Source organism: Chelonia mydas, chromosome 4 (assembly GCF_015237465.2).
Source record: "Chelonia mydas isolate rCheMyd1 chromosome 4, rCheMyd1.pri.v2, whole genome shotgun sequence".
Taxonomy (NCBI): Eukaryota; Metazoa; Chordata; order Testudines; family Cheloniidae; genus Chelonia; species Chelonia mydas.
In genome coordinates, this window is record NC_057852.1 from 52,921,384 (window position 1) to 52,990,886 (window position 69,503).

At 57.6% G+C, this 69,503-nt stretch overlaps 1 protein-coding gene and 3 long non-coding RNA genes across 4 annotated transcripts; 1 reads left to right on the top strand and 3 right to left on the bottom strand.

The window, feature by feature from the left end:
• Nucleotides 1-9,534: 9,534 nt before the first annotated feature.
• Nucleotides 9,535-19,882, bottom strand: LOC122465626. Its single transcript, XR_006290606.1, has 4 exons — nt 19,651-19,882; nt 19,281-19,410; nt 15,408-15,413; nt 9,535-9,589 (listed from the first exon to the last, which is right to left on the bottom strand). It is a non-coding gene; the product is annotated as an uncharacterized LOC122465626 (long non-coding RNA).
• A 94-nt stretch (nt 19,883-19,976) lies between these two features.
• On the bottom strand, nt 19,977-21,073 carry LOC119565993. The gene is made up of 3 exons (XR_006290608.1): nt 20,606-21,073; nt 20,474-20,533; nt 19,977-20,083 (listed from the first exon to the last, which is right to left on the bottom strand). It is a non-coding gene; the product is annotated as an uncharacterized LOC119565993 (long non-coding RNA).
• An 8,138-nt stretch (nt 21,074-29,211) lies between these two features.
• Nucleotides 29,212-46,251, top strand: LOC119566019 (rho GTPase-activating protein 23-like). Its single transcript, XM_043545322.1, is given in 15 exon segments — nt 29,212-29,329; nt 29,476-29,708; nt 29,816-30,002; nt 30,578-30,717; nt 31,041-31,196; nt 32,074-32,152; nt 34,089-34,141; nt 34,607-34,696; nt 35,684-35,809; nt 36,508-36,549; nt 36,970-37,063; nt 40,540-40,571; nt 41,680-42,606; nt 42,608-45,104; nt 45,241-46,251. Coding segments are annotated over 14 exon segments (2,532 nt in total). The 3' UTR covers nt 42,863-45,104; nt 45,241-46,251.
• Nucleotides 46,252-49,541: 3,290 nt separating this feature from the next.
• Nucleotides 49,542-51,349, bottom strand: LOC122465627. The gene is made up of 2 exons (XR_006290607.1): nt 50,901-51,349; nt 49,542-50,849 (listed from the first exon to the last, which is right to left on the bottom strand). It is a non-coding gene; the product is annotated as an uncharacterized LOC122465627 (long non-coding RNA).
• Between the last annotated feature and the right edge of the window lie 18,154 nt (nt 51,350-69,503).

The window sequence follows — 69,503 nt, forward strand, 5'->3', positions numbered from 1 at the left end:
CTAGAGGCCTTTGTATTGGCTGTTAAGATAGTATTAGGGTCCCCTTTGCGGTGTTGGAGTTTGACAGAGAGTCTGTGGCAAGGCATGTGCTGGAATGCAAAGCATAACCTGCAATTGTCAGTGTCAGCCACTAGGTGTCAGTTTATATTAAACACATTCATTTTGCAACGTACACATGCTGTGATGCTTATAGCAGGATAACTGTACTAAGAGTAACGTTGTTTCTTTCATATATATAAGACAAGAGTGTGAGATCCTTAATAAAAAGCATTACCTTTTACAGTGCATTGTATTTCTAATTTTACTTTTTTTCTAATAAAAATAGATTGGTGCCTCTGAGTTTTTTCTACACTACCGTGCCTACGTGTTTGTGGGGAGGAAGGGAAAGACTAGACACAGACACCCAGGTGAGTACTAGTTATAGCTGCTGGTACGCTGCGGGAGAACCTGCATTCTAGAGCATTATGTCATCTTAGGAGTGGGGACTTCCTGAGCTCTCGATGGTTTGGTGAAGTGGGCGGGGAATAGAAGAGATTTATACAGTTCCTGGCACATCTGACATGTTTGTATGTCACCATCAGGAGTGGGTTGGAAAGAGATCTCGTAGAGGACCTCTCAGGCCTAGCACTAGGATAAAAATAGTCCTTGTTGCCTGGCCTGTAACAGCACAGTCTGAGTCACCACACAACTTGTTGTGGTGTCACAGGAGCAGGTAGAGAGAGTTCTGACAAGTTATGAATCTGTGGCTGGCGGGAACCCGAGGTTAGGGCCCCGAAAAAGGGGTATGGCTGTTTTTAAAATTCTCCACAAGAGAGAGCCAATCTAATAGCTTTGCAGAGGCGCCTGGAGTTACTTGTACCAGCTCTGGCATCAGGTAACCAGGTTTTTTGTATTTAACGCAGATTCCATAAAACATCTCATGACTGGTTTTTAGTGTAGCCATCCAGAGGAATATTAATAGCTGCTTTTTTCCCCTGCCCATATTTTCCTTTTTTGGTCTCCCTCACTATGGTCTCATCTCATTTTTTCTTCACATCTGTCCCTTTCCCCCACGTAATCACCTGTATCATTCTCTGGTTTTTTGCAACTCATTCTTTTTTTCTCCATATCTGTCCCTTTTCCTCACCCTGTCTTCTTTCAGCCAATCACTTTGCTTATTATTACCAAATAGGAAAGCACAGCCATGAAAAGAGAAAAAGGACTGAGGGGGTAACAATGGGTTGACCAAAGTAATGTCTGTAAAAATGCACTGCCATCAACCATACCCGTGTTTGGAAACCCATCACCCTCAGTTTCCTGTTCTCAGCATCTGCAATGTAAATATAATAAGCTTTAGCCCTGTGTGCACTCTATGCTGAAGCAACTGTGTTTGGCAGAGTTGATTTCAAAGACTTGCACTGATCAGCCTAAAAACTGGGTGAATTCAGTTCCTATTTGCCTGTAGCATGGCTCTGTGCTTAGCTTTTTAAGGAAATCTTTTGATCTGAAGGACAAGAGAGCCCTCTGTTGGTGAAATTCTTACATATCCTGATAGTAAAACTAAATATAGCAGGTTTCAGAGTAGCAGCCATGTTAGTCTGTATCTGCAAAAAATAAGGAGTACTTGTGGCACCTTAGAGATTAACAAATTTATTTGAGCTTAAGCTTTCATGAGCTACAGCTCACTTCATCGGATGCATGCAGTGGAAAATACAGTGGGGAGATTTATATACACAGAGAACATGAAACAGTGGGTGTTACCATACACACTGTAAGGAGAGTGATCACTTAAGGTGAGCTATTACCAACAGGAGAGCGGGAGGGTGAGGGCGGGGGAAGAACCTTTTGTAGTGATAATCAAGGTGGGCCATTTCCAGCAGTTGACAAGAACGTCTGAGGAACGGGGGTGGGGGGGAGGAATAAACACGGGGAAATAGTTTTACTTTGTGTAATGACCCATCCACTCCCAGTCTTTATTCAAGCCTAAGTTAATTTAATTGTATCCAGTTTGCAAACTAATTCTAATTCAGCAGTCTCTTGTTGGAGTCTGTTTTTGAAGTTTTTTTTGTTGAAGAATTGCCACTTTTAGGTCTGTAATCAAGTGACCAAAGAGACTGAAGTGTTCTCCGACTGGTTTTTGAATGTTATAATTCTTGACGTCTGATTTGTGTCCATTTATTCTTTTACGTAGAGACTGTCCAGTTTGACCAATGTACATGGCAGAGGGGCATTGCTGGCACATGATGGAATATATCACATTGGTAGATGTGCAGGTGAACGAGCCTCTGATAGTGTGGCTGATGTGATTAGGCCCTATGATGGTGTCTCCTGAATAGATATGTGGACACAGTTGGCAATGGGCTTTGTTACAAGGATAGGTTCCTGGGTTAGTGGTTCTGTTGCGTGGTGTTTGGTTGCTGGTGAGTATTTGCTTCAGGTTGGGGGGCTGTCTGTAAGCAAGGATTGGCCTGTCTCCCAAGATCTGTGAGAGTGATGGGTTGTCCTTCAGGATAGGATGTAGATCCTTGATGATGCGTTGGAGAGGTTTTAGTTGGGGGCTGAAGGTGATGGCTAGTGGCGTTCTGTTATTTTCTTTGTTGGGCCTGTCCTGTAGTAGGTAACTTCTGGGTACTTTTCTGGCTCTGTCAATCTGTTTCTTCACTTCAGCAGGTGGGTACTGTAGTTGTAAGAATGCTTGATAGAAATCTTGTAGGTGTTTGTCTGAGGAGTTGGAGCAAATGCGGTTGTATCGTAGAGCTTGGCTGTAGACAATGGATCGTGTGGTGTGGTCTGGATGAAAGCTGGAGGCATGTAGGTAGGCATAGCGGTCAGTAGGTTTCACAGATCTTGGGAGACAGGCCAGTCCTTGCTTACAGACAGCCCCCCAGCTTGAAGCATATACTCACCAGCAACCACACAACAGAATCACTAACCCAGGAACCTATCCTTGCAACAAAGCCCGTTGCCAGCTGTGTCCACATATCTATTCAGGGGACACCATCATAGTTACTTTGGACAAGCAGCTCCCTCCTGCCATCACAGGCCACACTCCCATCTCCCCCCTCTGCCCCACCCAGGCTAGAGCAGGAACAGAACCCAGGAGTCCGGACTTCTCCTGGGAAACCATTCCCCACTTCAAACCATTCCCCACTTCCCTCGGCATAGCAAGGTCAGGGTCTCGTTGTTTCCCATTGATTTCCATGCTCAGCAGCTCACAGTGTCAGGCCCGGCTCAGAGACTCTCAGCCTGGGGAACAGTCTCCCACAAGGGAAGGGCTGGGAGCCCCATTGCTGGGACCTTTCCAAACACACTGGAGATGGCTCTGCAGAATTTCCTCCCTGGTCTGAGAGCCAGGGGCTCCTGGGGGCTGTTTGCAAATCCAATCTCCTTTGGGAGAGATTCTCTCCCCCTCTTTCTGCCTCTCCCAGACAGACAGGGAACGCCACAGAGGAACCCTAATGCCACTCACTTGCTCTGGTGATGGAGCGATGGATGGAGGATGTTCAGTGTCGTCCCTCACCCATCTCCTCACTCTCCAAGCCCAGGGCAGGCTGGAGAGGGTGGTGGTGACCTGAGGAGTTACCTCGCCCAGCCAGCAGGCAGGGTGATGACACTGGGCCATCGACTGGCTGTGAAAACAAGAGTCTGTCTTATTGCCAAGGGACAGAGAAACTCGGCAGTACACCGCGCTAGTGTGGAGGTGACAGAGCCTCCAGGATCCTGACATCCCAGCACTTTACACACCTTCCTGGAGCCTCCCAACCCCCCTGGGCTGTAGGGACTGCGACCCCAACCCGACTGATGAGAAACAGGCCTGGGGAGGGGAAGCTATTGGCTCAGGGTCACACCAAGTGTCAGAGCCTGGGATGGGACCCAGCAGTCCTTATTTCCAGGCCCCTTCACTAACCACTGCTGCACACTCCCTCCCACAGCTGGCAATTACAACCAGGCCCTCGTGTCCGCTCCCCCTGCCTTTGAGAGGGAGTGTGCTCTGCTGGAGTGACTGGACCAGGGATTGGGAGCCAGGACTCCTGAGTTCCATTGCTGGGTTTCCTATTGCTTCCATTGCTGGTTGTTTTCCTTTTCCTGTGGGACTTTGGGCAAGTTGCTCCCCCTCTGTGGCTCTGTCCCCAGCAGTCAAATGGGGATTGAATACTTTCCACGATTGGACAGTGCTGGGAGAATCCCCCAGCAAAAGCTGCTCTGACAGTGCCAAGCAGCTTCTGCCCATTAAAGGTCGGAGCGCACTGCCCGGGAGGAGGAGTGTTCGGCTCTGGGGTTTCACTTCAGCCCAGTCCATAGAGAGGGGCCCAGTCATGGAGTTTGGCTCAAGAAGACCAATTCTCCAATTTCCTAAGGCCTTTTTGAATTCCAGTCCTGTGCTCCAAAGTGCTTGGTGTCATTTGCATATTTTAGAAGCATACTTTCCACTCCATTTTCCAAATCATTAATGAAAATATTGAATCGTACCGGACCCCGGACTGATCCCTGCCAGACCCACTAGGTGCACCCTCTCCGTTGGACAGCCAAACATGGAGAAGGGCTCTTGAAGGATGGGCTTTCAACCAGCTCTGCACCCACATTACACTAATTGCATCTAGACCACATTTCCCTAGTTTGCTTGTGAGAATGTCCTATGGGACTGTGTCAAAAGCCTTAGTAACACCAAGATCGATCACATCTACTGTTTACCCACCTCCACTAGGCCCGTAACCCTACTAAAGAAGGAAATAGGATTGGTTTGGAATGATGTGTTCTTGACAAATCTGTGCTCACTAGTCCTAAGAACCGAATTATCCAGTAGGTGCTGACAAACTGATTGTTTAAGAATGTATTCCAGGATCTTTCCAGCTATGGAAGTGAAGCTAGCTAGTCTGTAAGTCCCAGGGTTCTCTTTGTTCCCCTTTTAAAGATAGGTCCTGTCTTGTTACTGGACGGGAAGATGTTCTTTTTCAGGGATCTCAGACGAGAACTGGGGCACAGCACCTGGTTCGTTAAGGCCACAAAACTAGAGGCAGGAACCTCTTCTCTCCTGCTGGCAAAGAACCCCAGGTACCTAAAAGGCAGGGACTCACATCCCTGAATGGGCTTTAAAAAAGGCAGTGGTTAAAAAATTTGGCCCTGACCATTTCTTGTTTCCACAGACTAGACATTTTAGCAAACTTTAGAATCCCTTGGTGCTAAACACCATGAAACTCCCCTTTCTCCTTCCCAGAGGGCTTTAACACCCTTTAGCTCACTCAGGATCACGACTGCCCAGAGTTGGAGAATTGTCCCTGTTCTCATTGAACAGATGGGGAGGAGCTTGAGGTACAGAGAAGGGAAGTGACCTACCCAAGGGCCTACACAGCAAGGCGGTGGCTGAGCCAGAAAGAGAAGCCACCAGTCCTGACTCCTAACGGACAACAAACCCCCAAGAGGCAGGGATAGAGCCCAGGAATCGAGATGGTGGGAAATTTCATTGAAACCGTTTCTGTCAGAAAATCCCATTCAGACTAAATCAGTTTGTTCCTGGAAATCATAACAAGTGGGATGAGAGTTCTTTGCAAAAAGATTTTGTTGCCAAACAAAAGCATCTCCTCTTTGTCACAGTGTGTTAAATTGTCTCATCGCACACAAAGAGGAGATACTTAGATCTCAAAACTTAGATAAGAAAATACAAATAAAATAGACTATTTCAGCTATTCTATTCTGTCATAATCTGATCTGAGTAAACGTGATAGGACACCTCATATTATGCACTACTCCTAGTGACACTCTCCAATGGATCCGCATTCTCCACCCACCGTGAGGTAGGTAGGAGTGGACCGTTATTATCCCTACTTGGAAGAGGGAGAAGTTAAGACTGAGAAAGGAGAATTGACTTGTCTTAGGTCATACAGCCAGTGAGTGGCAGAGTTGGGAATAGGACCCAAGTGCCCTGATTTTCAAACTAACCATCGGATCTTCAATTTCATACACTGAATGACCTGAATAAAGTGCTCTCAAATGAGCTCCAGACCAACAACAGTGCACAGGAATTATTCAGCAAGTATCTGAGGAGAACTGGAATGTTCAAGAGAATCATGAACTGCTCAGAGGCAATTAATGCAGAGAAGCAGCAAAATTCGTCAACCATATGACTGGTTGTGACTTACTAACTTACTTGGTCTTAAAAGAGAACAACAAGGACCTGAGTCTCCTCCCTGTCAATAACCCCCTGCTCAGCCAATCAGGGTAGAGGCTGAGGACTGGAGGCTGAGAGTTCTCACCAGAGAGCCCAAAGGATGGCCCAGGTCACTGGTGGGGATCACTGCCCGAGCACTATTTCAGCCCCACATTTTTGGGCGGACCTCCCACGACATGAGCTGCAGAGCACTCTCCCGTCACACAAACACCCCTCCTGGTGTTGGGAGGGGAAGAGGAGAAAGGACAAAAGATGCAAGAGAAGAAGAGAAAGGAGGGAGGGATGGAGGAAAAGGTGAAATAAAATGGACAAACCCTCCTGTCCCCAGTGATTCTAAGGGACAAAATTCTAGGTGCGGAATAAAATTCTGCCTCCTTAAGCTTGTGTTTTCCACGCCTAGAATTCAGCTGTCACCAGACGGATCCGACTGAAGAGGTTTCAGCCCTGAGCAGGCTCTTACCTTCTCAACAGGGACATCTGTTTTCTCGTCAAATCAATGAAAGGAAAGGAGGAAAGTCGACAGAGGTTCCTCCTGGTGCTCACGGACGTGACCCCTGATCCCCTCTCAGTCCTCACGGAGAGACCTCGAGAAGGAGACTTCCCTGGCCCCTCCCCAATCTGCCTGGCTGATGTCAGCATCTGTCTGTGAGGTCACCACCTCCCCACCACCTTTGACCAATTGGCTGAGCTCCTGCAAAAGGCCTGTGTGATGTCACTGCCACCCCCTCCCTTGCCGTGCTCATGTCCTGTCTCTGGCCAGACACTCTGGAGGTTGGAGCTGCTCCCTGGGGATCGCCCCACTCAATGAGGGTTCATTCTAGGAACAGGGCAGGATTGACTTTCTGTGTGCCTGGCACCAAACATATTTGTGGACCCCCCTGGGGAATGAAGAGGCCGGGGCAAGAGTACAGCGGGCAGGGTGGATTTGATTTAAATCACTCGTCAGGAAGACTCCATTTAATCATGGTTTTCTACATAAAAGTGCATTCTTGTTGCTTGTTATAACCTTAATACACATTCTTCACTCACTTTTAGAAGGGAAACACTATACATTTTTAAACCGTGATTTATTTGGAAAACTTTTCAGATGAGTTTTACAGCTATGTCACAAAATGAATGAGTGTTTGGTTATTTCATTTACCAAAGGTAACTGAAGCAGAGATTTATGAAGTTATTGGGAGGTGAACTCTCTCCAATTCAACAGGTTAATCATTAATATTTGGAGGATTTTCTTGCCAGGCTGTATTAGGAAGAGAACATCCCCAGACAGATATTTAAATTGCTTTATTTAACTAAAACAACAATGTGAAGTATTCTGGATATTTTTCCTCAACAGCAAACATAATAGTTTAACAAAAAGCATATGTCTCTCACTTCTCACGTTTATCTCCAGACTTCTTTTCCTTGTCCAGATCTATTCTGCCCCCAACAATCTTCTATTCATTGAACTTTTTGAAACTTTTCACTTTTAAAGAGAGGTAAGGGGTTGACCCTGTGTCCACAAATTTGCAGAGGGACAATAGAGTTGAGGTCTGTTACTTCTCACCTCTCTATATTATTTATTTATTTAAAACATTTTTGATGTTAACAAGCACGTTACCTCTGGAGACACAAATCCACAGTTTGAAAACTGCAAAACTAAGCATCTCTGATGTACCTTAATTAAAACAATCTTTAGAAATTTTTTCCTCAAAAATCCAATTTAAATTAAAAAAATCAGATTATTTGATTTTTTAAAAAAAGTCATTGATTTTTATCCACCCTCAAAGTTGGGCATGGGGGCGGGGGGAAGGATTGGTCCAAGCTGGAGTGAGGCAGGGGACAGGGGCAAGATGAGCACAGCGGGGGATGAGGGGAGGACTAGTCCCTGTTGATTGGAGCGAGGCAGGGTCTGAGGGCAAAAGCACAGTGGGGCAGGAGCTAGGGTTGGTCCTTGGAGCAAGAGAGGGACCGGGGGTAAACTGCAAGCACAGCAGGTCTGGGGAGGGGGTAAACAGGATCCCCCCCACTCCTGCCCACATAGAGTGGGTACCTACCTTCTCCCTGGTTCTAGCCCATTCTCTTCATCTCGCTCTGCACTGAGCTGAGGGTGGGGGGTGCACTGAGCACAGGGCTGAGTGTGAAGGAGAAGGCTGGGGGTTGGGGTGCAGGGTCTGAACAGGAGGTAGAATGAGGGAGGGGGCTCAGGGTTGGGGCAGGAGGTTGGGGGTGTGGAGCGCTTACCTGGGGCAGCTCCCATTCGGTGCCAGGGGTGCAGGTTGGTATGTCGGGGGGGGGGAGGGTGCAAGAGCTCCAGTTTGGTGCTCAGGGTGGGGGTGGGGATGTGTGGGAGGTGCAGGTGTCAGGACTGGGTGTGTGAGGGGGGTGCAGGAGTCAGGGCTGGGGCGTGCAGGAGTCAGGGCAGAGGGCTGTGTGTGTGGGAGAGGGCTGCAGGGGTCAGGGCTGGGGAGGTGTGCTGGAGTCATGGGGGTGCTCCCAGCCCCCTGCCCTGAGCGGTTCACAGGAGGGGGCTGGAGGGGGTATACCCGGATTCCACCCCCTTCCTCAAGGCCCTGTCCCCGCCTCTTCTCCACGTCCCCCTCTCTCTGCCCGGCACACCGCGGACCGGGGGCAGGGGGCGGAGGTGGGGCGAGTCCGCAGCGAGTTGCAGGGCAAGGCGGGAACTTGGCTGCCGGCAGCCTCGGAGCAGCAGGACCGAGCCCGGGGCGCAGCCCCACTAAGCTTCTCCCCCGCAGGAGAGAGCGGGGGCGGAGAAGAGTGGCTGGGCCGAGGCCCCCCTACCCCAAACTCCCCCGCCCCCCATCTCCAGCAGTCCGGCCGCCCCCCCCCTTTTTTTTTGCGCTTGGGGCGACCCTGATTCGGGTGTGCCTGGGCCCACCCCGTGCACACGCCTCTGAAGCTAGCATTATTGTGTGATCCTTGACAACCCCGGAGCTGTGCTGCCCCTGAGCAGTGTGAGCGGGAATTGTGCTTTTTCACACTGCTTGTGAACACACGGGAGTCCAGCTAGCCGGCTTTCAGCTCCCCCACTATAAAAAGTGATCAAGCCCTTCCTGTACCACAAACCCAGGGCCTTGAAGGGACGGGTCAGCGCAGAGAATTCAGGGCTTGCCAACAGGGGGACACTCAGCAAAATGAATTTTGATTAGTAGAAGGTGTGACTTGAAAGTGGATTAGTTAAATGGCATCGAACCCCTCACTAACCCCATCAAAGAACTGACCTACATAGCGCATCAGAGCTCAAAGCTATTTCTTTATGTTTTTTGGGAGAAAGCTACATATTCCACAGTCCACACCCCTCTTCAAATGAGAGTTTTGGGGAGGTTGTAGAGAGGTTCCCTGTGCCTCTCTGGTGACTTGGCTTCTGGATTCTCCTGGTCTTTATCTTCTCCTGCAGTGTTGATTTTCTCTCCTTCACCATCCTGCAGCCTCCTCCTTCTCTTCCTGTTGAAATAGCAGCAGCAGTTGCTCTGGTATCTTAGACCTTGTCTACACTAGAACTGATTTCAGTATCACTTACGGCGCTCAGGGGGGTGAATAATCCACCCCCCTGAGCGATGTAAGTGATCCCGATCGAAGCGCTGTTGAGGAGAGCGCTATGTCGGCAGGAGAGCTTCTCCCGCTGACAGAGCTACGCCTCTCACGGCGAGTGGGGCAATTAAGCTGATGGGAGGAGCTTAGAGCATCTTCTAGTGTCGAGGTAGCATTAGTGATGAGTAGCTCAGTGTCTAGATAAACCCTTTACTATGACCAGAACTATGAACAGAAGCGAGGTAACAAACTTGCAACAACTCTGCAGGATGGTGTGGTCCCCACTTCACACTGTTTAGCTCTGTGCTCAGAGCACTCGGCTGGGACCTGGGAGACCCAGATTCAGTTCTTTCCTGTCTGCCAGAGGGAAAGAGAGGATTTGAACAGGAGTCTCCCATGTCTCAGGAGGGGCTCTAACCACTAGGATATTCTGATCTGGGGCTCCCTCCGTTTCTCCTGTTGAAGCTGTTCTCCTGCGGATAAATAATGAAAGAGTGATTAGAGCAGGCAGACTAGACCCAGGGTCTCCTCCCAGGTGGATGCCCTGACCACTGGACTACAGACTCCTTCACGTTCTCTGGCCCAATGATGATATCAGCACTTATCCACAGTGGAACAGAGTGGTATTTGTCTCTTGAGTGCCTGCTAGTACTTGGGTGTGGTACTGCAATCTTTCACCCACTCCTGGTGCCCCCTGTATGTTGCTGACCTCACAAGGCATGTCTGCAGTGACTCATGCCTCCAGCCAGGTCTCACAGTCAAAAATGAACCACTTCCCGGGTAGCAAAGAGCTCAGCCAGCTGTCTGCCTGCCTGCCTGCCCTCACCAGGGTCTTCAGCCCCATCTCAGGGCCCTTTAAATCCAGCCCTTTGCTCAGGTTTCTAGAGGAGTCTTGTCCCCCGCCCAGGGCTCAGGCCACTTCATCACTGGGGGAACCCAGGCCCACTCACAGCTCCAGATTCCAGCCCAGGGATCTTGTCAACAGCAAGCGCCTACTGCTTCCTTTCATTAATTCCTGCTACATTCCCTGGGCCTCTCCCCACCTCTACCTCGTAACGGTTTCAGTTCCTCTCACTCCCCAGTTTAGCTCGTGCAGCCTATCAAATGCCTTTTGGCCAGAGCTGAGCACCCTTCTTTGCTCCTCCACCCCCAGCAGGGAACTGAGCAGCTGAGGTCCTGCAGCTCCTTTTTATAAGAGGCTGCTGGGCTCTGACTGGCTGCTTCCATGAGGCTTCTCTAGGCAAGCCTAGAGGAGCCCCCTCTGCTGCTCCTTCCTGGGGCAGGGAATAGGACTGCAGGGCCACCAGGAGGAGGCCACAAGGGGCCAGGTACACCCCATCACAAACAGGCCTCCAAATTTTGGATGCCAAAGTCCTGGGTTTGTTTGGGTGTCAAAGCCAAACTCCTGGGCTTTGATCTGATAGGCCCTAGAAACACTCCGGGGAATGAGGGGAGACATTGGGGATCGGCGGAGGGAATGAGGGGAGAAGAGCAAGGATCACTATCACTCCACCCAGCAGAAATGGGGCTTGGGGTGAAGAGAACGGGGCTGTGTGAGAAGAGACAAAAGGCAGGAAAGCTACCAAGCATGTTATGAGAACCTGTCTAGACCAGAAAGTTGATTCACCTCACCCCACTGAGCCTTCTATAGAAATAGTCTTGTGTTTTAATGCTGGGCTGGGGGTCTGCTCTTCCCCAGGGTCCCCCTTCATGTAAGGGGCACTCTTTGCTGTTTGATTCCTGAGCCTTTCGGGTGGAATGAGGTCACATTTTCAATTCTCTGCATCCACTAGGGCTAGAAACTTAACTTTATTTTTCTTAAATGAAAGCCAAAGTTCTCATCTAGCCATTGGACGCCAGGAGCTGGGCTCTTGGAAACCCCAAATACCATGAGACCCATGACAAAATCACGTGGTGGCAATACGGAGGCTGAGACTTTCAGAGCAGTCATGGGGATTTAGATCCATAATTACCTGAATTGAAGAAGTGCTTAGATGAGTTCTCCAATGGATTTTTGCTCTGTCTGCCCATGCAGTCATAGCAATTTCACAGTGGCCACAGTGTGAGCAGTTACAATATTGCACTGACAGCACTGCAGCAGATGGATGAGGGCAGAGGCAGCACGGACCAGATGTCACTCATTGCATGACATTGGTACCCTGCTAGCAAGAAAAGCTACTTGGAGAGGAAATACGCAGGAGGAGCAAGCCTCCAATGCAGTTAATGGGCTGTCCTGGCCAGCTGTAGTCCCTGAGAGGGGAGCTAGGGTTGCAGATACCTTGTAGAGCTCCACTTCTTCTTCAGGCAAGCCCAGTTGGCTCCATATTGCCCCTGAGCTCATCCTACAGACCAATCCAATGGAGACAGCAAGAAAGGAGTAAAATGGGACCAAGGGCTACAGAATGGGGCAGCAGCAACAGGGACCAGAGCTACAGAATTCTGCAGTTTACAATATTTTATTTGGTTGCTTAAGTCTATAAAGAGAAAAATTGTAAATGACTGTCTAACAGTCCCCCCTCCCCCAATAAAATCAATTAATGCATCTAACAGTGTTCAGGGAAGGTCCCATAATCCTGAGGAAATGCCAAATCCTGGGGCAGGTTGCTGGGCCTCTCCTCTGGCCCTGCCCTTCCAGCAGTAGAACTGCTGCATGTTTTCAAGTGTCACAGGAGCCTCCTACCCTGTGAGCAGCTTCTTTTGAGAGGGGTCAAAGGCATTAAACCAGCCAGGGATTTTAAGGCCACTAGGCCGTTATCATCCAGTCCCGTGATTCCCAAACACATTTTTGCTTTAGTTGAACTTATGGCCACAGCAAACTCAATGCGGCGGCTGCTGCTGTGACAGTTAAATTGTCCTGCGAGGGCTGGGGGGAGGGGGACGGTCAATATGCAGAGGTGCGTTGGGGCTCCTGCTCTGATCGGGGGCAGGCTCCAGTCTAGAGTTTCTGTTGAAGTATTTTTTAGAACAGCTTGTGAAGGGCTGCCCAGAGCTTCAGCTGGGTGCGCTTTGGTTGTCGACTGTAAGAGCACTTCTTGAGATTTGATCCTGGGAACCACATGGATACATTTCAGGTCTTACGCTCAGCATCCCCCTGCTAACCTTTGTCGTTTCAATCTCACTTTCCTGCTTGTAAATCCTTTTCTTGTCACTGAGGCCCCTAGGGTTGGCTGCAGGAGAAAGTGGCACTTGTGTCATTTCAATCAGTGTTTACACGTGCGTTCTCTTCCTCCCAACACACTACTTTGCACCAGAGCCAACCTCACCTCCAGGCTGCTCCCCCTCCCCACCCAAACTCTCTGCTACCTCCCCTGGGGCAGATGCTTCTGCCTCCCTACCTCTCCTATATGTCCCCTCCTGTCAGCTTCTCAGTGGGGATGGCACAAGTCTCACACGCACCCCCAGTCCCCGCTACTGACCAAAGGAACCCCTGGCTCACACTTGCTACAACCTCCTTACCCCTTTACCCCCCTCCCTACGGACCCAGCTCCCTCTAGGTCCCTCCTCCCCCAATGGCTGCAGTGCCCTCCCCACCACACTGCCCCCACCTGCCTTGCTCCAATCCCTACAGCCCCAGCCCCTTCCGGCTCCAATCACCTAAGCACAAACCTGCTCCCTGTGGTCCCCCCACAAGCTCCCCAGCAATGGCTGTGGAAGGTGGGGGGTCCCTCTTGGCAACCGCACACCCACAGCATCTCCCTAAGCAACAACCCCCTCAGACTCTCCAATGCCCCCCCCACCCCAAAACCTCCCTTGCAATGGCCATGGTGCTGTCCGGGCTCCCCTCCCCCACCATAGCCTTCAGTGTCCTCATTCCCAGCCCCTCCTCAAGGACCCTGGTGCTGCTGTCCAGCCCCCTGCCAGTCACTATAGCCCTGGGGCACCTCACAGGAGCCACTGGATCCCAGACCTTGACCCCCCAGAACCTGGCCGTGGTACTCTGGGCCCTGCTAGCTATAGAGTCCTCCCCCAAAGCCCACCAGACAATTCTGTGACCCCCCCACACCACAGCCTCCGCATCCCACTTAGTCAGGCTCCCCGATCCCCCCACTGCAAATAGCCTCAGCCCCTCAACTGCTACCACATACTCCCCTTCACTGCAGCCCCCCCTTAACCGCCAGTCTCCCCTCCCCCAGTTCCTCCCTCATCACACACCCCTGGGGTGTCCCTTCAGCCCCACCCCCCAGAATGACACATGGAGCACACCCCTTCCCCCGCCCCCAAAGGCCAGGCCCGGCCTTCTGTCCACAGCCATCCCCCCCTCCGCTCCGGCTCCCCCGTGTCGGAACCGGACCGTTGCCCCAGGTCCAGGGGGGAGGGCAGCCGGGAGAGGGCTGCCACAGCCACTTCCGGTGCCTCAGACCCCGTCCCCCGTACCTTTGATTTCTTCATGACAACATGTTATTAACGTTTCTTGGGAGTGTTTTCTGAGTCTAAAGATGTGAGTTTCTTTGTCTTGCAGGAGGATTGTTTTAAAAGCTGATCGTCTTTCTACTGTGAGTCTTTTCATCAGTGTGAGGGATGAATGCTTTCCAGATGGAGAGTCTGTTGGGGAGATGGTTGGTTGCTTGGGTTTGGGGGTTTTTTGGTGAGGGGGGGCAGATTGGTAATATTTGAGGTCACACATATATCGCTAACTGCATGAGTTACAGACTTCTCCCCCCCCGCCAGCCCACGTTCCATGGATCTTGCCTGAGCCCCCCATCCCAGGGCAGAAGCCTGAAGCCCGAGCCCCACCGCACCTGGGAAGGTTGGAACTCCCACCGGTTGCCTGCTCCTACAAGGCTGATGACTCCGGAAGTGGGTAGGGACCAACCCCTGCAGGCAGCCCCCGGGGAAGAGCCATTTCTTTGCTGCCCCCGACTCCCCCTCAATTCCAGCCCAGCAGGGCCGGCTCCAAACACCAGCGTTCCAAGCAGGTGCTGCGGCGGCACTGGGAAAGGGGGCATTCCGGGTGCCGTCAGGGCGGCCCTCGTCTTTCCGCGGCAGTGGTAATTCGGCCGCACCTTTACTCTGCAGGCTGGTCACAATGGTAGTGGTGGGGTCACATAGGCAGTTGCCCTCAGTGACCACCAGAGGTCGCTGCAGCAATGAGAGGGGGGATACATGCCAGGCATTGCCGCACCTGGCCACCAGGAGTCACTGCTCCAACAAGAAGGCACCTACAGGGCACTCCCGTGCCTGGTCAGCAGGGGTCACTATCACAGTGCTGGGGGGGAGATACACATAGGGCACTATCCCACCTGGCCAGCAGGGGTCAGTGCCCCAACAGGAGCGATATTCACCATGCACTGCCTCACCTGGGCACCAGGGGGCCCTGCACCCTGACACCGACCCACACATATCCCTGGTGAGCAGGCGTGTGCCTGTGTGTTACTCTGCACCTTAAGGAATGAGGCAAAGGCTAATTTTACTTAAATTTCTGATGAAGAAAGCTCTGAGTTACAACCCTCACCTTGCTGAGCACCTGCCCATAGTGTCCCCGATGACAGCAGAGACCCCAGAACACAGAGACCCAAAGGGGAAGCAGCTTTTAGGTGAAGCAATGACAGACTCTGGGGAGGGGTTCTGGGAAAGCAGAGAAAGACCAACTAACTGCAGAGGGGAAAATCATAATCTATCAGGGAGAAAGAACTGACTCAGCGAGGACATCACACCAACTCCAGCCAGGCTGAGAGACCAGCAATTCGGGGCTGGAGCAGCTCCAGCTAGAGGCTGGGCGGAGGCAGGGGACCTCAGTCTCTCTGCTGAGCAGGCTGCTTTGGGTGGAAGGAGGGACAAGGAGCCCCTCCAGCAAGGGTCTTGCTGCGCAAGGAGGGGGAGATCTGGGGCAGTCTTTGGAGGAGCTGGTTCAGCAGCCGTGAGCCCGCTGGCTTGTCCAGACCGGAGCTCTCCAGCAGCACCCTGTGCACAGGTGTACGCACGGGATGGAGGCACCAGTGTAACGCTACAGGGCCTGACTCTGCTGAGTGCTGCCTGCAAGAGAGACGGGGCAGAGTCCAGGGCAGATGGGGGCAGGAGATGACAGGGCCAGCACCCATGAGCTGAACCCATCACACCTCTGGCCCATGACGTCACCACCCGTCCCTGCAGCTCTCCACCTGTCCCGCTGTCCATCCAACCCTAAAGCCCCCCATCCACCCCCACTGTATGCAACATACAGCCCTTCACCCACCTCCTCATGCATCCTGCCGGCCCTCTGGGTGTCCGTGCAGTGCCCAGCACAAGGAGGTGTGGACAGGGCCCAATTAACCTTCTGTGAGCCCGGCACCAAACATGTATGTGGGTCCCTATGGAGGAATGGGGTATGGCACAAGAGGGGGTTGATCACCAGAGCCAGGGGCTGGCCAGGGGTAAGGCACAGGGAGGTGGGGGGAGGGAGACACAGCTCCGGTCTGCACAGCCCCACACAGGGGCTCTGTTTGCAAACCCGCAGCCACCAGACACATACTGGCCCACCCAGCCCTGCGCTGCCAGCGTGCTCTGCCATACCACCCCCCTGCCCATTGCTCCCCACCCTCTTATGCCCAGCAACTCCCATGCCCAGTGCCCCCTCACCCAGAGATCTGGCTCACAGATCCCTGTGCCCAACACTCCTCACTGCCCAGTGCCCCTCTCACAGCCCCCCCACAACTGCCCAGCACCCCATATTCCTGAGGGAATTCAGCACCGAACAATTAAAAATTCTGTGCACTATTTGAAAATTCTGCAAATGTTATTTGTCAATAAATGAATGTGGAAGCTCCGGCCTGGCAGTGGGGAGCAGAGGCCACTGGCTGCGTGGAGGTGGGAGATCACCCTGCAGCCTTCCCCCTCCCCTCCCGGGATAGGGACTCGGCCGTGAGGCTGCACCCCACCCTGACTCAGGGTAAGGGATAAACCTGCCCCAGAAACACTCTTGGCCACTGCCCCTGTGCCAGGTGTGGGCAGACAGGCTCAGCCTGGCAGGATCGAAGTGTGGAAGGGCTCAGTGTGAGGGGATCCCGGTGGGGTAAGAGGGTTCTGGGTGGAGCAGTCGGGCTGAGGTGGCTCACTGCGGGATCTGGATGAACTGGGGCTTGTTGGGGGGCTCCAGGTGCAGGCGCAGTGGGACTCTGCAGAGGGCTCCAAGTGAAGGTGGTTGGGGCTCAGCAGGTGGTGTGTTGGTGTGGGGAGCTCAGCGCAGGACAGGTCCGGGTGCAAGGGAGGTAGGGCTCATTGGAGTGCGGGTCCAAGTGCAGCAGGCTGGGGCTCTGTGGGGTGGGTGTCCGGGGGGCTTATCGGGGTGGTCCAGGTGCAGGGGAGGTGGGGGCTTGTCAGGGTGAGGGTTTGATGGGCCTGCTTAATGGGGAGCCTCAGCTGCTGCCAAGGGGATGCTGCATGCCGGGCCCCCGCTTCCCCCTGCCCCCGCTTCCTCTATCCCCTTCTCTTCCCCACCCCGTGCTCCTTCCCTATTGCCCCAGCCCTCCTCATCCCACCCCCTTCCTTCCCTATGGCTTATTTCCCCCCACTCCCCCCACCCCGCCGTGCCCCAGCACACGCACTCACTGCTGTACAGAGAACAGGATGGCTCCTCCCAGCGCACAGACGGGGAGCCCGACAGGCACTAGGACCCAAAAGGCAGCGTCCACCTGCAAAGTCAGCAGAACTGAGAGCTGGGGGTGGCTCTCTTTCCAACAGAGCTTCTACAGCCAATCAATCAGCACTGAACAAATATCGCAACACTAACACCTTCCAGGCCAGATTTTAGCAGAGAGTCTCTAAGCCTCACTGCAGGGAGCTTCCCCCACCAGCCCTGAGCAGAATATCGCTGCCAGCCTCCAGCTCAGGGTTGAGCCTTCACTTCCTCCCATGCAGCTCTCAGAGAAAAGCTCCTTTGGTTCCCCGAAGGGGAAAATCCACAAACAAACCTTCCCTTTGCTCTCACACCCCTAGGGGCCCAGGACAGCCAGGTATCCATCCCAGCCCATGCATGGGTAGGAGTTCCTGCTGATCCCTGTTGACAAATACTGACCTTGCGCTGCCCTGGGGGGGCTGGGGGAGCTGCCCCATTTTCCACACGTACGTCCTGTTTCTGGGAAGGAAGAACTACGGCCCTAGTGATAAGTCCCTGCTGCACCGTGCTCTGCACAATGCCAGAGCCTCACCGGGCCGGAGCCTCCTTTGTCAGCCACCTGCGAGAGGAGCAGGCTCGTTTCCACAAGACTTGGGGAGTTTGGGGAGACGGGGCAGAGGACGAAGTCTAGAGACACCAGTGGGAGCCCCATGCCCTGAGCTGAGAGAGCTAGTGCCCGATAAAAGAGCCTTCGCCGTAGAGCTTCCACCACCCGCGGTGGAGAGGCCCCAGCAGTGGCGGGGGGGGGTCAGGGGGCGGAGAGGAGCCCCGGGCCTGGCTGGCCAAAAGGAGCGAGCAGTGGGAGAGAGGGGAGAGGAGCTAGTGGGTAGTGGGGCCTCGGGGCACATGGCAAGTGGAGGGGGCCAGGCCGGGACTCCTTCTGAGTGTGGGCCCGGTGCCATGGTGCCAGTGGCACCGTTCGAAACCCAGTACTGGGCGTGGACCCCGAGCGAGGCTTTTGGGTGATGCAGTAATGGAGCCAGGGATGATAAGGGGGTTTCTAGGCATCTCTAATCCCAGCCCCACTTCTCCTGTGCCCTAAGCCATGACCACGAATCCACCCCTCTCCATCTCAGACACCACAGCCCCAAAGACATGACTGGCCACTCACGCTGTGACCCAGTTACACCAATGAAGTCTCCCCAAACTCTCTAGGAAGATACGGAGTGGGAGGGGCAAGCCACTTAGCCCAGTAGGGCAGAGACCATGGCCATAGGCAGATAGACCCAGCCTAGCCCAGAGGAGACTGGGGGAGGGGGAGCAGAGGAAGAGGATGCAGGCAACTGAACATAACAAGTGTCCATGAAAGGAGAGAGAGAGAGTTTGAGTGTGAGTTGGCCAACACAGTAGAGAAGACAGAGAGAGAGAGAGAGAAATCTAGGAGGAAGGAAAGAAACTCAGAACAGGGAGTCACCCTCATGGATTCAACCTTCTGCTAGGGAGCACACCCCACTCCTGGCCAGAGAGATGATCAGCCCCCATAAATGGCAACATCATCTCCCTTGAAGCCACAGCTAGTCAGGAAACCCACACCCAGCTAACGGGAAGTCCCTGCTTGGAGCCAGAGGGGCTGTGACCAGACCCCTCCCCAAACCAGACACTTACCTCACTGACAGCTGTCACGGAGTGTGGGGGAGTCCAGGCCCTGCACCCCTCTTCCTGGGATTCACTGAGACTCTCAGCCAGCCAGTAAAACAGAAGGTTTATTGGACAACAGGAACACAGTCCAAAACAGAGCTTGTGGGTACACCCAGGACCCCTCAGTCAAGTCCTTCTGGGGGAGCAGGGAGCTTAGACCCCAGCCCTGGGGTTCCCTGTGTTCCTCCACCCAGCCCCAAACTGAAACTAAACCCACCCAGCAGGTTCCCTGCTGCAGCCTCCGTCCACATTCCTAGGCAGAGGTGTTACCTCCCCCTCCCCCTCCTGGCTCAGGTAACAGACTCTCAGGTCTCCCGTCCCCAGGGCACATTCCCAGGTCAACACTCCCCCCTCCCTGCTGCATCACATCATCACAACAGCGACAGCTGCTTCGCTCCCAGCTGGACAGGTCTTGCCTGGCATCAACAGGATTCATGCTGTCACTGCTCTCGCTCACTTTCCATCTCACCTCGGTGCTGGACTCCGTCCTCATGACTTCTTTCCCCTTGGTATTAAACACAACACAAGAGGGAAAGAAAAAGCAATGGTGGCGAGGCTCCACTTCTCGCTCCTCCCGCACCCCAGGGCTCTGGCTTCAACCCTCCTCCCATTATGCCATCACAGATACAATTAGAAATCCCCCCTCTGCACCTGCACCCAAAGGAGTCACTCTGCACAGGAGACGATTGTCTCTTCCCCTGCCCTTAATACCACGCGCAGCTCTCGACCTCTGAAGAAAACTAACCTGGGAAGAGCTGAGGAAGAGAGTGCTGTCACCGCTGACTCACACTCAGTGCTGGGAAAGGCAGAAAGCTCAGGACTGTTCATCTCTGCTTACCGGGATGTCCAGCCTGCTCAGCTCCACTTCTTCCAGCTTCTCCTCTGCCTGGGGCTCCTGGGCGACTCATCTGCAAGCGCAGGAAATAACCGACGAGCGAGGCAGCCCTGCCCACAGCTCTACCGGTGCGCGAAACCTCGGCCTCCCTCCGTCTCCCACATGCTCTGGAGCAGCCCCACGCGATGGAAAGAGACAGAGCCAACGGGCTGCATGGCCAGTCACCCCACCTCCTCCACTGTCGCCTCCAGGACCTGCTATGATTCTCTTCCCTCCTGCTAGATGGTGCAGGCTCTCGAGACCAAGCCTGTGGGGATCAATGCGCACTTCTCCTGCCCATGGCCTGCGGTAGGAGGTATGACAAAGAGAGAGAGGGTGAGCTGGACAGGTCTTGCCTGGCATCAAGACACACACACTTGCCTGGCATCAAGACACACACACTTGCCTGGCATCAAGACACACACACACACACTTCTTTTCCCTTGGTGCCAAACACAACGCAAGAAGGAAAAACAAAAGTTATCCTCACACACTGCCGTGATGGCGGGGCTCTTCTTTTCGCATCTCCCACACCCCAGGGCTCTACCCTGAACCCCCTTCCCATGATGTTCTGGGAGCTACAATTAGAAGCACCCCAGTGCACCTGCACCCAAAATAGTCACTCTGCACAGGAGACTCTTGTCCCTTCCACTGGTCTTAACCCCGCAGAGCCCCGGGCCCAGCCAGGATGCACCTTATTATTCTTGAGTACTGGGGCGCTCGTCCTCTCCTTCCTATCCCTCTTGGACTCCATCTGTGAGAGGGGACAGGGAACTGTTACAGACACAGACACCCTCCCCCAGCTCTCTGCACCCTGGGCTCACACCTGGTTGTCTCCCCAATCCTTGGCATTGTCCAGCATGTCTCCCTCCACAGAAGTCACCTGGCCTCCTCTTAGACGCCATCTTCATATCGCTCTTCTCCTTCCCACGCCCCATTGCAGACACCACATCGCATCCACAGGGCTCCCAAACCGTGTCACCTTCGGCCAAAAACCACACCCCACCCTGAGGGAGCAAAGAGTCTTTGTGAGCCCAGGACACACCAGACAAGAAAAGATTCACACCCACACCCAGCCCAGCCACATTGGGAGCTTGCCCCCCCCTTCCCGGCCACAGGGCCATGGGGCTCATGGATGGAGAAGTTTGGTGGGCTCTGGGGGCCCCTGAAGGACTAGCTCAGCGTGTGAATGAGTGACCAGGATATATGTGGGGGGCGGACCGTGGGGTTGAGGTGTTCAGGAGGACCCAAGGGAAGGGAATAGGGGGATTCGAGGTAGAGGAGGGAAGGGTTACCAAGGTGCACTGTGGGAATAGGGGATTTAGAGACCCCAGAGGGGACGGGTTGGGGGCGTGTTTGAGAGCTCCACGGTGGCTGAAAAGGGGAACCCGGCAGGTTGGGGGGTAGCCGAGACTGGCGATGAGGAACCTGGCACATTGGGGATGGACTGGGGGAGGGGGTGACGGGAAAGTGGGGGCCAGCAATGGGGAAAGGGGTGGGAGTCCGTTGGGGGCGGGATGCTGAGGATGGGGGAGGAGTTTGGGGGCAGCAGCACATTTTGGGGGATGCTGGGGGCCGAGGGATGAGGAAAAGGGTTGGGGTGAACTAGGGGGGAGTTTGGGGAGTGGGGTCTGAGGGATCCCCTGGATGGAGGGTGGGGCTGGGGTGGATGGGGGGATGGAGGGGCCCCTGGGGGGGCTGGAGAGGATGTTGGGGGCCAATGGCTGAGGAGGGTGTGGGGGGGACTATGGGAGGTGTTGGGGGAGGCTGAGGGAGCGCATGGGTGGGGGAGGGATCAGGGGGCGCAGACTCGGACTGGGGCAGGGCAGGGTTGGGGCCGGGCTGCTTGTGGCGCACGGGCGACACGTGGCTGAGTACGGGAGAGGGACCCGCTCCGCCCACCTCACCCTCCGCCCGCCCCTTGGGGGCCTCTGACCTTCTCCTAATGGCGTCCTGAGAGCAGCACTCACTTCCTGTGGCTGCAACTTCCGGACATGTCACATGTCCTGTGAGCCCCCTTGTCTCCATTCTTCCAGGGCTAGCCCGCACCAGGTGAACAGAGCCATTTACAACCCATTGTCCCAGTCAGTGGGAGCCATCAAGCTTCCAAACCATCATCAACGGCCCACACTGTCCATAATTACAAGAGGACTTCAGAGTCATACCTCATATTTCTAGCTTCAGACACAAGAATGACGCGTGTACAAGAACGATACAGATAGGATGACCACACTCAGGAGATGATAAGCCTTGTAATGAGACCTTACCAGAGACTTTTGTGCATAAAGCATAATCCAGTTACATCATATTCACACTTATAAGCATATTTCCATAGACGATATAGACTGCAGAGGTGTGGGGGGAGCCCAGGGCTGAGATAGCAGGTCATGTGGGTCGGGAGTGAGGGGCACCGGCAGAGCAGCGAGTGGGGAGCTCAGGGCTGGGACAGCAGGGGCTGCGGGGCGGGAGTGAGGGGCACCGGCAGAGGGGCGAGGGGGGAGCTCAGGGCTGGGACAGCGGGGGCTGCGGGTCGGGAGTGAGGGGCACCGGCAGAGCGGCGAGTGGGGAGCTCAGGGCTGGGACAGCGGGGGCTGCGGGTGGGGAGTGAGGGGCACCGGCAGAGGGGCGAGGGGGGAGCTCAGGGCTGGGACAGCGGGGGCTGCGGGTGGGGAGTGAGGGGCACCGGCAGAGGGGCGAGGGGGGAGCTCAGGGCTGGGACAGTGGGGGCTGCGGGTCGGGAGTGAGGGGCACCGGCAGAGGAGCGAGGGGGGAGCTCAGGGCTGGGACAGCGGGGGCTGCGGGTCGGGAGTGAGGGGCACCGGCAGAGGGGCGAGGGGGGAGCTCAGGGCTGGGACAGCGGGGGCTGTGGGTCGGGAGTGAGGGGCACCGGCAGAGCAGCGAGTGGGGAGCTCAGGGCTGGGACAGCAGGGGCTGCGGGTCGGGAGTGAGGGGCACCGGCAGAGTGGCGAGGGGGGAGCTCAGGGCTGGGACAGCGGGGGCTGTGGGTCGGGAGTGAGGGGCACCGGCAGAGCGGCGAGTGGGGAGCTCAGGGCTGGGATATCCGGGGGTGCGGGTCAGGTCAGGCAGTTTTGCGCAGAGTGTTCAGAGCTGCCCTCTGTCTGCGCTCTCTCTGGACAATCCCTGCTCCCAGAAGGCACCAGGCCCTGGTCCGAACTCTTCCCCTGCGGGCTGAGCTGGTTTTGTTCACTGGGATCCTGTTGGATGGGCGGGCGGGAGGGAAGTGACAGTCCCACCCCAGAGCCGACACCCACCTGTCACCCAGCACCCTCGGCCCCGGCCCCACCAGCCTGGTCAGACGGGTTCGTCCTCCCTGTCTGGGGAAGAGAAACCAATGACTTGCCAAGGAGCTATGGGCGTGTGTGTGCGTGTCCGTCCGTCCGTCCGTCCCCCCAGCGCTCAGCGGCACAGGTCAGCCGGGGAGCTGGACCCTGCCGTGCTCTCAGGGGCATCTACCCTGCAGCTGGGGGCTGCTCCCCAGCAGGGTCTGCTGGAGCTCAGGCACTGACGGGGCGGCGGCAGCAGCTGTGTGGGGGGTTAGGCTAGTGACCCGGGGCCGTCTCCTGGTGTCGGCTGGGTTCATGCTCAGGCGACTAGCCCCAGCCACTGGCCGAGCCGCCATGGCCACGCTGCTGCTCTTAGCGCACTAGCTACACACATCCTCACTGCATTTTCCACCTTATGCATCTGATGAAGTGAGCTGTAGCTCACGAAAGCTTCTGCTCAAATAAATGGGTTAGTCTCTAAGGTGCCACAAGTCCTCCTTTTCTTTTTGTGGATAAAATTGGTCTCCTCTGTCTGTGGTGCTCAGCGGCCTGGGTCAGTGCCGGCACCTCCCAGTGACAGGTCGGGACGGGAAGGGGGGGTTAGAATTTCCCTCCAAAGCTATTTTAGGGTCTGATCCTACAAGCCTCCCACGTACCCAGTGCAGGATGGCTCCAGACTCCTCACCCAGTCCAGTGTTGGTGTGTACAGCAGAGAACTGGAAGCAGCAAATTGGGGGGTCGTATAAAGAGACTAGAAATACAACAATTTACTTCTGAAAGGAGAAGAAAAGACGACATTACCGAGCTGTGTAATGGGGCGACCTGACCCTCAGAGACTGCAAAGGGAAATCTCAGGGGCTCTGCTCACCTGGCCCCAGGGCTGTGTCCTCAAGACAGGCCTGTGGGAGAAGGGAAATCGCCAGAGAGAGGAGTGGGGCCCAGTGTGGATTTTTGGGCTGTGGCAGGGAATTTAGGTCCTGAGACTGGAGCCATAAAGAGGGAGTGGGTGAAAGCTCCCCTCTGCATTTTAGGAGGAAGAATGAAAAATTGGACAGGGGGCAGAGAACCCTCCCCCCTCCCCCCCAAAAAAGGAGCTGAAAAGTTGCCTTTCAGTGCGAGACAAGAGCTGAATCTGTTCAGTTTCTCACAAAGAAGACCAAGAGGTCACTTGATGAGAGTGCGTAAATCCCCTCACAAAGAGAAACCTGGGTACGAAAGGGCTCTTTAACCGAGCAGCGAAAGGCAGAACAAGAACCAATGGCTGGAAGTTCATGCCAGAGAAACTAACATTAGAAATCTGGGACACATTTGAAATCGGGTGATTAAACATTGGAACAAGGTACCCAGGGCAATGATGGATTCTCCACTCCACGTGGAGGTGGCAGGAGGGGGCAGGGGGTGCTGAAGCAAGTGCTCTCAGGTGATATAGAAAACGATTTCTCTCCGGTGCTTGGCCGGTGGGCCTTGCTCACATGCTCAGGGCCTCACTGATCTCCATTTTTGGGGGTTAGGAAGGAATTTCCCCCAGGTCAGATTGGCAGGGATGTTGGAGTTTTTGCCGTCCTCTGTGGCATGGGGCGCAAGTCACTTGCCCGGATCAGCTGGGTGTCATGTGTCTGGGGGTCACACTGGATTATTTTGTTGTCCTGACTGGCCTGCAAATCAAGACCTGGATGTTCTGGCTCCAATGTTGCAGTGTCTGACCCGTGGTCACTCCAGCTCCCAGGTGCCTCTTCCTAGTCGAATCCCCAGCCAGTCTTCAGAGGACGGCAGCTGCCGCGGAAGGCAATCGGGGCTGGTGGGAGTGACTCTGGGGCAGTCACTAGCCACAGAAAACAGACCCTCTCCCAACACTCCGACTGCTGGCCCTCAGGTCTCTGGCCATACAGGAGATGGGCCAGGCCCCCGTGGGAGGAATGAGGGGGATGGAAACCCCCAGGCTGGGGAGTTGTGTGTTTCAGCCATGTTGGTGTGTGGGTCTTACTCAGACCCATGCACTGTACCCACACGCAGAGTCAGTTCATATTGTAAAACCCCACACCCACGAGGGATGTGTTCATCTCAGCACAAGTTCGGCTTTAACCCGTTAGAAATAACCTTGGAGTTATTGTGGGGTCTCAGGGCCAGAGGACACCAGACCCCTGAGCTGTCAGTGGAGAGCCAGGTGACCCGTCAGCAAGGCCTTGTGCATGCTGGCCCTGGTGGGGGAGGAGGGGAGGCAAACACATGGCTAAGGGAAAGGGGAAGGTCACACACACAGCCGGAGCGCTCACCCCCCTGCACCCCTGCCACAGCCTGGAGCCCCGTCCCGCACCCTGAACCCCTCATTTCTGGCCCCACCCCAGAGCCCGCACCCCCCATTAGAGCCCTCACCCCCTCCTGCATCCCATCCCACTACCCCAGCCCACTGATAGCGAGTGAGGGTGGGGGAGAGCGAGCCACCAAGGGAGGGGGGATGGAGTGAACCGGGGGCGGGGCCTTGGGGAAGGGGCGGGGCAGGACCTGAGGGGAAGGGGCGGGACTAGGGCGTGCGCTTTTGTGCAGAAAGTTGGTAACCGGACATCAGGTGTAGCATAGATGCTGCCTTTGGTTTTGCCAGTGGGTGCCCCATCCCGGCTCCGCCCTCTCCTCCAAGGCCCCAGCCCCAACTCACCCCACCCCATTCTGCCCCCTCCCCCTGGTTCCCCTCCCCTGGGGTCTCCCACTCACTCCTTCCTGCCCCCTTCCTGCCTCCCCCCAACTGCCAGTTTTCAGCCTATTTATGCACTTTTCATATTCTACTGATTATTGTTATTGGGTTCTTAATGCCATCATTAAAATAGTAACGAACTACGTAAGGACATGATCAGGAGTTACAGGGTTTTAAAATGATTACACTCAGCTCCAGGTGTCTTCACTAACAGCCCAGTGGAAAGACGTGAGGTTCGCTCCACTTCACACCTGCCTGGGGCCTCTTTGGCAGCTGTGGGCCAGTGATGGCTGTGGGAAGGTGGCAGCTGCGAGGGACAAGCCATGGGGAGTCTTTCTCCTCCCCCTGCCCCTCTCTTCTTTCTTCTCCAAGTTTTTGCTCCCCTTCCTGATGTTTCCCCTTCTTGCTTCCCACCCACGTGCCTTTCCCCATGCCCCCTCCTGCTGGCTCGGTCTAGGGCCTGGCCCACCCACACACTCAAAGCGCAGCGGAGGCTCTGGGTTAGAAGGTCGCCCAGTGGTTCAGTCACAGCCCTGGGGGCTCGGGCTTGCTGGGTTTGGTTCTCTGCTCTGCCACAGACTCCCTGCTTAGCCTTGGGAAAGTCACTTCACCTCCGTGTACCCTAGATCCCACCTGGGGCTAATACTGACCCTGCCTCCTAGGCACAATCCAGTCATGGCTGTGTGATGAGGGGGAAACGGAGACACCAAGGTGGGTAGATTGGGGCTGAATTTCTCCACAGCCTGAGAGTGAGAGCCAGCCCCACACAGGGGGAATGCACAGGGGGGAACGGGAGAGAGGGGCTCAGGCCAGCTCTGCACAGGGGGGAGTCGGGGCTTCAGCCAGGCGCCCCACAACCCCCCACCCGGAGCCGGCCGATGGCCGGTTTCACCAAGATCTTGTGATACATCAAGCAGGCGGGGGGAGCTCCCTTTTGTGAGCAGCCAGGCAGGCAGTTGGCTCTAAAATCCCCCTTAAGAGCTGTTCTCTACTTACTTTACCTGTGACCTCTCCGCCCCTAACCGCCTCCCCGGACCCCACCTCCTCTCCTAGCTCCCCTGCTCCCTGTCCCCTGAGCCCTATTCAGACCTCTGTCCTCATCTGGTTCCTCTGTGCAAGGGGCTGATCACCTGCGAGGGTCGATACCTTAGAGATTGGGGCCAGAGAAGTGCCATGGACAGACAGCTAGCAAAACTTCCGGGGCGGGAGTGGTTCCAGTGGGGGCGACTATCTGGAGGATCCTGTGTGGTTTGAGAGACAGGACTCCTGGGTTCTCTGGGGCAAGTCACTCCACACTCTGTGCCTGTAAAATGGGGTTCATGATACTGACCTGGGTCCTTAAAAACTTTGGGCCCTCGGAGGAGAGGCGTGGTGTGTCAGTGCCCGCACCCAGGCCTGGCCCGTCCAGAGAAGGGAATTTGTCCTGAGCAATGGAGAGAACTGGCTGCCGTCCCTAGTGGAGCAGCACTTCAGCCGGGTTTGTGTCAGAAAATTGCCGAATTCAACCAAACCAGTGTGAAGCACCGGGTGAATCCGATTTGAGTGCGCCTTTGCCAGGGTTTACACTGGTGCAGCTAGATCGACTTGAACCCGAGTTGGGTCCAACGGGTGGGACTTTTCAGTAGGGACCACGGCTCGGAAGAGCTGGGGATCCTGCTGGGGGGCTGTGGGGGACTGCCATTAGCTGGGGATCTCTAAGTGGCCCTGTGGCTGGGGCAGAGAGGGCCAAGCCAGGAACAGGGAGAACCTGCATTGCTGATGTAAGCAGAGTCAGGATGAGCTCCACCCTGACATCTGGTGGTGAGGTGTGGCAAGTTGTGGAACAGAACTTCAGGGGCTGATCTCATTTGCATAGGCACACCCACCCCGGCTAGCATGAGCCCATAGCTGCCCAAATGGTCACTTTGACTGCTGTGGGATCCCCAGTGTCTCTGTGATTGGGGCAGGAAGAATAAATTGTTATTACCCTGATTATGGGAACTGTGCTTGGAACTGTACTGGGCCTTTTGTTATGGTGGAGGGACTCGCCATCAACTGAGTAGCACTCGCTAGGCAAGGGACATGGGTTCCAAAACTCTGTGAGTTGAGAGAGGTTGGGGGACAGGTATTTATATTTGGTGGTGTGGGACCCCTTGTGAGGGTCATACATGCTAATTGCACTTTCCTCTGTGGTGTGTCAGAGCTACTGTTGATTCTATTAGGAGTCTAATTACAGACTGCTGAGCTGAATTCACTTTGGGCTAATGGTGCACCAGCACTAAGGTTCTCCTACTACAAGCTGAAATCACAAAAGAGCTAAAAACTGACTAAAAGCTGAAATCACTGAGTGTTGTGTTAAGTAGTGGGGGAGCCTGAAGATATATTGTGGAGCAGTTTATGGGACAGCTGGTGGAGCTGTTCATGGGACAGCAGGAGCTGTTTGTGGGACGGCTGGTGGAGCAATTCATGGGATGGCGGGAGCTGCTTGTGGGAAGCCGAGCCGAGCGGAGCAGTTTGTGGACTGGCTGGTGGAGTAGTTCATGGGATGGTGGGAGCTGCTTGTGGGACGCGGAGCCGAGCTGAGCGGAGCAGTTCGTGGACTGGCTGGTGGAGCGGAGCGGAGCCCTATGGAGCTGTGGGGCAGTCTGCTTCAGATCATGTAAGGTGCCCCTTACGTCTTCCCCTTTCCCCCCCACCATTTCCACCCAGGTTAGGAGGTAAAACTCTGCAGATAAACTTTCGAACTCTGGGGCTGCCCTGACCAGGGACAGAGACTTTTGGGCCATTGGACTTTTGGGACTTTGGGTGATTTCGGGTTGCTGGACTCAAGAACCCAAGGGAAAGGACACACCCCAATTTGCTTGGGGTGGGTTTTTGCTCATGGGTTGTGTTATGAATCCTGTTGGTGCTGTTTCCCCAACATGATGCCACATTGTTTTTCTCTGTTATTAAAAGGCTTTTTTGCTACACTCAGACTCCGTGCTTGCGAGAGGGGAAGTATTGCCTCTTGGAGGTGCCCAGCGGGGGTGGTATATATTTGTCCCAGGTCACTGGGTGGGATTGTCTATCACTAGGGCTCGAGCCGGTTTTGCATTGTGTTATTGGAATGGAACCCCTAGATACTGAACCCGGCCCTTGTTGCTGCCAACTCTGATGGGCAGAAGGGTTACACTCGGGTGCCCCTGTAACGTTTGGGCAGCAGAGGGGTCTTGCCCTTGCTGCACTGGGTGTGCTCAGGAAGGGGGAGCCCACTGCAGTGTGAAGCACTGTGGGCAAGTGGCAGAGTTAATTTGCATAGCTACTCCCAGGATGCCTTGCACTGCAGTTTTGCCACCAAAGCCTGCCCCCCTGTGCAGGGGTGGCTGTGATCCGGGGTGCGAGAGTGGAGGTGAGGGGCTAGGAGGCCGGGGGCCAAGAGGAGAGGCTGCTGGGCATGCGAGGCTGAGCCCCCCCATCTGCTCCCTCTGCAGCCCCTCTGGAATGAAACCAGACTCTTCCCCCAAGGGCTCGCGCGGGCTGGGGATCAAGGCCGAGTTCCTGAAGCAGACGGGGACGAGCGCCCCCCGCTCCCCGAGGCAGGACACGGCCGTGACTAAAGGTACACCCAGACGCCGGCGTGGGGGGCAGCGCGCGTGGCTGCCCAGGGCTGTGCATGTGTCTGCGTTGTGGGGCTGGGCCCTGTGGGGTGATGGGGACGTGTGGAGTGTGTGAGATTGTGGATCAACATCGACGTGCAGCCGTTAGGGGACCAGGTCAGACAACCTGGATTCAAGCGCCAGCGACTTGCAGCTGATCCATGGCGCTGCTTCTGCTTTGCCACGTCCGACCAGCCTGCTGCCCGCATCGCGGCCCAGTGCTCGGCTGAGATCAGCTCTGGGCCGAAGAACTGCCGGGGGGAGCTTAGCCCCAGCCAGAGCGAGGTGATGCTGGGGGGCAGGGGGCCGTGCTCGGAAGAGCTCATGGACACGGTCATCTCCGTGGGTTGAAGCTACGCTCCGGCGACTGGTCCATTGTCCAGGCGTCCTCCCGGATTCCTCGTAGCAGTATCTGCGAGCGACGAATTCTGCCGTCTCCGCTTGGCTAGGAACCTCCGCCCAGCCTGGCGGACGAAGACCGGGCCTCAGTTTCCCCTGCCTTCGTTGCCTCGCGTCTGGATCACAGCAGTGCGATAGACATGGGCGGGAAGCAGTCGGCACTTGGCCACGCTGGCCGCCGGCACAGAACGCCGCAGGGCGTCTTCTCGGCACTGCAGGCTACCTTGAGCATTTCGCGCTTGTCCTCCACTCCGTCCACAGGCTTCCCCGTGGCCTGGGCCCAGGGGAGCGACACGACGGTCTGAAGCTCCAGGACAAAGATCTCTGCTCCTCGGGCCAGGCGCAACCTGCTGCAGGGACCAGCTTGGCTGTGGGGCAGACGGCGCTTTCTCGGAGCTGGTCCGAGGCGGGGCAAAGAGCTCCCCAGGAGCTAAGGACAGTTGTAAACCTCGCCGCTTTCACCTCCCAGTGCCCGGTGCGTTTCTGGGACCTGCCACCTCCAACCTAGACCCAGAACAGCGAGTCTAATTGTATTACGGCCCCCCAACCCAAACGCCCTCCAGAAACGACGCTCCGCTGCCCACAAGCCTCCCTCGGGGAGCACGCACCACGCGTGCAGATGTCCGCTCAGTGCAGGATCCTGCGGGGCGAGATCCCGGTCGGACGAGCCCAGATCAGCACAGGTGGCGGGTGTGTGTGTGAGGTTGTGTTGGGGGTTGAAAGGCGGCGAGGCTGGCAGGGGGAGTCATGGGCCCTGTGGCGTGTGGGCGGTTGGGGGGTCTTTATTCCCCTGGGTCTCACTTTTTGGACAGTGACGCGGAGTTTGGTTCTAGATGATGGTGCCCTCCAGAAAGCCCCTTGGGGCATCAACATCATGAAAAAGAACAAGAAACCTGCTTCACGGGCCTTCGGCGTGAGGGTGGAGGACTGTCAGCCTGCCCCAGCCAACAAGGTAGGTCCCAGCCTGCCTCTCCCCGCTCTCGGCCCCCCCCCCCCCCCGCCCGGGCAGAACGAGGGCAGGGCGCTGCCCGCTCTCGGCCCCCCCCCCCCCCGCCCGGGCAGAACGAGGGCAGGGCGCTGCCCGCTCTGAGCCCCCCCCCCCCGCCCGGGCAGAACGAGGGCAGGGCGCTGCCCGCTCTGAGCCCCCCCCTTCCTTAACATATGGCCTCTGCCATTCCAGCTGTACCCATCTGTGCCCCCCCCCGCCCCGAAGACACTGAACAGCAGACCCTCCCTGTGGTCTCCGCTCCTTCAGGCCATGTCTGTTCCCTGCAGAACGTCCCGCTGATCATGGAGGCCTGCTGCAAGGTGGTGGAGGACAAGGGCCTGGAATACATGGGCATCTACCGCGTCCCCGGGAACAACGCCGTGGTGTCCAGCCTGCAGGAGCAGCTCAACAAGGGAAGCACCGAGATCAACCTGCAGGACGAGGTGCGGAGCCGCCCTCGGCCAAACTCCCGTGTGCCGCCCCCAGAACAGCGGGGCTCAACAGCGCCAGTCGCTCAGGATTGGCCCGGCTGCCAGGACGGAGGGGAGGGCAGACCGAATCTGAGCGAGCAATGTTGGGACCTGCTGAGGGAGGTCCCAGCACCCCTCATGTCTGACCCGGCTGCCCGAGGCTGCCAGGTTTGCCTGTAGGCAGAGCAGCCCCTGGGCGAGAGCCTGGCGTCGCCCCAGCCCCGGCGTCCCAGTGCTACAAACCAAGAGGCTGCAGCTGCCCGCTGATGTTAAATTGTGCAGAGCAGCAGCGACCCCTACTGGCCAGGCCGGGCAGTCCCGGTGACTCTGGGCTGTAATAACACCCAGCACGCACAGAGCAGGGGTCGTCTCCCAAGCGCCCTGGGGGGCAGGAATGGGAATTAACTGGGGGGGGGGGGTAGGGACACACTTGGCCTCGCATCTTCCTGTTAGCTCCTTTTCCAAGGGGGGGCGGTTACACTCGTGGGCTGCGCCCGCTGATGGCTGCCGGTGCCACTTACGCCCACTTCCGTCCCGGCTCGCCCTCTCCACATCCCACGGGGTTGGGCATGGGCCAGAAGAGTTACACTCCTCACTGCAGGCTGCCCTTGGCCCCTGGCTCCTGCTGTCCTGGAGGGGGCCAGGAGCCTCTCCAGGGCGGGCATTGCTAGTAGTTGCTCTCGCATGAAGTAGAAGAGGGGCTGGTTAGCTTGATGCCAGCAGCGAGGCCCCTGTGGTTCCCCCAGGCCCTGGGCTCTGAGGTTCCCCCAGCAGTGACCGAGCTGCCCGCTCTTGGCCTTCCCACCCCAGGCATCCTCCCCCCTAAGCACGGCCTCCTCTCCCCACACAGAGGTGGCAGGACCTGAATGTCATCAGCAGTCGGTTGAAATCCTTCTTCCGGAAGCTCCCGGAGCCCCTGTTCACAGACGGTGAGTCAGGGGTATAACCCTACCCCCAGCACACGCAGTCAGACCACACACACACACACACACAGATCCACAGGTCTCACATACACACACACACACACACACACAGCTGAGGGACATATACATGCGTGCAGAGCCAGAGATATGATGAAATTCAATAAGGACAAATGCCGAGTACTCCACTTAGGAAGGAACAATCAGTTGCACACACACAAAATGGGCAATGACTGCCAAGGAAGGAGTACTGCAGAAAGGGATCTGGGGGTCATAGTGGACCACAAGCTAAATATGAGTCAACAGTGTAAGACTGTTGCAGAAAAAAGCGAACATCATTCTGGGATATATTAGCAGGAGTGTTGTAAGCAAGACACGAGAAGTAATTCTTCCCTTCTACTCCGCGCTGATTAGGCCTCAACTGGAGTGTTGTGTCCAGTTCTGGGCACCACATTTCAGGAAGGATGTGAGAAATTGGAGAGAGTCCGGAGAAGAGCGACAAAAATGATGAAAGGTCTCGAAAACCTGACCCATGAGGGAAGATTGAAAAAACTGGGTTTGTTTAGTCTGGAGAAGAGAAGATTGAGAGGGGACATGGTAACAGTTATCCAGTACATACAAGGTTGTTACAAGGAAGAGGGAGAAAAATTGTTCTTAACCACTGAGGATAGGACAAGAAGCAATGGGCTTAAATTACAGCCAGGGAGATTTAGGTTGGACATTAGGCAAAACTTCCTACCTGTCAGGGTGGTTCAGCCCTGGAATAAATTGCCCAGGGAAGTTGTGGAATCTCCATCACTGGAGATTTTTAAGAGCAGGTTAGACAAACACCTGTCAGGGATGCTATACTTAGTCCTGCCTTGAGTGCAGGGGACTGGACTAGATGACCTCAAAAGGTCCCTTCCAGTTCTAGGATTCTCTCTCTCTCCCTCACACGCGTGCACAGCCAGAGGACACGGACACACATGCGCGTGCGCGCGCGCACACACACCTACACACAAACAAACTCCTCAGCCTCTCCTAGGATCAGGATTTGGAGTGCGGCTGGCTCTGGTGCGTGTCTCTGCTGCCCAATGGTAACCATGTTCCCCTGCAGCCTCTGACTCGCTGCACTGTTGTGACTAAAGCCTGCTTGGAGCCCTCCCCTCCCCCACACCTCCCTACTGGACGTGTCCCCCCTCCCCCGCCTGTGGCCCTGTGGCCTCGGGACTCCTTCACGGAGGCAGCCCTTGTCCCGCTGGTGCCCCAGTGGTGAGCCCATGTGTGTCGGCTGCATTGGGGGGATGGCTCTGTGACCCCTTCATTGGCACATTGCTCCGCTCGCTGCCTGGCAATCTGCCCTGGGAACCCCTGTGTCCATGCAGCAGCCCCCAGAGCCCCGTAGATATAGACTGCCCCCCTTCATCCGCTGTCTCTGCATTACCCATGTGCCCTGTGCTGCCAGCAATCCCTGAGCACCACGATCCATCTGTCGGCTCAGAGCCTTCTGGGTACATGTTACTAGGGGGAGGGATAGCTCAGTGGTTTGAGCATTGGCCTGCTAAACCCAGGGTTGTGAGTTCAATCCTTGAGGGGGCTGTTTGGGATCTGGGGCAAATATTGGGGATTGGTCCTGCTTTGAGCAGGGGGTGGGACTAGATGACCTCCCTGAGGTCCCTTCCAACCCTGAGATTCTATGATACTGCTGTCACCCAGAGCCTCCTCGCTGCCCCACCTCCTTCTTACCCCTGTGCCCGTGCTCCAGCGTGCCCACCACTGAATGCAGCCTGTGTCCTGGCCTGATGGCTCCTCTCTTCTCCACCCCTCATCAGCGTCTCTAGCAGTGCACCCTCCTGGGGCTTCACCCCCGGCCCTGGCCCAGCGGACGCTGCCCCAGGGCGCCCCCTTGGGGCTGTGCTTGGCGGTGCCATTGAACCCGGCCTCTCTCTGTGTGTCTAGCTTTCAGATAGCTTTCAGATCGAAGATGCCAGCGAGAGGTTGAAGACGTTGCGGAAACTGGTATGGCGAGTGGCCAGAGCCTGTCCCATGTGGGGCAGGGCCCTTCCCTCAGGGCTGTCGGTCCCTCCTGGGTGTGGGAACCCTCCGCAGGTCCCCCTGCCACAGCCGTCAAGCAGGGGTCACCCTCTGAGCCCCCAAACCTCCTGCCCATGGGCGGGGAGCCGGCGTCCACGCCGTCCCAGGAAAAATTCTCCCTCCCTTTCCATCTGTCTGGTAGGCTTGGCCTGTCCAGCGTGGGGGGATCCCAGCCCTGTCCTGAGGCTGGGGGGGTGCAGAGCATCCTGCCTTGCTCCCTCCTCCAGCCTGGAAAAGGGGAGGTGTGTGCAATGGGGGGCAGAGGAGGAATGGAGGGGCCGATCCGGAATGAGGAGGGCCCTAGTGAGGAAGGAGTGAGGCTGGGATGTGGGGGTCCCTGTCCCTCTCTGTGGCTGACCAGGCATTCATGCTGCTTCTGCGCCCCCACAGATCCGGGACCTGCCGGGACAGTACTAGGAGACACTCAAGTTCCTGGTGGGGCACCTGAAGACTATCGCGGACCACTCCGAGAAGAACAAGGTAGCGTTGCCATCACCTGCCCCCCGCAGCCAGCCCCCGTGCCCTGCTAGAGAGCCCTGGGCATTAGTGAGCCCGGCCCCAGGGTCGTGGATTCTCTGTGTGCGGGACGCCTGGTGCTCTCCAGGGCCCGAGTGCTCTGTGGTCTATGCCCCAGGTTCCCCAGCAGGGCATGGACGTGAAAACCTAGAGCCGAGTCCCTGAGCAGCGCTGCGTGTTCTCTGCATTGTACCGAACGGGGACCTGGGGTCTCAGCTGGGATCGCACGCAGGGCGGCCAGGCCCTCTTGCCGCTTGTGCGGCTGCCACGGCACGTCTGTCGTGATCAGAGCAAGTGTGGGTGTGTCTGCCCGAGCTGGGGGGTCCCACCTCCGGCTCCAGGCGTAAACATGTCCTAAGTAACTTGCCCAAGGTCACCCAGGACGTCTGTGGCGGAGCAGGGGATTGATCTCCCAAGCTCCAGACTAACGCCCTGTCGGCTGGGATAGCCTCCTTTCCTGGACTGCGAAGCAAAGCTCAAAAGCTAAGTGGAGAGGGAGGCAGCGTTCTCTAATGGTTAGGGTGGGCAACTGGGAGTCAGGACTCCTGGGTTCTGTCCCTGGCTGTGACAGTGTTGACCACTGCCTCAGTTTCCCCATCTGTAAGAAGGGGATGATCACCCTAAGCCACCGGTGCTGGGAAAGTGACCGTGAGTTCATTAGTTAATTGGCTAATCTGGGTGTGACGAGATCAGGTGGGATGGGTTGCAGCGAGGCCGATGGCAGGACAGGGTGTTTGCCTGCCCTTCTCCCAGGCTGGGGATTGATGTGATTTTATCACTGGGATCTTCCAGCCCAGGGCCTTGGCATGAAACTGTCCCATCCCAGAGGGGGGCCCACAGGCTGCGCTCAGGCTGCTGACAGCAGGATGATAGTACCCACCGGGATGGGGTTTCCTGGGACCCAGGAGTGGGTCTGGCTGCCGGGACTGTAACCCCCTGCCCTGTTTGCAGATGGAGCCCCGGAACCTGGCCCTGGTCTTCGGCCCCACGCTGGTCCGGACGTCCGAGGACAACATGACGGACATGGTGACGCACATGCCAGACCGCTACAAAATCGTGGAGACCCTCATCCAGCATGTAAGTGACAGGCGGCCCCTTGCTCAGCCCTGTGCTTTACTGGGCAGGACGGGCCCCCGGTGCCCTGCCCCCACCAGCTCTCCCTAGCGCTTTACTGGGCAGGACGGGCCCCTGGCACCCAGATCCCCCACCCACCTCACCCCCCTGTGCTTTACTTGTCAGGATGAGCTCCCAGCGCCCTGCTCCCCCTGGGCTGCAGGGGTCCCCGGCGCCCTGCTTCCCCCACTCTTAGCCCATCTTACCAGGCTGAAGGGAAAAGTCCCTCCTTGGAAGCCGAACATCAGTGGGTCGGGGTTGGACTTTTCTGAATGGTCAGGATCTGCCGTGTTCAGCTCCCAATGCGGTGCAGGGTGTGCAAGGTCAGACAGCAGGGGGCGGGTGCCCCGGGACTGTGGGGCAGGCTGGAGGGGAGGGAGAGGGGGCTCAGGCTGTGGGGCGGAGGGGCCTGCAGAGTCAGACTGAGACATGTGCATTCGGATCTCTGTGCTGGATGGGGGCGACGTGAGAATGAATCTGGCAGTAGCCGGGCGACCTGGAGCCAGTTGCCCCCCGTTCGCGCCTCTCTTTCCCCCCCCAGAGCGGGCAATGCCGGCCCTGTGCTGCGGGGCGGGGGTTGCGAGGAGGGGCCCGGTGTGGAAAGCCCCAGCGTTGCCATCCTGCTGCGCTCTGACCCTCGTCCCCTCTCCTTGCCCCCACAGTCGGACTGGTTCTTCAGTGACAAGGAGGACAAGGGGGAGAAGGTGAGTCCCAGGCCGGGGGAGCAGGGGGGTTGGCTCCCTGGCCGCCGGTGGGCACCTGTCCCAGCCGTGGGAGGGCTGCTCCTCTCTGGGGACAGCCGGTCCCTGAACGCACCCCCTGAGCTCTGCATGCACGGCCCTCGCGAGACCGGCCTGGGGACAGCCTCTCTCCTGCCCCCTGCCAGAGACCCCGGTGGAGGGGAGGCCAGCTGGTTCCCTGTGTGTGAACAGCGCCCCGCTCTGACCGAGGCCGGAACGCTGAGCTCCTGGGGACGGACCCCGCCAGGGCAAGCGGCTCCCCCTGAGGGGCTCTGACCGGCACGGCTGGCGGGGCAGGGGGCTCTCGGCAGACAGCGCGGAAGGGAGTTGGGGCTGGGCCCAGGGGCTGCTCCGCTCACTGCTCTCCCCTGGCTGCCGTTCCAGACCCCTGTGGACGAGAAGGAGGCACAGTCAGTGCCGAACATCGAGTACCTGCTCCCCAACATCGGGAGGACGGTGGTGCCAGGGGACGCCTCAGGTGAGGGGAAGGCTCCAGCCGTGGGGCCATCGGGGCTCAGCCGGCAGCACCGGAGGAGGAGTGACCTCGCAGGAGTTACTGGGCCACTGCCCCTGGCCAGGCCAGGGCTCTCCCCGTCAGGCACTCCCTGCTGGGCAAGCCGGGGATCCCCCTCCTCCCTGGGCACCCCCAGCATCCCCCTCCCTGGGCACGCCCCTCGCAAGCGGGCTGAGGAGCTGCAGGACAGCTGGGGACCTGGGCTCCCGCTCGCCCTTAGTGACGCAGGAGCTGCCCGTCTAGCAGCGGGCACGAGCCTTCCTGGGCAGGAGGCGGGGCATTTCCTCAGGCCACGCCCACTGCTGAGGATTGGGTGTGATGGGGAGGCTGGCACCCAGGAACAACAAGGAGCCAATCACTGGCCATGGGCTGGTTACCAACTGCAGTTGGGCTCCCCCTAGTGTTACTGTGGGGAAACGCTGGTCTAGTGTCAGTGAGTTCCCCAGGTCCTCTCCTGCGTGTACTCTGTGATAGCTGCTGTCCCTGAGCCCCCCACTAGGCCCCACCGTGGAACAGTCCAGGTTCCAGCCATCAAACCACAGGGCTGCCCGTTGTTCCCTCACAAGCCAGCCAGCCCCCAGCAGCTCTGCCACGGGTCTGGGGGGCAGAGCTTATTTGCCCCCCCCACTGGCTGCCTCTGTCCTGTGCCTGGTCCCTCTCCCCCGGCTCGAGCTGCGCGTGCGGAGCGGAGCGGCTTTGAAATGACGTTGATTCTTTATGCTCTTTCCTTAAACGTCTCTCTGCTGTCTTCTTCTCCCTCCTCTTCCTCCTCCTCCTCCTCCAGCGGATCTCCTGGAGCTCTAGAGCGGGTACAGTGCTGCTGCCTGGGTGCATTGCTCACGCACTAATTCCGTCAGGTGATCGTGAGAGAGCGGGTGCAGGAGGGGAGCCGGAGCCCTGCGCGATCCCCCTGGGAAGAGCGCCCCCTGCCCCCACCCCACGGCGCTGGCCGCAGCGCACCTGACCCACGTGGCTTTTCTTTGGGCAATGACCCACCTTTCCCATGGGCAGGGGGGCATGCCCCCCGGTACCCGTTTGCCCCCTTTGCAAGGTCACGACCCCCAGCTTGGCACCCCCGGTGTGGTTCGTCCCTCTTGCAGTCAGAGGAAGAATGATCTGGACCCCGCCCCCCACATCCACCCGCAGCTTTGGGTACATGGGGGGCCCTGCCGCTGACATGCAGTTTGTTCTGTGGGGGAGCACAGGGGAGCGCCGACCCTCTGCCACTCTGCCCGCCTGAGAGCACCCAGCAGCGTCGGGTCAGAGGCCTGCTGATCCTGGTGCCCATGTCCCCGGTGCTTGGCATCAGCCCAGCCGAGCCGTAGCTGGGTGCCAGCTGGGATCTGTGAATGCCAGAAGCACGAGCCTGGCCATGTGAGTGGGTGTTGGGGATCCCTCTGGAGTCAGATCAGCTGGTGCCACCCACCCCAGGGTACTGAGGTCATCAGTGGGCCCTTGGGAGACCCCCTTCCCTCTGCCTGTCCAGGCTGCAGAGACGCCCCTTCATCTCTTGGCCTCTCCCCTCTCTGAGCCTTCCCAGTGGCCATGCAGCCCAGCCCCATCCCGGCTGTGCCCCCCCGCAGCCCCACACGACCCCTGCGCCACACCCAAGGAGCCCAGGCTGACCTGCCAGCCCCCCTGGTTCACAGCTCGCTCTTCCCAGTGGTGGCTAGCTGCAGGTTCGGGGGCTGGGATTCCAGATCCTCCCGGGGCTCAGCATTCCCCTCCTGGCCCCCTCTCTCATAATCACCAGCCGCGAGTCCCATCCCTCCGCCGGGGTGGGGTGTGTCTGGGGGTCATTGTGTTTGTCCTTGTGCTTGTCAGTGTGGTGGAATGGGGGCTGGCGCAGTGGGTGCATCCTCTCCCTCCTCCCCCCTTAACCTGCTTGCGAGACATTGCAGATTAACACACAGTCCCCCCACGGCCCTCGCCTGTGCATTCCTTGGGGCTCGCCCCTCCTCCAGCCCAGCGAGAGAGCTGGGCTCGGGTTTGGAGCGGGCAGCCCGTGGGCAATATCCTGCCGCGTTGGCCCTTCTCTGCGCACGGCCTCGGGTCCCTGGCTGGTGTGAATGGGCGTCGCCCCCTGACTTCAGATGGAGTTTCCACCATCGGGGATCTGCCGGTGGCCCCCCACTAAAAATCTCCGTGCACCTCCCTGCTGTAGTATGGAGGGCGGCATTGCCTTGGTGGCTGCTCCCAGCTATAGGAGACCCCCTCTTTAGTGCCAGCGGTAGGAGCTTGTGCCTTTGGCCCTGCAGGTCACGAGTCTGAACCGCCTGGAGCGTGCGTGATAACCATTTGGCCGCAGGGATCAGTGCAAAGGGGGCCCAGTGTAAATTGGGATCAGGCCCCTCTGGGTCTAACCTGAGCTCAGTGAGCATCAGAGGAGAGAGCTCCCCCGTGTCATGAGACTGGTTTGCCCTGGGGCACGTGAGCGCTGCATAACCCTGCCTGGGGCCTCCCCAGAACCAGCTTCCGTAGCCCCAGGTGCCAGCGGAGTAACTCCTCCTGTGTTCTCCCATGGCGCCACTGTCCCCTTCCACCCCGTCCGTCCGTCCTGGGCTTGTGGCTCCATTCCGTTAATGCCACTGGCAGGACCCGTCCGGCTGCTGGGGGTGTGACCGGGGCTCCGGCGGCTGGGCCTTTCTCGGCTGGGCGTGGTTCTTTTTTCTCGTTTCCTTTTCTGTACTTTTCCCCTGTGCTGTGATTAACCCAGCGGTTGTGTGAGCAGGGTGCGCGGGTCGCACGCGAGTGGACAGAGGGACCCGGAGATCACTGGACTTCCTGGAAGCTCCTTCTGTGGGATCAGAGATCCCTGGAAAGCTCCCCCTGAGTTTGGGGAGCCGCTCCCTGGAGGCGCACGAACCTCCATGGCTCGGCCGGCTGGAGCTGCGAAATATTGCGGCTGAAATTTTTTTTCTGGTATCGGCGGCGCTGGAACATTTGTCAGATTTGCGTCCGTTTTGCCAAATTGTTCATTTTGAGGGGGAAAAATAAATCTGACAAATCCTTTTGATTTTTCCCTTCCAAATGAATTTTTTCTTCAAAATTTCCTCAAATTTTATGTAAAAAATAAATTCAAACATGTTTAAAAATGGTCAGAAATCGAAACGTTTGGTCCGGCCTGAAACTAAGGGCTTTTGGGACTTTTTGCAAAGTGCCCAAAATCCCGCTGTCCTGGCACCCCTCCCGACAGCTACACCTGGGCCTCGTTAATTTCCCAGCATGGGCGCCCCGCTGCCAGTTGCTGGATCCGTTTGGATGCTGATCGTACCGTTGATTAGAGCCGCACGTGGAGGGAGAGCTTGGCGAATGCCCTTGAGAAATGTCCCTCTGCTGTGGTGCCCGCACGCCCCCTACCTCCCCCGCCCACCCCCCCCCCACGCTAGCAAAGACCTCCCCCGCCCTCCCTAATCCCTGCTCTGTCTTTTGTGTTACAGATTCAACCAATAGCAGCTCTGCCAAATCGAAGGTAAGGACTCCCGTGTGAGGGACGCTCTGGAGACTGGGGGGGTCCTGTGTGTGCTAAAATCTCCAGCGAAAGGGGCAGGAAACCCAGGATGGAATCGGCGTTTTACCAATACATCCTGTTGCTGTAAAAGCACAGAGCAGTTCAGCAGCTAATGCCTCGCGTGGCCCTTCCCACCTCAGTCCTGGGGCCGTGCTGTCCTGTCTTCCGGAGAGCAGCCAGACGGGCGGGAGAGCGGGATTGCCAACTCTGCATGAGGGAGGGAGGTCGCAGGGTTTACTTGGGTCTGATGAGGCAGGAGAAAGCTTCAAGGTGACCTTGCAAATCACAGGACGGTGGTAGGGCCCTGGCCTGAGAGTTAAAGACAACTGATTTCTGTTCCTGGCTCAGCCTGCTCGCTCTCTGCCTCAGTTTCCCCTCTTCCCCCTTGTCTATTTAGATCCTTTTGGGGAGGGAGTGTCTTGGCCAGGTTCTCTGAGCAGATCTGCCCAGTCCGACAGGGCCCTGATCCTGACCAGGGGCTGTGCGTGTCTCTGCAGTATCCAGAATTCTAACCCTGGTTCAGCCCGCGTATGTTTCCTGCCAACATGTGACATGGTTCCTAACTGTGTGGGGTTCCTGAGCAAGGCCCCTTCCCGTGAGCAGGGCTGGCTCTAGCTCTTCTTAGCTTCTGTCGTGGTGGTTCTGCTGGGTCCATGGGGCTGGCCAGCTCCTGGCTGGGTGGGACACGTAGGAGTGGGAAGGCACATGCAATCCTGTGCCTTGAGAGATGGGCACAGGACTGGGATAGCAGCCTCCATGGCCCCAGAATGCACTGCAGCAATATGGGACAGTGGTTGAAATATTTCCCAGAATGCACTGCAGCAATATGGGCCAGTGGCCTCGATTTTGTCCCGGAATGCACTGCAGCAATATGCGACAGTGGCCAAGATTTCCCCCCCAGAATGCAGCACGGCATGATGGGATGACACTCTCGATTTTCCCAGAATACACTGCTGCGGCAGGGCGGCTTCGGCCAGGGCGGCGGCCCGAGCGCTTGGTGCGAAGCAGCGCCAGCTGAGCCTGGCTCCGCGACCTGGGGCGCAGACGGGCTCGGGGCCGTGGCACTAAGCGGGGGGATTCTCCATCCAGCAGGGCTCGGGGGGCGCCCCAGAAGGAGCAGTACAACAAGGAGCTGCTCGCCATCTCCTTCATCGCTGCCGTCAACCGCAAGAGGAAGAAGCAGCGGGAGGCCAAGCGTTTGGGGAGCAGCACGGATGACGGCTCGGAGCACGAGGCCACCAAGGGCGCCGGCAAAGGCAGAGCGGAGGAGGTCAAGGACGGGGGCGCGGAGGAGGAAGAGGCCAAGGGGCCGGGGCGCGGCACAGCCCCTGGAGAGCCAGGCCCAACGTGCGACGCTCCGAGTCGCCGAGCGGGCGTGGAGGAGCCGGCGGGACCGAGGGAGCCAGTGCCAGACGCCCGGTCCATCGTCTCGGGCTACTCCACCCTGTCCACCATCGACCGCAGCCTGTGCTCCGAGGTGCAGTCGGTGGCCGAGAGCCGAGGCGAGGAGGCGGACGACGAGTGCAGCGAGTTCAGCCACGTGGAGACGGACACGGAGAGCAGCTTCCTGCCGGGGAGAGCGGGGCTGGGCGCCGGGCAGGGGCCCGAGGCGGAGAGCGGCGAGAAGGAGAAGCTCACTCGGGCCTCCTTCAACTCCCACCGGCTCATCCAGTGCGACGCACTGGCCTGCCGGAAGCTGGCGCGGCCCCGGCCGGACAGCGAGTCGTCGGCCAAGGGCAGCCAGGAGTCCCTGCGGCCCCCGGGGGCCGGCGGGGAGCCGTGGGGCGGCGGGGCCCCGGCCAGGTCCTCACTGATGGAGCAGATCTGCCTGCGCTTGCGGGGCTCGGCCGACGACATGCTGGCCGTGCGCCTGCGCAAGCCCCACTCCCCGGAGACGAGGCGCAAGAAGAGCTCCTGGCGGCGCCACACGGTGGTGGTGCCCGGCGGCCTGAAGGATCTCAACTTCAACGAGTGGAAGGAGCAGCAGGCGCCAGGCTCGGGGGCCCCCCGCGGGTCCCAAGCTCTGCCCCCCGGACGCCGGCGCCTCCTGCAGGGACCTGCATGGGGACAACAAGGACTCGGGCCTCAGCAGCCTGGAGTCGACCAAGGCCAGGCCCTCCTCGTCCTCGGCACTGAGCCACCAGGGCGGCGCCGGTGAACAGCAGCACAGTAAGGGCCCGGAGGGGAACCCTGGCGACCGGGGCCCGGCTCCCACGCGCGCAGCTTCCTTCCGCTTCCACCAGTGTCTCTAACCCCCTCCAGACCCCGAGGCCCGGCTGTCTCTGCTTTCCCTCCCCGCCATCCCTTTCTGCCCCTGTGCGGCCTCTTGTGGCGAAGGCTGAGGACCCATCTCCGGGCGGTTCCCCATCCACCCAGTGCCAGGCGCTGCACAGAGCTAGGAGCTCCCTCGAGGGGCGAGCAGCCACTTGCCCTGATTTTGCCAGCCTTGCCCCTGGAGCGTCCCTTGGCCTTTCTCACGGGGCTCCCGAGGCTGCCGGAGACATCCCCTCGCTGCCCCGGCCGCGCTGCCTGTCCGGCGCTTCGGTGTGGCGTTAATTGAACGACCGTCCCTTGGTTTGTGGATTTAATCGTGAGTCTCTTGAATCTGGCTCCCTTTTTAAGACTCCCCCACCCCTGAGGCGGGGAACGTCCGCAACTCGGAGTGTCCCGGCCTCGCCACAGAGCCGGGATCCCAGCCCTTGGGGTCCAGCCCGCAGCTGGGACGGGTGGGCGGTCACGGCGCACCCACAGGAAGCACTTGGCCTGAGACAGGCAACCCCTCCCCGGCTTCACGGCCCCCCCAGCACATCTCCCTGCATGGCTGTGGGGTCCCTGAGGCTGCCAGATCCTCTCTGCTGCCCCCCCAGACCTCACCGGGCGGAGTGTGCGTGGCTCTCGCTGCCCCACCCCTTGATGGGGGATCCCGCGGTTGCTGCCAAGGGCTGCTCCCCCCCTGACACGGGGGGTGGGGGAGGGGGAAGGATGCTCCGATTTCCATGAGACCATTGCCAGTCCCCCGCTGCCAGCCCCCAAACCGCCTCGCAGCCGGAGCTGATGCCTCTGAAATGCTGCCACAGCTCTGGCATCACATTACTGGGCCCCCCCAGCCCCCCTCGGCTCAGAGAACGTGCCCCTGTGCCGCTGGGGTGCAAGGAAATGTGGGGTGGCTTTGAACGGAGGGTCCCTGGCACCCCAGTCTCAGCCCGTCCTGCCTGCCCCAGAGAGGGGCTCCCCTTTCCCAAGCCGGTTCTCCCCCCCGCCCCCCCCCGGGGCAGTCCAGGGTGAGCGAGGCGGCTGTAGAATGGAGACAGGAGGCCCTGCAGGCGCAGCGCCCGCCCATGGGCTTTGCCCAAGCGCGTGAGCGTTTTCCTGCTGGCTCGTAACACTGGCGTGTGCATGTGCGTGCACACGAGCACCAGACACGTGTGTGCATCATTTGCACGTGTGCTCGTGCACCATTGACACGTGTGTGCCGTGGCTGTGCCCCATGGAGCCCGTTGCTGGGGTGCCCCTGTGCCCAGCATGAGTCAGCGTTGGGTAATTGGGAGCTGTCGGTGTGTTGGCTTCATTGGCACATGTGCAGGAGGGCGAGTGCTGGGGTCATTGGCACATGTGCTCAGTGACCACGTGCCCGCTGGCACCGCGTGAATGCTGGGAAATGGCCCTCGTGCCAAGGGCCCTTTGTTCCCCAGCCCCTCCCCTGTGCCAGGCCGGGCCAGGTCCTGCTCTCTGCCAGGGAGGAGGTGCCGGGGGCAGGTGGTGCTGTTGTTTGCCAGCCTGCAAAGCCACAGGGGAAGGAGCAGGGGCTGGAACGGTGGCTGGCGAAGCGCAGGAGGGAGACCCAGGCCACTGCTGGTTCAGCGCTTCCAGTGGCCCATTCCCCTCCAGGCATGGGAGTTTTCCTTGCACGCCCACCGCTCCGGCGTGCCCGTCCCCATTCCCCAAGCTCCCCCCACCCCGCCAGTGTAGCTGCTGGTGATTCTACCCACCCTGTGTGCGGCAGGGAAATCCAGGCAGGGAAGGTACGTGGGCCAGCCAGGAACATTCGGGGAGGCGGGAGGAATCCACCGGCGTCACTGGGGCCTAGAGTTCAGCCCCGAGTACTCGGCAGCTGCCCTTCCTCCCCGGACACGACCCTCTGCGGCCCGAGGCCTCCTGCCCCTGTGTCTGGACGGGGCGTTCACACTCAGCAGCTCATGCTGCCTGGCAGGTAGGCGGAGAGGGGCGAAGCCGCCCGAGGTTCGGCCGTCCGGTGGGAACCGGGCACTCCCAGCGGGGCTGGGGGGGTCTTTGGCAGGCTCAGCCTGGCTGGGCAGCCCCCTGGCGAGCAGGTGGAGCAGGCAGCTGGGAGCGGGAGCGTTAGGTGACCCAGCCAGGCAGGTTGCAGCCCTTTTGAGAAGCAGGGCTGGACTGGGCCGGGCGTGAGCGAGCGGCGCGGGTGCGCACAGGGCACAGAAGTGGCCCTGCAGAGAGCAGCCAGGCCCAGGTCCCGTGGTGCACGGCGCTGGGAGAAGTCAGGGCTCACGTGACTGAGACTCCATCTGTCGAGTCAGGCCCTTGCTAGTAGCGCTGACCAGGGAAATGGCCCGGGGTAAACCCATAGGGCCCACTGGTGCCATCCGGCCCCGAGCCTGTTCACAGCCGGGGAGGAGCACGTTGTGGGCAGGCCAGTGTTAATGCTGCAGCCCCGGTGCCAGGTGGGTGCGAAAGCAGCCGTGCCCGTTCCCCAGGCTGTTCAATCCCGGTCACCACCTTGCACAGCCTGGCTTTTAGCCTGACCAGCTCGCTTCCTCTCTGGCGCACACATTCCCAGCGACAGGCCTGGCGTGTTTGTGTCTCACCGCCCGGTTGGTTCCCCCCCAGCACTCACTGGCTGCCCCTCGGTGCCCACCTGAATCCTTGCCCCCCACCTGCCCAGAACAGCTGGGCCGCATGCACCTGCCGTGCTCAATAGGGTTGCACCCCGTGGCTGGGAGCCAGAGCGCGCTCCCGGAGAGAGCGGACGCTTCCTGGAGCCCGGCAAGAACTGAGTGTGACTGCAGGGCTTGCCGGAGCACTTTGCAGAGCACGTGGAAGGCACAAGGACTGTAGCGTTCAAAGCCCTCCGAGAGGAGCGTGTCCACCCTGCGAAACTCCCCTCGCCCTCCCCTGCTCTTTTCACCCAGGAACTTACCAGGCTGACCTCACCTTAGACGCCAGCGGCCTCGTTTGTGGTTTGTTTTCTGTCACGCCGCCAGCGGCCCAGCGCTTGTGCCACCCGCCCAGCTGGGGGCACCGACCGCTGCCTGTCGGCTCAAAGCGCTTTCGCAAGCGATGCAGCCGTCTTCGGGGGGGCCGCAGCAGCTGTACCAGCGTGCACGGGGCCGGCCAGGCCGGGGCGAAGGGATCCAATGGGACCTGGAGGGGCGCTGCAGGTAGGTAAGGCTGATCGTATGCAAACTGGAATTTGGCTAGCCCTGCCGGCCTGTCTCTCGCTACAAACATAGTGCCATGGAAGATTTTGCATTGCTCAGCGTCAGGAGAGCTGACATTGGCATGAGATCATTTATCCCGGGTAAGTGGGGCCAGGCAGCGTATTGATTCCATGCACAGAGAGTCCCACTTTCCACCAAGCAAGCAAGCGTCCGTCGTCCTTTGCAGTTGTTTACCACTTTCAAGAGGAAAAATATAAACTGTGTTTTCATGCTGCTATATTATTTGTAATAATTTGGGGGGGTCCCTTTTAGGTCAAAATTAAAAACAACCCTCCCCCTGACAAATCCAATGTACCCGTCTCTGTGTTTAGAAAAAAGCCAAGTGCAGCCCAGCCCCATGCCAGGCGATTGTCTTAATGAACTAGGGGGACTGTCTCTGCAGTGACCGTCTAGCTGCCGTCTACGGCGCTGGGGCTCGGAAGGGACGCCACGCCGCATCTTCTGCTCCACACTGCAGCCATTCCAATGAGAGGCCTTGGGGGGATTTTAAAAATAAAATAAAAAAAACCTTCCTCCATTTTATGCATCGTTCTTACTTTATGCAAATAATTGCTGTAAAGTTCTTTTTGTTTTCATTTTGTGTGTGTAAATATTGTCTTTAAATGTGTAACATATTACAAAGAATTTATAAGGATTTTTTTAAGAAGTTTCGCTCATTTGAAAAAACCCAGAAGAAAACCACCAAGTGCTGTAACCGTGTTGAATTTTTAAAACCTTCCTGCATGTGTCATTTTTTTCCCTTGATGTGTTGTAAAAGGTCAGCCATGTATATGGAACATGCAAAACTAAAAAAACCACAAAACCCACCTGGTTTGGAACTAGCCCTCGCCGACGTACAGGTCTATATGTTGGCAATAAAGCGGCGTATTCAAGGAACAGACTTTCGGCATTTATTGAACTGGTCGGTTGGCTTTTTAGCAGCCAGACTTTCCCGCGTGGGCCAGGCCGTTCCAACATCTGACACTGTCCTGAGCAGCTGGCTGGGCTGGCCCTGGGCGAGGTGGACCCTTGGATGGTGCATTACGGCAATTCCCATGATGACACTCGTGTGCCTTGTGCACCTGGTTGGCTTGGGGCCTTTGGACAATCCCACAGGGCTGCTAAGCTGATGGTGGCTCAGTGAAGTCATATGATGTGGGGAACAGGGGCAGAGCTCAGGGGAGAATAGGGGACGTGGCATGCTTTCCTGCTGCACCCACAAAATAAACTCCCCCAGTTGGGGTTGATCAAGGCTCCCCACCTTGCGTCATTTTCTCTGCAAAAAGAGGGCGGTAGGCTGCAGCTGCAATCCCTGTTAGCATCGTTATCATTATTACTTGTCTTGCAGGATTACCCGGCAGCCCCAGTGCTGGCCCCACGGCGCTAGGCGCTGTACAAACACCGAAAACGAGGGCTGGGGGGGGCTCGTCTGCACTGCCCCACTGGGCTCACGTTCGTACCCGTGTTCTCACGTGACCAGAGTAAATCGGTGAACACGGCGAACAGCTGGAGGGACTGGCTGAGTGGTAACTCAGGCCCTGTCTACACGAGGGGCGCCGCACCACTGGCATGGAGATGCTTCTTAAAGCGATGGCTGGGTCCCCTCCCCCATACCCCCCCGCGTTGCTGTAGCAACGCCACCTCCCCAAGCAATGGTAGCTAGGGCAACAGGCGTGTGTCTGACCGGGGGTGAGGCCAGCACAGCTATGGGGGTCGGGTCGGGGGTGATTTGTCACACAGTGATCAAGTTTAGATGTAGATGAGCCCACAGGCTGCTGCATCCCCAGCACGGGCTTCGCCCCTGCCCAATACCAGCCGCGCCAGCCCATTCGTGATCCGGGGCCGCACCCGCTGCTCACAGCACAGGGCCTACCTAAGCCTCTGCCCGTGAAACCTCCAAGGCAGGGACTGAAGCCTGAACCCCAGATGGGGGTGGGGCAAAGCCGAAGCCCAAGGGCTTCAGTCCGAGGCAGGGGCCTGTCATCTGAGTCCCGACGCCCAGGGCTAAAGCCCTCGGGCTTCAGCTTCGGCCCCAGCCAGTCTAAGCCAGCCCTGACGCCCAACCAGTTTGACAACCGCTGCACCAAGGCCCCTTATGGCGCCAGACCTGACGTCCCCACAGCTCCCGCCGCTTCTTGCGATGGTTTTGCTCCGTCGCCAGGCGCGTCAGCAGAGAGCGGCTCCACGGCTGTCAGGGGAGACCTGGCCTACGGCGGGGACCCCGGCCTCGCCCTCTGCTCGCGGAAACCGACAGCCCGACCTGCTCGCCCGCGCGTCACAGTGATCAACCCATCGCGTCAAGCGTCGCTTCACTTTAAAGCCCAGGGTAACTGGGGCTAGCGGGCTGTGTGCATGTGACCGGGAATCGGGGCAACACGCCAGTGCGACCGAGTGCGAAGACTGCAGCCCCCTGAGGGAGGCTTTCCGCAACCCGGTGAGGATTCGGTGGTGGTTGGTTAAGAGGCAGTAACAAAAGACAAAGCCTAAAGGGAAGAAGGGCTATAGAGAAAAAAAAAAAAACGTGTTTTATTAAAGCCAGACACTCTGATAAAAAAGAAAATAAGAAAGGAAAGGCAAAAGAAAAAGCAACCCTTTGTCATTTGGAATTTTTCAAGTTACAATGATCACATTTCTCACAGAACGATCCATGGCACCCATATAGTTTATACATAGACCTACGCTACAGACAGAAGCCAGAAAAAGATTTTCCAAAACATACAGACTCCAGACCTGTCCTTTACAACCAGCTTTGTTTTGTTTCTCAAAACAGTTCACAATAAAATTCATGCGAGAGAGAGAGAGAGAGAGACACACACACGACGTTGTAGAAACCCTGAAGACAGCATCTAAAGTTTTCTTTTTTTGTCCTTTCAAAATCCCCCCCCCAACATACAGCCTCAGACGACAAAAGCAAGGGGTGGCATGCAGCAGCGATTCCAGCAAGGCATGCGTAACTCGGGTGGTGCCTTTTGAGTTTTTTTTAACTTTTTCTTTTTTTAATTAAAAAGTCAAACTAAAGTGGATTTATTGTTAAATCAACACGCTGTGATGGTTGGTCTCACACACTAGTGGAGTGATGCCATGAAAATGACACACACACACACACACACACACACACACACGCACGCGTAGAAGACATGTCTGCTTAACCGTGGCGGGGCTGGGGCAGGAAACGAAGCTAATCGACATTAAGTCAGGCCTCCAAAGCCACAGCCTAGCGTGGCCAGTCGCCACCCGGTAGTTAACGGGGGCAACCACGACGGTATTGGCCGTGGCCCCCGTGCGAGGGGAGCCTTTGCAGCATGCAGGAGGCTGCAGCAGGTCACCTCACACAGCTGTAAACATTTAAACACGTGCACCTTTGGGGCAGCTGTTCAAAGGCACCCAAGTCCCCTTAAAAGCCAATGGGAGTTAGGCACCTGGGCCTACGTGCCGTGTGAAGCATTCTCAGAAGCCCCTTGATTTTTTTTCTTTTCTTCCCTATCGCCCAAGACACTCAGGCCCAGAACCTGAAATGTGCTTCGCTGCTGAATGCCCACTGAAGCCAATGGGCGTTAAGTGCGGAAGTGCCATGGAGGCACTGGGCCTTAGGTGCTTTTGACCATGTTCCCCCCGCCCCGCCCACCTTGTGCCTTAGGGGGGAAAAAAATCTGCCCCCAGATGCAACATCTCTTGCTCATGTAGTGACAGCTGCCTGGGCCCGCGAGCCAGTTCCCGCTGGAGCGAGGCCAGGATGCACGTGAGTCATGCACGCCCAGGTGAGTCCGGTGCGGGGGCGGGGCTGTGGTTTACCTGACTGGGTTTTAAAAACACCTCGTCCCCTCCAGTGGGGAAGGGGCAGTGCTGGTGTGGGGGGGGGGGGGCGGGGAGGGCCCTAGCCCTTAGCTACAGGGGTGGGGGCTATGCCAGCATTTCGATTTTAAGCCTCCCCACCCTTGCGACTCACACGCCGGCAGGAGCAGTCAAGTGCGGCACTGGCCCCCAGCAGCAGCATCGAGCTGGTCCAGCCCCCTACCTTGAGGCACAATGGGGGGTGTGCCCCCCACCATGGGAGCTGGAAGGCCTTCACCAGGGTATCTGGCCCTCCTTAATACTGGGGGCTCTGCCCTCAGGGTTCCCCCCATCCTGGCAAGGCCTGGTGGGTGGGCCCCCGTCCGTCACTAGCGACGGGCTCAGTGGCCACGAGACAAGCCATGACACTACCTCCTCTTGGCCTTTGCAGTGATGGGTTTTTTGGCCTGGCCCTAGGCAGGCTGTGGCAGGGGGTTCAGTGAGCCAGCAGGATGGTGACTGGGGGCAGGCAGTGGGGGGGCTGGTGGAGGGGGGTGGCCGGGGGTGGGGGCGAGCCAGGAGCGCGCTCAGTTTTGCTACAATGTTTCACTTTGGTAATGAAAAATAAAATGAATGCTTCAACTTCCGGTTACTGCTGCGAGGAAGGAGCCTGGATCCGGCTCATCCCGCGTCCCGAAAGGCCACGCCCGAGCCTCTTGCCCGAGCGTGTGAGGCCGAGCCGAGCCGAGCCGTGCGGCGCTGAGCCAGCCCCCCTGGAGCAGTTGGGTGCCCGGTGCATGGCAGGGGCACGGGCGCAGAGAGGGGGGTAGGACTTCGTGGGGCTGACATTGGCCCGGCCGTGGGAGGAGCTGGCCCTGGGGTGGGGAAGGGCTTGGACAATGCCGGGCAAGGGGGAAATACTCGCAATGTAAAACCAGCCCCTTCTTTAAGAGCTGGGACGGCTCCTTCCCCTCCCTGCCCAGTGGGTGGCGCAAAGTGCCCCCCTAAACTCCGCCTCTTGCTGTTCCTTTTATTTTGCTCCTCCCAGGGGGAAAAAACAACCCACCAGCCCAGTGTGTGCCTGACTCTGCCTACAGCGTGTGGCCCCCACCTCTTCAAAATTGCTACAAGGGAGCTGGGGCAAGTGTAACCGGCTGGGTGCTCCGTTCTAGCCTCCCCCCGCCTTTCCCCACTGGTGGCCAGGCCAGAGCGGGTAAGAAGCCCGCTTGAGCCCCAAGACTTGGGCTTTAAAGGTCATACTTTACAATCCAGAGCTCGCAGGTTCAATCCCTGCCACCGACACCCTGTCCCGATGCTTGGTGTCACACACGGGCACCAGGGGCTCGCTCCAGATGCATACCAGCCTCTCCCACCATGCACACAAAATGTAAGCGGGGGGACGGGGGAGTGACAGGCAACAGGGAGAGGTCTAGGAAAAACAGGATGGTCAGCTGAGCGTTAGGGTTAAAGCTGCGTTTCTAAAGCAACAATTTCACCAGGGAAGAAGATCCACCCCCCTCAAATACCAGACGTGGTACCTCGGCAAGAGGCTCGGGCGTGGCCTTTCGGGATGCGGGATGAGCCGGATCCAGGCTCCTTCCTCGCAGCAGTAACCGGAAGTTGAAGCATTCATTTTATTTTTCATTACCAAAGTGAAACATTGTAGCAAAACTGAGCGCGCTCCTGGCTCGCCCCCACCCCCGGCCACCCCCCTCCACCAGCCCCCCCACTGCCTGCCCCCAGTCACCATCCCGCTGGCTCACTGAACCCCCTGCCATAGCCTGCCTAGGGCCAGGCCAAAAAACCCATCACTGCAAAGGCCAAGAGGAGGTAGTGTCATGGCTTCTCTCGTGGCCACTGAGCCCGTCGCTAGTGACGGACGGGGGCCCACCCACCAGGCCTTGCCAGGATGGGGGGAACCCTGAGGGCAGAGCCCCCAGTATTAAGGAGGGCCAGATACCCTGGTGAAGGCCTTCCAGCTCCCATGGTGGGGGGCACACCCCCCATTGTGCCTCAAGGTAGGGGGCTGGACCAGCTCGATGCTACTGCTGGGGGCCAGTGCCGCACTTGACTGCTCCTGCCGGCGTGTGAGTCACAAGGGTGGGGAGGCTTAAAATCGAAATGCTGGCATAGCCCCCACCCCTGTAGCTAAGGGCTAGGGCCCTCCCCGCCCCCCTCCCCACACCAGCACTGCCCCTTCCCCACTGGAGGGGACGAGGTGCTTTTAAAACCCAGTCAGGTAAACCACAGCCGCCCCCCCCCCCCCACCGGCCTCACCTGGGCGTGCGTGACTCACGTGCATCCTGGCCTCGCTCCAGCGGGAACTGGCTCGCGGGCCCAGGCAGCTGTCACTACATGAGCAACAGATGTTGCATCTGGGGGCAGATTTTTTTCCCCCCAAGGCACAAGGTGGGGGGGCGGGGGGAACATGGTCAAAAGCACCTAAGGCCCAGTGCCTCCATGGCACTTTCGCACCTAACGCTCATTGGCTTCAGTGGGCATTCAGCAGCGAAGCACATTTCAGGTTCTGGGCCTGAGTGTCTTGGGCGATAGGGAAGAAAAGAAAAAAAATCAAGGGGCTTTTGAGAATGCTTCACGTGGCACATAGGCCTAGGTGCCTAACTCCCATTGGCTTTTAAGGGGGCTTGGGCGCCTTTGAACAGCTGCCCCAAAGGTGCACGTGTTTAAATGTTTACAGCTGTGTGAGGTGACCTGCTGCAGCCTCCTGTGTGCTGCAAAGGCTCCCCTCGCACGGGGGCCACGGCCAATACCGTCGTGGTTGCCCCCGTTAACTACCGGGCGGCGACTGGCCACGCTAGGCTGTGGCTTTGGAGGCCTGACAATGTCGATTAGCTTCGTTTCCTGCCCCAGCCCCGCCACGGTTAAGCAGACTAGTCTTCTACGCGCGTGTGTGTGTGTGTGTCATTTTCATGGCATCACTCCACTTGTGTGTGAGACCAACCATCACAGCGTGTTGATTTAACAATAAACCCACTTTAGTTTGACTTTTAAATTAAAAAAGAAAAAGTTAAAAAAAACTCAAAAGGCACCACCCGAGTTACGCATGCCTCGCTGGAGTCGCTGCTGCATGCCACCCCTTGCTTTCGTCGTCTGAGGCTGTATGTTGGGGGGAGGATTTTGAAAGGACAAAAAAAAGAAAACTTTAGATGCTGTCTTCAGGGTTTCTACAAGGGGGGGGCACAGATGGGCACAGCTAGAATGGCAGATGCCAGATGTTAAGGAAGGGGGGGGGGGTCAGAGCGGGCAGAGCCGTGCCCTCGTTCTGCCCGGGGGAGGCTCAGAGCGGGCAGTGCTGTGCCCTCATTCTGCCCGGGGCGGGGGGGCTTAGAGCGGGGAGAGGCAAGCTGGGACCTACCTTGTTGGCTGGGGCGGGCTGACAGTCCTCCACCCTCATGCCGAAGGCCCGTGGAGCAGGTTTCTTGTTCTTTTTCATGATGTTGATGCCCCAAGGGGCTTTCTGGGGGGCACCCTCATCTAGAACCAAACTCCGCGTCACTGTCCAAAAAGTGAGACCCAGGGGAATAAAGACCCCCAACCGCCCACACGCCACAGGGCCCATGACTCCCCCCACCAGCCTCGCCGCCTTTCAACCCCCAACACAACCTCACACACACACCCGCCACCCGTGCTGATCTGGGCTCGTCTGGCCGGGATCTCGCCCCACAGGATCCTGCACTGAGCGGTGCGTGCTCCCCGAGGGAGGCCTGTGTGCAGCGGAGCGTGGTTTCTGGAGGGCGTTCGGGTTGGGGGGCCGTAATACAATTAGACCCGCTGCTCTGGGTCTAGGTTGGAGGAGGCAGGTCCCAGAAACGCACCGGGAACTGGGAGGTGAAAGCGGCGAGGTTTACGACTGTCCTTAGCTCCCGGGGAGCTCTTTGCCCCGCCTCGGGCCAGCTCCGAGAAAGCGCCGTCTGCCCCACAGCCAAGCTGGTCCCTGCAGCAGGTTGCGCCTGGCCCGAGGAGCAGAGATCTTTGTCCTGGAGCTTCAGACCGTCGTGTCGCTCCCCTGGGCCCAGGCCACGGGGAGGCCTGTGGACGGAGTGGAGGACAAGCGCGAAATGCTCAAGGTAGCCTGCAGCGCCGAGGAGACGCCCTGCGGCGTTCTGTGCCGGCGGCCAGCGTGGCCAAGTGCCGACTGCTTCCCGCCCAAGTCTATCACACTGCTGTGATCCAGCCGCGAGGCAACGAAGGCAGGGGAAACTGAGGCCCGGTCTTCGTCCGCCAGGCTGGGCGGAGGTTCCTAGCCAAGCGGAGACGGCAGAATTCGTCGCTCGCAGATGCTGCTACGAGGAATCTGGGAGGACGCCTGGACGATGGACCAGTCGCCGGAGCGTAGCTTCAACCCACGGAGATGGCCATGTCCGTGTGCTCTTCTGAGCACGGCCCCCTGCCCCCCAGCATCACCTCGCTCTGGCTGGGGCTCAGCTCCCCCCGGCAGTTCTTCGGCCCAGAGCAGATCTCAGCCGAGCACTGGGCCACGCTGCGGGCAGCAGGCTGGTCGGACGTGGCGAAGCAGAAGCAGCGCCATGGATCAGCTGCAAGTCGCTGGCGCTTGAATCCAGGTTGTCTGACCTGGTCCCCTAACGGCTGCACGTCGATGTTGATCCACAATCTCACACACCCCACACGTCCCCATCACCCCACAGGGCCCAGCCCCACAACGCAGACACATGCACAGCCCTGGGCAGCCACGCGCGCTGCCCCCCACGCCGGCGTCTGGGTGTACCTTTAGTCACGGCCGTGTCCTGCCTCGGAGAGCGGGGGGCGCTCGTCCCCGTCTGCTTCAGGAACTCGGCCTTGATCCCCAGCCCGCGCGAGCCCTTGGGGGAAGAGTCTGGTTTCATTCCAGAGGGGCTGCAGAGAGAGCAGATGGGGGGGCTCAGCCTCGCATGCCCAGCAGCCTCTCCTCTTGGCCCCCGGCCTCCTAGCCCCTCACCTCCACTCTCGCACCAAGCACACCCCGGATCACAGCCACCCCTGCACAGGGGGGCAGGCTTTGGTGGCAAAACTGCAGTGCAAGGCATCCTGGGAGTAGCTATGCAAATTAACTCTGCCACTTGCCCACAGTGCTTCACACTGCAGTGGGCTCCCCCTTCCTGAGCACACCCAGGGCAGCAAGGGCAAGACCCCTCTGCTGCCCAAACGTTACAGGGGCACCCGAGTGTAACCCTTCTGCCCATCAGAGTTGGCAGCAACAAGGGCTGGGTTCAGTATCTAGGGGTTCCATTCCAATAACACAATGCAAAACCGGCTCGAGCCCTAGTGATAGACAATCCCACCCAGTGACCTGGGACAAATATATACCACCCCCGCTGGGCACCTCCAAGAGGCAATACTTCCCCTCTCGCAAGCACGGAGTCTGAGTGTAGCAAAAAAGCCTTTTAATAACAGAGAAAAACAATGTGGCATCATGTTGGGGAAACAGCATCAACAGGATTCATAACAGAACCCATGAGCAAAAACCCACCCCAAGCAAATTGGGGTTTGTCCTTTCCCTTGGGTTCTTGAGTCCAGCAACCCGAAATCACCCAAAGTCCCAAAAGTCCAATGGCCCAAAAGTCTCTGTCCCTGGTCAGGGCAGCCCCAGAGTTCGAAAGTTTATCTGCAGAGTTTTACCTCCTAACCTGGGTGGAAATGGGGGGGGGGGAAGGGGAAGAGGTAAGGGGCACCTTACATGATCTGAAGCTGACTGCCCCACAGCTCCATAGGGCTCCGCTCCGCTCCACCAGCCAGTCCACGAACTGCTCCGCTCAGCTCGGCTCCGCTTCCCACGAGCAGCTCCCACTGTCCCATGAACTACTCCACCAGCCAGTCCACAAACTGCTCCGCTCGGCTCGGCTTCCCACAAGCAGCTCCCGCCGTCCCATGAACTGCTCCACCAGCCGTCCCACAAACAGCTCCTGCTGTCCCATGAACGGCTCCACCAGCTGCTCCAGCTGTCCCACAAACTGCTCCACAATATATCTTCAGGCTCCCCCACTACTTAACACAACACTCAGTGATTTCAGCTCTTAGTCAGTTTTTAGCTCTTTTGTGATTTCAGCTTGTAGTAGGGGAGCCTCAGTGCTGGTGCACCATTAGCCCAAAGTGAATTCAGCTCAGCAGCCTGTAACTAGACTCCTAATGGAATCAACATTAGCTCTGACGCACCACAGTAGAGACAGAGAAAAGTGCAATTAGCACGTATGACCCTCACAAAGGGTCCCACACCACCAACTATAAATACCTGTCCGCAGTTTCTCTGAATTCACAGAGTTTTGGAACCCATGTCCCTTGCCTAGCGAGTGCTACTCAGTTGATGGCGAGTCCCTCCACCATAACAAAAGGCCCAGTACAGTTCCAAGCACAGTTCCCATAATCAGGGTAATAACAATTTATTCTTCCTGCCCCAATCACAGAGACACTGGGGATCACACAGCAGCCAAAGTGACCATTTGGGCAGCTATGGGCTCATGCTAGGCGGGGTGGGTGTGCCTATGCAAATGAGATCAGCCCCTGAAGTTCTTTTCCACAACTTGCCACACCTCACCACCAGATGTCAGGGTGGAGCTCATCCTGACTCTGCTTACATCAGCAATGGAGGTTCTCCCTGTTCCTGGCTTGGCCCTCTCTGCCCCAGCCACAGGGCCACTTAGAGATCCCCAGCTAATGGCAGTCCCCCACAGCCCCCCAGCAGGATCCCCAGCTCTTCCGAGCCGTGGTCCCTACTGAAAAGTCCCACCCGTTGGACCCAACTCGGGTTCAAGTCGATCTAGCTGCACCAGTGTAAACCCTGGCAAAGGCGCACTCAAATCGGATTCACGCGGCGCTTCACACTGGTTTGGCTGAATTCGGCAATTTTCGGACACAAACCCGGCTGAAGTGCTGCTCCACTAGGGGCGGCAGCCAGTTCTCTCCATTGCTCAGGACAAATTCCCTTCTCTGGATGGGCCGGGCCTGGGTGCGGGCACTGACACACCATGCGTCTCCTCCGAGGGCCCAAAGTTTTTAAGGACCCAGGTCAGTATCATGAACCCCATTTTACAGGCACAGAGTGTGGAGTGACTTGCCCCAGAGAACCCAGGAGTCCTGTCTCTCAAACCAAACAGAATCCTCCAGAGAGTCGCCCCCACTGGAACCACTCCCTCCCCGGAAGTTTTGCTAGCTGTCTGTCCATGGCACTTCTCTGGCCCCAATCTCTAAGGTATCGACCCTCGCAGGTGATCAGCCCCTTGCACAGAGGAACCAGATGAGGACAGAGGCGTGAATAGGGCTCAGGGGACAGGGAGCAGGGGAGCTAGGAGAGGAGGTGGGGTCCGGGGAGGTGGTTAGGGGCGGAGAGGTCACAGGTAAAGCAAGTAGAGAACAGCTCTTAAGGGGGATTTTAGAGCCAACTGCCCTGCTGGCTGCCCACAAAAGGGAGCTCCCCCCCCACCGGCTTGATGTATCACAATATCTTGGTGAAACCGGCCATCGGCCAGCTCAGGGAGGGAGGGGGGTTGTGGGGCGCCTGGCTCCGGGAGGGGTTGTGGGACGTGTGGTGGGGGGTTGTGGGGCGCCTGGCTGAAGCCCCGACTCCCCCCTGTGCAGAGCTGGCCTGAGCCCCTCTCTCCCGTTCCCCCCTGTGCATTCTCCCTGTGTGGGGCTGGCTCTCACTCTCAGGCTGTGGAGAAATTCAGCCCCAATCTACCCACCTTGGTGTCTCCGTTTCCCCCTCATCACACAGCCATGACTGGATTGTGCCTAGGAGGCAGGGTCAGTATTAGCCCCAGGTGGGATCTAGGGTACACGGAGGTGAAGTGACTTTCCCAAGGCTAAGCAGGGAGTCTGTGGCAGAGCAGAGAACCAAACCCAGCACACCCGAGCCCCCAGGGCTGTGACTGAACCACTGGGCGACCTTCTAACCCAAAGCCTCCGCTGCGCTTTGAGTGTGTGGGTGGGCCAGGCCCTAGACCGAGCCAGCAGGAGGGGGCATGGGGAAAGGCACGTGGGTGGGAAGCAAGAAGGGGAAACATCAGGAAGGGGAGCAAAAACTTGGAGAAGAAAGAAGAGAGGGGCAGGGGGAGGAGAAAGACTCCCCATGGCTTGTCCCTCGCAGCTGCCACCTTCCCACAGCCATCACTGGCCCACAGCTGCCAAAGAGGCCCCAGGCAGGTGTGAAGTGGAGCGAACCTCACGTCTTTCCACTGGGCTGTTAGTGAAGACACCTGGAGCTGAGTGTAATCATTTTAAAACCCTGTAACTCCTGATCATGTCCTTACGTAGTTCGTTACTATTTTAATGATGGCATTAAGAACCCAATAACAATAATCAGTAGAATATGAAAAGTGCATAAATAGGCTGAAAACTGGCAGTTGGGGGGAGGCAGGAAGGGGGCAGGAAGGAGTGAGTGGGAGACCCCAGGGGAGGGGAACCAGGGGGAGGGGGCAGAATGGGGTGGGGTGAGTTGGGGCTGGGGCCTTGGAGGAGAGGGCGGAGCCGGGAGGGGGCACCCACTGGCAAAACCAAAGGCAGCATCTATGCTACACCTGATGTCCGGTTACCAACTTTCTGCACAAAAGCGCACGCCCTAGTCCCGCCCCTTCCCCATGCAGGTCCTGCCCCGCCCCTTCCCCAAGGCCCCGCCCCCGGTTCACTCCATCCCCCCTCCCTTGGTGGCTCGCTCTCCCCCACCCTCACTCGCTATCAGTGGGCTGGGGTAGGGGGGTGGGATGCAGGAGGGGGTGAGGGCTCTAATGGGGGGTGCGGGCTCTGGGGTGGGGCCAGAAATGAGGGGTTCAGGGTGCGGGACGGGGCTCCAGGCTGGGGCAGGGGTGCAGGGGGGTGAGCGCTCCGGCTGTGTGTGTGACCTTCCCCTTTCCCTTAGCCATGTGTTTGCCTCCCCTCCTCCCCCACCAGGGCCAGCATGCACAAGGCCTTGCTGACGGGTCACCTGGCTCTCCACTGACAGCTCAGGGGTCTGGTGTCCTCTGGCCCTGAGACCCCACAATAACTCCAAGGTTATTTCTAACGGGTTAAAGCCGAACTTGTGCTGAGATGAACACATCCCTCGTGGGTGTGGGGTTTTACAATATGAACTGGCTCTGCGTGTGGGTACAGTGCATGGGTCTGAGTAAGACCCACACACCAACATGGCTGAAACACACAACTCCCCAGCCTGGGGGTTTCCATCCCCCTCATTCCTCCCACGGGGGCCTGGCCCGTCTCCTGTACGGCCAGAGACCTGAGGGCCAGCAGTCGGGGTGTTGGGAGAGGGTCTGTTTTCTGTGGCTAGTGACTGCCCCAGAGTCACTCCCACCAGCCCCGATTGCCTTCCGCGGCAGCTGCCGTCCTCTGAAGACTGGCTGGGGATTCGACTAGGAAGAGGCACCTGGGAGCTGGAGTGACCACGGGTCAGACACTGCAACATTGGAGCCAGAACATCCAGGTCTTGATTTTCAGGCCAGTCAAGACAACAAAATAATCCAGTGTGACCCCCAGACACATGACACCCAGCTGATCCGGGCAAGTGACTTGTGCCCCATGCCACAGAGGACGGCAAAAACTCCAACATCCCTGCCAATCTGACCTGGGGGAAATTCCTTCCTAATCCCCAAAAATGGAGATCAGTGAGGCCCTGAGCATGTGAGCAAGGCCCACCGGCCAAGCACCGGAGAGAAATCGTTTTCTATATCACCTGAGAGCACTTGCTTCAGCACCCCCTGCCCCCTCCTGCCACCTCATTGCCCTGGGTACCTTGTTCCAATGTTTAATCACCCGATTTCAAATGTGTCCCAGATTTCTAATGTTAGTTTCTCTGGCATGAACTTCCAGCCATTGGTTCTTGTTCTGCCTTTCGCTGCTCGGTTAAAGAGCCCTTTCGTACCCAGGTTTCTCTTTGTGAGGGGATTTACGCACTCTCATCAAGTGACCTCTTGGTCTTCTTTGTGAGAAACTGAACAGATTCAGCTCTCGTCTCGCACTGAAAGGCAACTTTTCAGCTCCTTTTTTTTTGCGGGGGGGGGGGGGGAGGGTTCTCTGCCCCCTGTCCAATTTTTCATTCTTCCTCTTAAAATGCGGCCAACACGACTGTATGCAAGATTCCGGTGTTGGTCTGACCATGGTGGTATACAGAGATGTCTCTGGTGCCCTATTTCTAGTCACTATTCTCCTGTCTGTGCGTCCAAGGATGGCCACAGCATTGCACAGGGATTTCATGCTGAGTTGTATGTCCATTATGACACCTAAATCCTTTACCGAGTCACAGAAGTCCAGCCTTCCTCCATATTAAAGCTCAGTGTGTTTGAATGGACACAGCTTCCCAAGTGCTCCGTCACACACACAAGGGAATCCCCCACTCAGCCACCTTCACCTGCTGCTGGTCTCTTTTCTCTTTCTTTTTCTCCAGGATCCGCATGTGTCCTTCTGGGGGCAGTTCTCCTCCTCTCTTTGCCTGTGAGCAATGTGACCCCCCCTGGACAGACTGACCAACCCAGGATTCCTTCAGCCTGAAAGCAGAGGGGAGCTTTCACCCACTCCCTCTTTATGGCTCCAGTCTCAGGACCTAAATTCCCTGCCACAGCCCAAAAATCCACACTGGGCCCCACTCCCTTCTCTGGCGATTTCCCTTCTCCCACAGCCCTGGGGCCAGGTGAGCAGAGCCCCTGAGATTTCCCTTTGCAGTCTCTGAGGGTCAGGTCGCCCCATTACACAGCTCGGTAATGTCGTCTTTTCTTCTCCTTTCAGAAGTAAATTGTTGTATTTCTAGTCTCTTTATACGACCCCCCCACATTTGCTGCTTCCAGTTCTCTGCTGTACACACCAACACTGGACTGGGTGAGGAGTCTGGAGCCATCCTGCACTGGGTACGTGGGAGGCTTGTAGGATCAGACCCTAAAATAGCTTTGGAGGGAAATTCTAACCCCCCCTTCCTGTCCCGACCTGTCACTGGGAGGTGCCGGCATTGACCCAAGCTGCCGAGCACCACAGACAGAGGAGACCAATTTTATCCACAAAAAGAAAAGGAGGACTTGTGGCACCTTAGAGACTAACCCATTTATTTGAGCAGAAGCTTTCGTGAGCTACAGCTCACTTCATCGGATGCATAAGGTGGAAAATGCAGTGAGGATGTGTGTAGCTAGTGCGCTAAGAGCAGCAGCGTGGCCGTGGCAGCTCGGCCGGTGGCTGGGGCTAGTCGCCTGAGCATGAACCCAGCCGACACCATGAGACGGCCCCGGGTCACTAGCCTAACCCCCGACACGGCTGCTGCCGCCGCCCCGTCAGTGCCTGAGCTCCAGCAGACCCTGCTGGGGAGCAGCCCCCAGCTGCAGGGTAGATGCCCCTGAGAGCACAGCAGGGCCCAGCTCCCCGGCTGACCTGTGCCGCTGAGCGCTGGGGGGACGGACGGACGGACGGACGGACACGCACACACACGCCCATAGCTCCTTGGCAAGTCATTGGTTTCTCTTCCCCAGACAGGGAGGACGAACCCGTCTGACCAGGCTGGTGGGGCCGGGGCTGAGGGTGCTGGGTGACAGGTGGGTGTCGGCTCTGGGGTGGGACTGTCACTTCCCTCCCGCCCGCCCATCCAACAGGATCCCAGTGAACAAAACCAGCTCAGCCCACAGGGGAAGAGTTCAGACCAGGGCCTGGTGCCTTCTGGGAGCAGGGATTGTCCAGAGAAAGCGCAGACAGAGGGCAGCTCTGAACACTCTGCGCAAAACTGCCTGACCTGACCCGCACCCCCGGATATCCCAGCCCTGAGCTCCCCACTCGCCGCTCTGCCGGTGCCCCTCACTCCCGACCCACAGCCCCCGCTGTCCCAGCCCTGAGCTCCCCACTCGCCGCTCTGCCGGTGCCCCTCACTCCAGACCCACAGCCCCCGCTGTCCCAGCCCTGAGCTCCCCACTCGCCGCTCTGCCGGTGCCCCTCACTCCCGCCCCGCAGCCCCCGCTGTCCCAGCCCTGAGCTCCCCCCTCGCCCCTCTGCCGGTGCCCCTCACTCCCGCCCCGCAGCCCCTGCTGTCCCAGCCCTGAGCTCCCCACTCGCTGCTCTGCCGGTGCCCCTCACTCCCGACCCACATGACCTGCTATCTCAGCCCTGGGCTCCCCCCACACCTCTGCAGTCTATATGGTCTATGGAAATATGCTTATAAGTGTGAATATGATGTAACTGGATTATGCTTTATGCACAAAAGTCTCTGGTAAGGTCTCATTACAAGGCTTATCATCTCCTGAGTGTGGTCATCCTATCTGTATCGTTCTTGTACACGCGTCATTCTTGTGTCTGAAGCTAGAAATATGAAGTATGACTCTGAAGTCCTCTTGTAATTATGGACAGTGTGGGCCGCTGATGATGGTTTGGAAGCTTGATGGCTCCCACTGACTGGGACAATGGGTTGTAAATGGCTCTGTTCACCTGGTGCGGGCTAGCCCTGGAAGAATGGAGACAAGGGGGCTCACAGGACATGTGACATGTCCGGAAGTTGCAGCCACAGGAAGTGAGTGCTGCTCTCAGGACGCCATTAGGAGAAGGTCAGAGGCCCCCAAGGGGCGGGCGGAGGGTGAGGTGGGCGGAGCGGGTCCCTCTCCCTTCCTCAGCCACGTGTCGCCCGCGCGCCACAAGCAGCCCGGCCCCGACCCTGCCCTGCCCCAGTCCGAGTCTGCGCCCCCTGATCCCTCCCCCACCCATGCGCTCCCTCAGCCCCCCCAACACCTCCCATAGTCCCCCCCACACCCTCCTCAGCCATTGGCCCCCGACATCCTCTCCAGCCCCCCCAGGGGCCCCTCCATCCCCCCATCCACCCCAGCCCCACCCTCCATCCAGGGGATCCCTCAGACCCCACTCCCCAAACTCCCCCCTAGTTCACCCCAACCCTTTTCCTCATCCCTCGGCCCCCAGCATCCCCCAAAATGTGCTGCTGCCCCCAAACTCCTCCCCCATCCTCAGCATCCCGCCCCCAACGGACTCCCACCCCTTTCCCCATTGCTGGCCCCCACTTTCCTGTCACCCCCTCCCCCAGTCCATCGCCAATGTGCCAGGTTCCTCATCGCCAGTCTCGGCTACCCCCCAACCTGCCGGGTTCCCCTTTTCAGCCACCGTGGAGCTCTCAAACACGCCCCCAACCCGTCCCCTCTGGGGTCTCTAAATCCCCTATTCCCACAGTGCACCTTGGTAACCCTTCCCTCCTCTACCTCGAATCCCCCTATTCCCTTCCCTTGGGTCCTCCTGAACACCTCAACCCCACGGTCCGCCCCCCACATATATCCTGGTCACTCATTCACACGCTGAGCTAGTCCTTCAGGGGCCCCCACAGCCCACCAAACTTCTCCATCCATGAGCCCCATGGCCCTGTGGCTGGGAAGGGGGGGGAAGCTCCCAAAGTGGCTGGGCTGGGTGTGGGTGTGAATCTTTTCTTGTCTGGTGTGTCCTGGGCTCACAAAGACTCTTTGCTCCCTCAGGGTGGGGTGTGGTTTTTGGCCGAAGGTGACACGGTTTCGGAGCCCTGTGGATGCGACGGGGTGTCTGCAATGGGGCGTGGGAAGGAGAAGAGCGATATGAAGATGGCATCTAAGACGAGGCCAGGTGACTTCTGTGGAGGGAGACATGCTGGACAATGCCAAGGATTGGGGAGACAACCAGGTGTGAGCCCAGGGTGCAGAGAGCTGGGGGAGGGTGTCTGTGTCTGTAACACTTCCCTGTCCTCTCTCACAGATGGAGTCCAAGAGGGATAGGAAGGAGAGAACGAGCGCCCCAGTACTCAAGAATAATAAGGTGCATCCTGGCTGGGCCCGGGGCTCTGCGGGGTTCAGACCAGCGGAAGGGACAAGAGTCTCCTGTGCAGAGTGACGATTTTGGGTGCAGGTGCACTGGGGTGCTTCTAATTGTAGCTCCCAGAACATCATGGGAAGGGGGTTCAGGGTAGAGCCCTGGGGTGTGGGAGATGCAAGAAGCAGAGCCTCGCCATCATGGCAGAGTGTGACGATAATTTTTGTTTTTCCTTCTTGCGTTGTGTTTGGCACCAAGGGAAAAGAAGTGTGTAAGCGTGCGTGTGTATGTTGGAGGGTGAGGGGGGCGGGGACAGAGTCCGTCCTGGTGGAGAGATGGAAAGCGAGCGAGAGCGCAAGCACTGTTAATGCCAGGCAAGACCTGTTCAGCTGGGAGTGGAGCAGCTGTCTCTGTCTGTGAGAGGAGTGCTTGGTTTGGGGACTGCTCATCTCTCTTGGTGGGAGTGGTGTGTGCAAGCCCAGCAGGAGGTTGGATCCAGGAGGGTGATTCCAGGTGCTGAGTGACTTTAATTTCTCCTATTCCCCCTCTCTCTCTGTCTTGTCTTCTGTGTTGGACAACGCACCTTCTCTCTCTCTTTGTCGTGCCTCCTACCACAGGCCATGGTCAGGAGAAGTGCGCATTGATCCCCACAGGCTTGGTCTCGAGAGCCTGCACCATCTAGCAGGAGGGAAGAGAATCATAGCGTGTCCTGGAGGCGACAGTGGGGGAGGTGGGGTGACTGGCCACGCAGCCCGTTGGCTCTGTCTCTTTTCATCGCGTGGGGCGGCTCTAGAGCATATGGGAGACAGAGGGAGGCCGAGCTCTCGCGCACCGGTAGAGCTGTGGGCAGGGCTGCCTCGCTCATCGGTTATTTCCTGCACTTGCAGATGAGTCGCCCAGGAGCTCCAGGCAGAGGAGAAGCTGGAAGAAGTGGAGCTGAGCAGGCTGGACATCCCGGTAAGCAGAGATGAACAGTCCTGAGCTTTCTGCCTTTCCCAGCACTGGGTGTGAGTCAGCGGTGAGGGCACTCTCTTCCTCAGCTCTTCCCAGGTTAGTTTTCTTCAGAGGCCGTGAGCTGTGCGTGGTATTAAGGGCAGGGGAAGAGACAATCGTCTCCTGTGCAGAGTGACTCCTTTGGGTGCAGGTGCAGAGGGGGGATTTCTAATTGTATCTGTGATGGCATAATGGGAGGAGGGTTGAAGCCAGAGCCCTGGGGTGCGGGAGGGTTAAGAAGCTAAAGGTAACCTTGCTGGCACCTGACCAAAATGACCAATGAGGAGACAAGAGACTTTCAAAAGCTGGGAGGAGGGAGAGAAACAAAGGGTCTGTGTCTGTCTGTGTGATGCTTTTGCAGGGGATAGAACAGGTATGGCGTCTTAGAACTTTTAGAGTAACAGCCATGTTAGTCTGTATTCGCAAAAAGAAAAGGAGTACTCGTGGCACCTTAGAGACTAACCAATTTATTTGAGCATGAGCTTTCACCCTATGCATCCGATGAAGTGAGCTGTAGCTCACGAAAGCTCATGCTCAAATAAATTGGTTAGTCTCTAAGGTGCCACAAGTACTCCTTTTCTTTTTAGAACTTTTAGTAAGTAATCTAGCTAGGTATGTGTTAGATTATGATTTCTTTAAATGGCTGAGAAAAGAACTGTGCTGAATAGAATGACTATTCCTGTCTGTGTGTCTTTTTAGTAACTTAAGGTTTTGCCTAGAGGGATTCTCTATGTTTTGAATCTAATTACCCTGTAAGGTATCTACCATCCTGATTTTACAGAGGTGATTCCTTTATTTCTATTAAAAGTCTTCTTGTAAGAAAACTGAATGCTTTTTCATTGTTCTCAGATCCAAGGGTTTGGGTCTGTGGTCACCTATGCAAATTGGTGAGGATTTTTACCAAACCTTCCCCAGGAAGTGGGGTGCAAGGGTTGGGAGGATTTTGGGGGGAAAGCCGTGTCCAAATTACATTTCCCAGTAAACCCAGTTAGAGTTTGGTGGTGGCAGTGGAGATCCAGGGTCAAAGGATAAAATTAATTTGTACCTTGGGGAAGTTTTAACCTAAGCTGGTGAAAGTAAGCTTAGGAGGTTTTCATGCAGGTCCCCACATCTGTACCGTAGAGTTCAGAGTGGGGGAGGAACCTTGACACACCCCCAGCTCTCAGTTCTGCTGACTTTGCAGGTGGACGCTGCCTTTTGGGTCCTAGTGCCTGTCGGGCTCCCCGTCTGCGTGCTGGGAGGAGCCATCCTGTTCTCTGTACAGCAGTGAGTGCGTGTGCTGGAGCAGGGCAGGGTGGGGGAAGCGGGGGGAAATAAGCCATAGGGAAGGAAGGGGATGGGATGAGAAGGGCTGGGGCAATAGGGAAGGAGCACGGGGTGGGGAAGAGAAGGGGATAGAGGAAGCGGGGGCAGGGGGAAGCGGGGGCCCGGCATGCAGCATCCCCTTGGCAGCAGCTGAGGCTCCCCATTAAGCAGGCCCATCAAACCCTCACCCTGACAATCCCCCACCTCCCCTGCAACTGGACCACCCTGATAAGCCCCCCGGACACCCACCCCACAGAGCCCCAGCCTGCTGCACTTGGACCCGCACTCCAATGAGCCCTACCTCCCCTGCACCCGGACCCGTCCTGCGCTAAGCTCACCACACCAACACACCTCCTGCTGAGCCCCAACCACCTTCACTTGGAGCCCTCTGCAGAGTCCCACTGCGCCTGCACCTGGAGCCCCCCAACAAGCCCCAGTGTATCCAGATCCCGCAGTGAGCCACCTCAGCCTGACTGCTCCACCCAGAACCCTCTTACCCCACCGGGATCCCCTCACACTGAGCCCTTCCACACTTCGATCCTGCCAGGCTGAGCCTGTCTGCCCACACCTGGCGCAGGGGCAGTGGCCAAGAGTGTTTCTGGGGCAGGTTTATCCCTTACCCTGAGTCAGGGTGGGGTGCAGCCTCACGGCCGAGTCCCTATCCCGGGAGGGGAGGGAGAAGGCTGCAGGGTGATCTCCCACCTCCATGCAGCCAGTGGCCTCTGCTCCCCACTGCCAGGCCGGAGCTTCCACATTCATTTATTGACAAATAACATTTGCAGAATTTTCAAATAGTGCACAGAATTTTTAATTGTTTGGTGCTGAATTTCCTCAGGAATATGGGGTGCTGGGCAGTTGTGGGGGGGCTGTGAGAGGGGCACTGGGCAGTGGGGAGTGTTGGGCACAGGGATCTGTGAGCCAGATCTCTGGGTGAGGGGTCACTGGGCATGTGAGTTGCTGAGCATAAGAGGGTGGGGAGCAATGGGCAGGGGGGTGGTATGGCAGAGCACGCTGGCAGCGCAGGGCTGGGTGGGCCAGTATGTGTCTGGTGGCTGCGGGTTTGCAAACAGAGCCCCTGTGTGGGGCTGTGCAGACCAGAGCTGTGTCTCCCTCCCCCCACCTCCCTGTGCCTTACCCCTGGCCGGCCCCTGGCTCTGGTGATCAACCCCCCCTTGTGCCATACCCCATTCCTTCATAGGGACCCACATATATGTTTGGTGCTGGCTCACAGACGGTTAATCGGGCCCTGTCCACACCTCCTTGTGCTGGGCACTGCACGGACACCCAGAGGTGGGTGAAGGGCTGTATGTTGCATACAGTGGGGGTGGATGGGGGGCTTTAGGGTTGGATGGACAGCGGGACAGGTGGAGAGCTGCAGGGACGGGTGGTGACGTCATGGGCCAGAGGTGTGATGGGTTCAGCTCATGGGTGCTGGCCCTGCCATCTCCTGCCCCCATCTGCCCTGGACTCTGCCCCGTCTCTTGCAGGCAGCACTCAGCAGAGTCAGGCCCTGTAGCGTTACACTGGTGCCTCCATCCCGTGCATACACCTGTGCACAGGGTGCTGCTGGAGAGCTCAGGCCTGGACAAGCCAGCGGGCTCACGGCTGCTGAACCAGCTCCTCCAAAGACTGCCCCAGATCTCCCCCTCCTTGCGCAGCAAGACCCTGGCTGGAGGGGCTCCTTGTCCCTCCTTGCACCAAAGCAGCCTGCTTAGCAGAGAGACTGAGGTCCCCTGCCTCCGCCCAGCCTCTAGCTGGAGCTGCTCCAGCCCCGAATTGCTGGTCTCCCAGCCTGGCTGGAGTTGGTGTGATGTCCTCGCGGAGTCAGTTCTTTCTCCCTGATAGATTATGATTTTCCCCTCTACAGTTAGTTGGTCTTTCTCTGCTTCCCCAGAACCTCTCCCCAGAGTCTGTCATTGCTTCACCTAAAAGCTGCTTCCCCTTTGGGTCTCTGTGTTCTGGGGTCTCTGCTGTCATCGGGGACCCTGGGCTATGGGCAGTTGCTCAGCAAGGTGAGGGTTGTAACTCAGAGCTTTCTTCATCAGAAATTTAAGTAAAATTAGCCTTTGCCTCATTCCTTAAGGTGCAGAGTAACACATAGGCACACGCCTGCTCACCGGGGGTATGTGTGGGTCGGTGTCAGGGTGCAGGGCCCCCTGGTGCCCGGGTGAGGCAGTGCATGGTGAATATCGCTCTTGTTGGGGCACTGACAACTGCTGGCCAGGTGGGATAGTGCCCTATGTGTATCTCCCCCTCAGCACTGTGATAGTGACCCCTGCTGGCCAGGCACCACTGGTAGCCAGATGAGTCAGTGCTCTAAGTGTGTTCTTCACCTCCCCCAAGGTGGCAGGGTGCCTGGGTGGCCGTGTTAGGTAGAACCCTGGGTATCTTCCAACCCCCTTGTGGCAGTGAGCCCTGTTCCTGGTGCACATCACTCCCCGACTAGGGATGTGCACTGGTGGCCAAGTGGGGCAGTTCCCTGTGTGTAGCCCCCCACCCCCTCTGTGGCCAGCTATGGCAGGCACTAATCCCTGGCATCCACGTGGGGCAATACCCTCTATATATCCCCCAATTGGGGCAGCGCCCTGCGTGTGTGTGTTTGTTTCCCCTGTCAAGGTTCCTTCCCCACTCTGAACTCTAGGGTACAGATGTGGGGACCGGCATGAAAACCTCCTAAGCTTACTTTTACTAGCTTAGGTTAAAACTTCCCCAAGGTACAAATTAATTTTATCCTTTGACCCTGGATCTCCACTGCCACCACCAAACTCTAACTGGGTTTACTGGGAAACGTAGTTTGGACACGGCTTTCCCCCCAAAATCCTCCCAACCCTTGCACCCCACTTCCTGGGGAAAGTTTGGTAAAAATCCTCACCAATTTGCATAGGTGACCACAGACCCAAACCCTTGGATCTGAGAACAATGAAAAAGCATTCAGTTTTCTTACAAGAAGACTTTTAATAGAAGTAAAGGAATCACCTCTGTAAAATCAGGATGGTAGATACCTTACAGGGTGATTAGATTCAAAACATAGAGAATCCCTCTAGGCAAAACCTTAAGTTACAAAAAAGACACACAGACAGGAATAGTCATTCTATTCAGCACAGTTCTTTTCTCAGCCATTTAAAGAAATCATAATCTAACACATACCTAGCTAGATTACTTACTAAAAGTTCTAAGACTCCATTCCTGTTCTGTCCCCGGCAAAAGCATCACACAGACAGACACAGACCCTTTGTTTCTCTCCCTCCTCCCAGCTTTTGAAAGTCTCTTGTCTCCTCATTGGTCATTTTGGTCAGGTGCCAGCGAGGTTACCTTTAGCTTCTTAACCCTTTACAGGTGAGAGGATTTTTCCTCTGGCCAGGAGGGATTTTAAAGGGGTTTACCCTTCCCTTTATTTTTATGACATCCCCTATTTGGGTGGTGACTGCTGGTGGCTAAGTGAGGCAGTGGCCTTTGATTTCCTCTTCTCTCCCCGCACTCCCACATCTGAGGTAGTGCCCCCTGTTGGCCAGTTGAGGCACTACTAATTGGAGCAGTGACCTCCCCGTGGTGGCCTGGTGTGGCAGTGCCCTCTTGGTATCTCCCTCCCACAACAGACAGACACACACCGTTGTGGTAGTGGCCA